This window comes from Quercus lobata, chromosome 3, assembly GCF_001633185.2.
Source record: "Quercus lobata isolate SW786 chromosome 3, ValleyOak3.0 Primary Assembly, whole genome shotgun sequence".
In the NCBI taxonomy this organism is placed as follows: domain Eukaryota; kingdom Viridiplantae; phylum Streptophyta; class Magnoliopsida; order Fagales; family Fagaceae; genus Quercus; species Quercus lobata.
In genome coordinates, this window is record NC_044906.1 from 70,631,176 (window position 1) to 70,703,264 (window position 72,089).

A 72,089-nucleotide genomic window follows, 5' to 3' on the forward strand; every position below is an offset into this window, starting at 1 on the left:
TTTTAGCGGTGATATTTTTTGGTTGTTGAGGTAACAAATTTCGTATCAACAAAGTGGAGGATATCTGGTGTAATAATCAAAATTCATAAATCATATTCTACCAACACCTATTCTAGCTGGCTTGTCTACTAAAAAAAAAAAAAAAGTTTGAGGAATATCATATATAAGAACAATTTACGAAAACCTCACTTTAGCAATGATAGACAACGAATAAATAAATAAAATGGCAAAAATATTGCTTTTGAACCTAAAGTTCGAATAAATAAACAAATTTTTCAATAGTTTAGAGGAAAAAAAAAAACTTTTTACGATAGTTTGGGATTTTAAAATGAACCCTTAAAATTGGAAATTGACAAGTATAATATTTTTAATAGTTTAGGAGGAGTGAGAAATGAACTTTTTAAAGTTCAGAGAAAAAAAAAAACAAAATCTAGGTAAAATTTAGAGATAAAAATAATATTTTAGCCAAAAAATTTTAATAGAATAGGGAGTTTTCTTTTGATTAATCTTTTCATAATCCCATCAGGAATTTCATTTTAAAAGAATAAATAGTGACTTTAAGAAGATAATATTAAAAGTAACATGTGGACAAATCTTCTCTTCCCCTGTCCCTTGGACCAGAACTTGCTTACGAAACAACAGAGTAAAGTGGTAGACACTACACAAAATTAATACAGTTTTTAGTCATCAATCATAGACAAAATGAGTCAAATGCTATATTTTTATCTACAATTTTCAGTGACTTAATAATCTTGGCAGACAATATATTGACTAGGTTTAAGTAAAGACAAAAGTTTTGAGGATGTTGTAATCTTGCTTAATTTCTTGGTAAGTTCCTCCCTTGTCAATCTTCTTCCCCTCTCTTTGTCCTTATCCATAGATCATACTTTGCATTTGGAGGGACCAATGGATGGGCTGGATTTGTCATCTTGAAGTGTAGAAGACGGAAATTTGAGTCCTAAGGCCTTTAATTTGATATAAACTCCTGCACCAATTTTCCAAATTCTTGTTAGGAAATAGTTACATGAGAATCAGAGGACATTTCTGAATTCTTGTTAGCAAATAATTAGAAGAGAAGAATATTCAAATGAGGATCGTTCCTTATATTCTATGAGAGGACCTAGTCGTGAATCAATGAATGTTATTGTATTCACAATTAGACATTTGAGACAATGCAGAATTTGATACCACGTTAAGGTCATTATCATTTGGTAAATCAAAGTAACGAATGTAGACTCTCTTCTTTTTTTCTTCTCAACGAATGTAGACTCTAATTCTTGTTAGCAAATAATCACATGAGAAGAATATTCAAATGAAGATGGTTCCTCATATTCTATGAAAGGACCTAGTCGTGAATCAATGAATGTCATTGTATTCGCAATTAGACATTCGAGACAATGCAAAATACAAATGCCGACTCTTTTCTTCTTCTTCTTTTTTCTTTTTAATACTTCAATAATTACAATAATTGGAAAAGAGAGATTTGAACTTTAGTTCTCCTGATAAAGAGGAAAAAGTTATGCCACTGAGTTAAAATACCTTTAACAACGAAGGTGAGTATTAGAAATGCCAAAAAAAATGTTTTTACAAAAGACTAAAACAATCTCGTTTTTATTCAAAGTGATATTAGTGGCAACTTTTTTTTTTTTTTCCAAGGTGACAAACACCATATCAACAAACCCTTTTAGTAATGAATTTGCCTATTTAGTAATTAAAGGCGTTTGCTGTAGTTAGAGTCGAGATTTTTAGCACTAATGAAGCCTAAAAATTTTTAAGCCATACTCTTACACTCAATTATCATTTCACGTAAGTTCTACTTTTGCAATTTGCTCACTTTGTCAAGATCATGTTAGAGAGCAACTAAAGTTTCCTCCCATTTTGTTTAACCAGATTGAATGTCATCGATTAAGAAAAGTATTTAAAATTTGAAATCCACAATTTTCCACCAAGCTAAAGACCGTATTAACTAGCTTTTCTACAAGTCTTCTAGAAATCCTCATTTTTCTTGGTAAGTTTCTCCTTTAATTTCCATACATCCAATGAGAACCTCCTTGCACTTTAGGAGATTCTTCCATTGTCGTAATCGGTTTGGAGGGACTATGAATGGACAGAGATTTGTCAGGTGTAGAAGATGGAAAATTGAATCATGGGTAGTTAAAATTGGTAACCAATTTCCAAATTGTTGATAGCAAATAATTACATGAGAGGTAGAGCTTTCAACGGAAAAGGGGCCCTCATATTTAATGAGAGGACCTAATCAAAAGATTTAAAACAATGTTGTATTAATTTGCAGAATAGTTTCGGTTCCAATGGTACAAAATCATAGAAATTTGGACACAATGTGGAACTTGCTAGGAGGTAAGGTGCTTCAGTGTTTGTGAGAGATAGAATGCCCTTTTTTATTACCACTATTTTATGGTTGAATTGTAGTAAAAAGTTTCAGAACCTATATCAATGTCTGTCATAAAATAACTTATTTGATTATTATTCATTTATTTTTAGCTACCAGGTTCTAGTTAGCTCAAACTGTGAGTTTCAGTTAACTTAATTAGTAAAGTCTATTATAGTTGAATAAGAGATCTAAAGCTTGATTCCTACCTACACCAAAAATCAATTAGTATGTCTTAGTTGGACATCATAGGTTGGAACTCAAAAAAAAAAAAAAAAAAAAAACCTTATCCAAATTCAAGTTTTAAAACGCAACCGTTAAGAAATAATTACATGAGAATCAGAACACTAAAATGGAGATGGTCCCTTGTTTTCTATTAGAGGACCTTTCCGAATTCTTGTTAGCAAATAATTACAAGAGAAGAATATTCAAACGAAGATAGTTCCTCATATTTTACAAGAGGACCAAGTCGTGTATCAATGAATGTAGTTGCATTTGCAATTTGAAAACAATGCAAAAAAATTGGTGAAAATTTGGCGAAATTACCACATAAAGATCATTACATTTGGTAAATCGAAGTAATGAATGTAAACTCTTTTTTTTTCTTTTTCTTTTTTTAATAAATAATTTGAAAGTTACAACAATCAGAGGTGAGAGATTTTAATTGTAGTTCTACCAGTAAAGAAGAAAAAGTTATACCATCGAGTTACAAAACTCTTGACAATGACAGGCATTAGGAATATCAAATAAAATGTTTTCTCAAAAAAAATGATAGTAGTTCTCCTGGTAATGATTTTTTGAAAATTAGTAATTCAAGGGGCTTACTGTAGTTAGAGTTGAGATTTTTTGCACTAATGAAATATAAATAGATTAAAAGCCATACTTCACACACAATTATCATTTCACATAGGTTCTACTTTTGCAATTTGCTCACTTTGTCAAGATCATATGATAGAATACAGAACACCTAAATTTGTTTGACTAGGTTGAATGTAATCGCTTAATTGATAAAATTTTAAAACATAGCTAGCTAACGGAAAATACTTTTGATACATGTAATAAATATATAATTATTCTAGAATTTTTCGTTTTAGATTTTATTATATTTTTAGGGTTTTAACTTATATATTATACATGATATATGAAGATGCATTACAAAATCTTATAATACAACCATCTTTATAAATTTTTTTTTTTCTGGTAATTTGATAGTTACAGCGAGGGAGAGGTAGGGGGGATTAAAACCATGAATGTTATGGACATACCAGTAAATACATGCTAACCTATTAAGCTGCAAGCCTGCAACCATCTTTAAGATTTTTTATTTTAAAAAATTCTACTGCTGATGGTTTGCCAAGACAACATGTTGATTAAGGAATTGGTATGTTTTATATCCCAGTAAACTACCCCATGCACAATAATTATTACTTAAATCACCTTATCTACCAAATTCCCATCTAAGGTAGGTTAAAAATGTTGAGGAACATCATATGTAAACTATTATTTATGAAAATCTTAATCCAGCAAAAACAAACAACATATTAAAAAGGAAGATCAGCTTAGAAAATTTCATCTTACTAATCTTTCAGCAGTCATATCATTTCATCTAAAAAGAATAAATGGTAAATTGTAAGAAGATGATATTGGAGGAAAGTGAACAACACTACAAAAAAAATATATACAAATTTGAGTCAACAAACAATAATAGAAAGAATAATTCAAATTCTATCTTTGTCTACAAATTTTAGTGCCTTAATCTTGATAGATAATGTGTAGACTTTAAAGGCAATATTACCTAGTTTTTCTGCAAGTCCTCTTGACAAAAGTTTTTGTGAATGTAATGAAACCCCTACTCAATTTTCTTGGTAAATTTCCACGTCAATGCAAACTCCTCTCAAATCAACTCCCTACAACTCCATTAACCATTAACAATCAATTAATGGGGAAAAAAAAAAAAAAAAAACCTTTTTTCGTTAGCCAATCCACTTTCACCTAGGGGTGTCAATTCGGGTTAGTGTGTCGGGTTAGTGTCATGTCGAGTTAGGGGTATTTGACTAAATGGCTCAACCCTAACCTGACCCATTTAATAATCGTGTCATGATCCTTCAACCCTAATCCGACCTATTAATAAAGCGGGTTGACCTGACCCAACCCATTTGACACGCTTAATAAACGAGTCGTGTTGGGTTAATACGAATGTAACACAATCCATTTCAACCTGCATCATATCATATATAACATCCATATAGAAATAATTTTTTTTACATCCCAAAAAGTAGTGCATACACTTTAAATCTTCAACCCATATTAAAAATAATATAATTTAACAAAAATATAACATTCATTTGGAAATAAGTTTTTTATACTCCAAAAGAAGTGCATACACCTCAACCCAAATTCAAAATAATAAAAATAAAATAACATAGTTCAACAAAAATATAATATCTTTGAAACTCGCCAAATGCGAAGTATCAATATTGAAAGAATTTGAGCAAATAGTAGACTAATTCTAACTATGACCACGATTATCATCCATAGATTCTTTGCTGATGTCCAAATTCAAAACATCTTCCACAAGCTCATCCAATTTCATTTGTGCAAGTTCTATGCCCCCCTCCCCCAAAAAGTGTTAGTAGTTCTAGAGTCTATAAAGTTTCAATTTCCAATTATATCCCTTGTAAATTTTTGTAATTACTCCATTTTCTTTTTAAATTTAAAATATATGTTGGATATAAAAAGTATTTGACAAATCTAAAATAAAATAAATATTTATTTGTTATACGAGTTAAACGAGTTGTGTTAAGTGGGTTATTTCAGGTTGATACAAATAAATTGGCATGTCAAACGTGTCTATTGCGGGTTATGCGGGTTGACTCATTTATGACACGTTTTTTATTGTGTTGCTTTTGAGTCGACCCGTTTATGACCCAAACCTATTAAGGCCTAACCCTAACCCGAAAAAACACGTGTCAGGTTTGTGTCGTGTTCACGGGTTGGGTTGAACATTAACACCCCTAGATGAAGGAGAAACAAAATTTCTTTTCTTTTGTTTGAATCACATTCTCATCTCTCTCTAGTTTTCGCTGATTTAGGAGTAATTGATGGAATATTTTAGTTATATTCAATTTTCAATTCTTGATTTTGTCTCGGTTGAATATTTTAGTTCTTTTTATTATATTCTTTTATGCCCCTAGAAAGTCAAAACTATTATTATAAAAATAGGTATCAGAAAGTTTTGAAACGGCTCTACGGGGAATGAATATACAATACATTGAGAAATATCAACATACTGATGCATGATACATTCGTGCTCTGGTTTGGTGAACCCATTTTTCGTATACTGCAAATAAACAAAATGATGACAGCATATCTTCCACATAACCGACTAAAAAAAAAAAAATCATGCCAGCTTTTAACGACTAAAATATTCTAGACAGTTCCCAAATTATATGGATTTTAACACCATTCAAAAGCCCAAACTAAAAAATTGTTAGTTTGGGCTATATAGATTATATATTTTAGCTAAGAGCATTAGTAATGATCATGCTAAAAAGTTAAATTGTTATTTTTAGCATTATCAAAGATAAAAAAAACATGTTGCAAGGGTGGAGGGAAAGCTAAATTTTTTGGCTTTCCCACTATAGTAGGGAAAGCTAAATTTTTTGGCTTTCCCACTACAGTGCACAGCCAAAGATGGTTGTGCACTGCATCTAAGAAGGTAAAAAAAATATATATATATTAAAAAGTTTAAGGTTGTTTTCATTTTCTTCCTTTAAGTTTAAAATGTTTCATTTTCACCATCAAGTTTGAATATGTTTTCCAAGCATTCATTTCGTCCATGTTTATATCTTAGACTCTTTTTGATTAATTAATATGTGCAATGAGTGATCCTTTTGTTCTATATGATTTTTATTTTTTGTTATCTTATCTATTATATAATTTGTCCAATACAATATCAATAACTTTTAAATCAAAGTGCCTTGTAGTTGAATTGGTATCTCTCCATACACAAAATGCTTGAGAGTCTATGGGGGAAAGAGTTCGAACTACAATAGTAACAACATATTGTAATTATCTCTTAAAAAAAATATCAAGTGCCACATCTTGATATTTTTAATAGAGGTGTCTAAGGGTCAACAAACCCATTGCTCCGTATTGGGCTAAGGTCTAAGAAACCCTTCATAAAAAAAAAGGCCCCACAACCATACTTGAGAGATGAATCATACATTCAAGACCAAACCTGAACCCATCTTAAAGCCTAATCCGTGTAATATATTGGCCCAAACCCATTTTAAAATTTAAGCCCAAACAGAAATACACTCAACTCATTAGCAGCCCAACCTGTGAGTCTATACCTGCCCATTGAGTCACATATTTCACTTAGCCCAGCCGAAAATTGAAACAAAACCCCTTCCTCAAACTCAAACAAAATCAAGCCCAATCCGGATTTATACAACAATCCCACTTCCCACACTTAAATTAAACTTTCCCAAAATTACAAAAAATGCCATGAGACTTTTCCAAATAGCATTTTGACCCCAATATTTTCATAAATTTACAAAAAATTTGCGCTAATGAAACCTAAAATTTGAAAACCATACTTTTACACTCAATTAAGGCATGTTTGTTAAGAGTATTTAAATATAGTTTTTTGTTTTGCAATCTATAAAATGTTGGGTCCCACATGTAAATGTATTGTTTGACTAATATTTTCTAAATACGGTTTTCAAAAATCTATATCTTACTTTCCTAGTTTAAAACAAGATTTTGAAAATAGTTAAGGAGGTATTTTCATGATACAAAAAATGTTTTTAATGGCATAGTTATAAATAAATTGAAAATAGTAGACTCCACATATTTATCCAAACTTTTTTATCTCTTAAATTAAGGATCTTATCTTTATCACAAAAAGAATTCCCACACTTCAAATTTGAAACTTATTATTAAAAAAAAAGTACATGATCAACTCTATTTAGTTATCATTTTCCACACCCAAAAAAAAAAAAAAAGCAATCTACGAATTCTACACATTATTTTTTATAAATATTTTTTAAAAATTATCAAAAATAAAAATGGTTTCTCAAACAATTATTTTTTGTTTTTAGTATTTTGAAAATTGTTCTTAAAAGTAGGAGCCAAATACGTAAAATATAAAATTATTACTTGAAAACTAATTTCAAGTTCAATTAAAAAAAAAACTGTTTTTATATTGTTTTGAAAACAAAAACAAAAATCCTTGCAATTTGCTCACTTTAAACCTAAATTCATTTGACTAGGTTGAATGTAATCCTTAATAAAAAAAAAATTTATATAAAAAAATTTAAAATTAACTAGCTGATTGAAAATAATTTTGTTACAGGTGATAAATATTAATTATTATAGAAATTTTAGTTTTATATTTTAGTGCATTTTTAGGGTTTTAACTTATTATACATTAGTATGTGAAGATGCATTACAATAATACAACCATTTTTATGATTTTTATTTTTATTTTTTATAATTTAATAGTTACAATAGGAAAGGAGGTGTGGGATTGAAACCATGGATTCCATGGACATATCAAAATGTTCCAACTAGTTAAGTAACAACCATCTTCAAGATTTTTAGCTTCGAAAAATTCTGATGGTTTTCGAAGGCAACATGTTGATTAAAGAATTGGTATCTTTCGTATCCCAGTAAACTGCTCCATGTACCATGACTACTTAAATTTCCAAGCGCACGGACACAAACTCACAAATTTCCACCCAAAAAAAATGTTAGAGGAACATCATATGTAAGCTATTATTTATAAAAATATCAATCCATCATAGTCAATACGTGATCACAAAAAAAATTAAATAAATAAATAAATTAAAGTCATCAATAAACAGTAAAAGAAAGAATGAGTCAAATTCTATCTCTACCTACGAATTTCAGTGCCATAATCTTGACAGATAATGTATGGACTTTAAAAACCGCATTGACTAGCTTCTCTTCAAGTCCTCTTGACAAGCTCCTTTTGTCTTTAGGAGATTCTTCCTTGTCATAACTGGTGGGGTTTTTTATTGGACTTTTGAGGGACTATGAGTTGACAGAAATTTGTCAAGTATAGGGGATGGAAAATTGAGTCATGGATACTTGAATTGGTAACCAATTTCCAAATTATTGATAGCAGATAATTACATGAGAAGCAGAGCTTTCGAGGGAAAATGGTCTAGAGTAGCTTAGGCTACTTATCTTTCTTTCTATTTCTTATATTCTCAAGCCCATGCAAGGAAAGAAGGAAAGGTTCAATTGGGTTCAGTAGTACATGTTTTCTTTATGCAGTTTTGGCGACGACACTGATGTGATTTTTTTAATAAAATTTTCCTAAACTCAATAATGTGGAAATCGAGTTGTATTTAAAAATAAAAATAAAATAAACTTTATGAAAAATACTTTCACTACAAGTGAAAAATATATTAATTACTCTCGAAATTTAGTTTTAGATTTGATGGTCTTTTTTGGGTTTTAACTTAATAAACATAATATATGAAGATGCATGTCAAAATCTTATAATACAACCATCTATATGATTTTTTTTTTTTTAATTCAATATTTACAATAGGGGAGGGAGTAGGGAGATTAGAACACTGGATTTCATGGACATATCAGGAGGTGCCAACTAGTTAAATAATAACCATCTTTAAGATTTTTAGTTTCAAAAAATTCCCTTGCTCATGGTTTTCCAAGACAACATGTTGACTAAGGAATTAGTATGTTTCATATCCTAGTAAACTACTCCATGCGCCATGACTACTTATCTTATCTACCAAAATCCCATGTAGGTTGGGTTTCTCTACACACGTGCACACACACAAATTTCCACCCAAATAAATGTTGAGGAACATCATATATAATCTATTATTTACAAAAATCGCAATCCAAAAAAAACAAACAAACAAACAACAAATTAAAAAAGAAGAATCAACTTAGAAAATTTCGTCTTACTAATATTTCTTTCTATTTCTTATATTCTCACGCCCATGCAAGGAAAGAAGGAAAGGTTCAATCGGGTTCAGTATCCGTAGTACACATTTTCTTTATACAGTTTTGGCTACGACACTAATGTGATTTTTTTAATAAATTTTTCCTAAACTCAATACTATAGAAATCGAGTTGTATTTTAAAAAAAAAAATATATATATATATATATATATATATATATACTTTACGGAAAATACTTTCACTACAGGTGAAAAATATCTTAATTATTCTTGAAATTTAGTTTTAGATTTTATGGCCTTTTTTGGGTTTTAACTTAATAAACATAATATATGAAGATGCATGTCAAACTCTTATAATACAACCATCTATATGATTTTTTTTTTTTTAAATTCAATAGTTACAATAGGGGAGAGAGTAGGGAGATTAGAACCCTGGATTTCATGGACATATCAGGAGGTGCCAACTAGTTAAGTAATAACCATCTTTAAGATTTTTAGTTTCGAAAAATTCCCCTGTTGATGGTTTTCCAAGACAACATGTTGATTAAGGAATTAGTATGTTTCATATCCTAGTAAACTTCTCCATGCACCATGAGTACTTATCTACCAAAATCCCATCTAGGGTGGGTTTCTCTACACACGCGCACGCACACAAATTTCCACCCAAATAAATGTTGAGGAACATCATACGTAAGCTATTATTTACAAAAATCGTAATCCAAAAAAAAACAAACAAATTAAAAAAGAAGAATCACCTTAGAAAATTTTGTCTTACTAATCTTTCCGCATTCTTATCATTTCATCTAAAAAGAATAAATGGTGAATTGTAAGAAGATAATACTGGAACGCGAAAAAAAAAAAAAAAAAAAGGGTCATCAGCATATAATAATAGAAAGAATGATTCAAATTCTATCTCCATCTACAAATTTCAGTGCCTTAATCTTGACTAATAATGTATAGACTTTAAAGACAGTATTACCTAGCTTTTCAGCAAGTCCTCTTGCCAAAAGTTTTTGTGAATGTAATGAGACCCCTGCTCAATTTTCTTGGAAAGTTTAGACGTCAGTTTTAAGTTGTTCCAAATAAACTCCCAACAACTCCATTAATCGATTACAATCAACGGGAAAAATCTTCTTCTTCTTTTTTATCTTTCAATTGACCAATCCGCTTTAACCATTGTACTGAAAATTCCAAGGGGGCTAGGACCCACCACTTTGGACAATAAATCAATCATATAACATACCATGGATTAATTGACCTGCAAGACCATCTCTTAGGGCAACACAATTCATGGGAGAACAAAACTATATCAATACATTTTATGAATTCTTCTATATATATATATATAACCATTTTATGAATAATAAGCTGGTACCACCATATCTCCAGTATGATAAGAAAAAGACTCATGTATAAATTGCAACAAAAAACTCTAGGTCTCTGGAAATTTTAAGAGAGCAAAAATGGAAGTTTCAAATGGCTACACGATTTTTACAAATTATTTGATTTTCATTGTGGGGATGTCAATGTATATACTTAGTTCTTTGCCTATTCTTTTCGCTGTGTCACTAACAAATCCTCCATGCTCCAAGCATCACTTTTGTGCTACCTAGCTGCAGATCCTTTTGTGTTGTACAAACTACTAAATTCTTAATCTTTTTTCAAGTCACCTATAGAAAGCTCATCCTACTGTCTTCATCAACATCCAGACATTTCCTTACTCTTATTCTTTCTGGAGCTGCACTTGCTTTGTTCACGACATTTCACCTTTGGACATTGGAAGCGTGAGACACAGACTTTGAAGGAATAATTATCCTAGATGGTAAGTTTTTCCAGCATATTTATGTCTTTGATGATTAATAAATTTGTTTTACAAGTACAGAGTACCTTTTGTGATATTGGCAAATTGACTTGGGCACAATATTGCAGGTTTTTAATCTCGAGTAGACACTGGGATAGTTTGAAGCTAGTGCAGCTTTAATACCTTCAAACAGTTGCTGAATTTCTTATGCATGAGAATCTTTTGATTGAATGATGCTGGTCAATAAACCTTATTGGTTTCTCTTATTTCTTTAATTTTTGGAGAGGAAAGGATGTGATTTACAATTCATTTGGTCACTACTAGGATATCCCTGATTAAATTTTTTGCCTTTAACTTCCCCACTAATTGTAATGATGTAATTGATTTTTGATTTCTGTACATTTAAATTAATAATTGCATGCAATTGTTGATATCCGTGTCTCTTTAAATTTTTTTTAGAGAACAATAAAATCCTGGTGGTTGTTTAATTTATTGATTTGGTTTTGCAGAATAAACCTTAATTGAGCAACCTAAGAAGTGTAGGGAATTTAATCAAAATCCCAACCAGTAAGTAGGGGTGTCCACGGGTCGGTCCGGGTCAGGTTTATGCCCAACCCGCAACCGACCCGCTTACATCGGGTGGCTGATGGAACGACCCACTGCCGACCGCCGACGACATCGGGTCGAGTCGGATCGGTCTCCGGTGAACGACGGTCGGGTCGGTCGGCCTCGGTACTGAGAAAAATCACGGAATCTTCGCCGGATTGAAGCTCAAATCCACCGCATAAGCCCAGATTTCAGAGAAAATCACAAGATCTAATCATAAATTGAAGCAAAAAGCACTATATCAAGCCCGGATTTGAGCAAAATCAAGCAAGAATCGAAGCAAAAATCAATCCCAGATCTGAGCAAAATCGAAGCAAAAGCACCACATCTAGCCGGATCTAAGTAAAAATCGAGCAAAATCTTCATCTCCCCGCCGGATCTAAGCAAGAAAACCAAGATCTTCACCGAATTTAAAGAGAAAACCAAGATCTTCGCCGAATCTAACCAAAAACTACCAAACTTCTCACCGGAATATCGACGAATCTGAACGGATCTGGGTAAAACCGGCGTTCTTTCTTCGCTTTCGTCGGTCGGATCGGGTATATCGGGTTTTGAGGAAGAAAACCCGCCATCCGAACCGCCTAAAACGGTTTTTGGTGGCGGAGACCCGTCTCCGACCGTCACCGGCGTCGGGTCGACCGGTTTTCGGGTCGGCCCGGGCGGTTTGGGCGGGTGGGTCGGTTTTCGGGTTCTGATGGACACCCCTACCAGTAAGAAACAAAAAATAGAGAAAACACACGCCAAAGAAAATAATCAAATGCACAAGACAATATTTACGTGGTTCGGCAATTTGCCTACGTCTACGAAGTTGCAAGGATTTCACTATTATCAAGAAAAAGTATCATACAATATGTGCAGCTACAAGATTTTTCACTTTATATAAACACAACAACTGACTCACAATTATAACCCTAATCACCAAAGTTGGTTCCGCAATGGGCTAAACGGACCCAAGCCTCTGCTCCATGGACTAAGTCTCATTAAATCTCCCATTAAAAACAACGCAATATTATTCAGATCAGATCGAGCCATCGAACTAGATCAAACAAAACTAAGCTCCACAAAGCCCAATAGGAAGAGGCATTAATATTTTTTAGCCACTTGAGAAGGGATTTTTTTTCTCATACATGAGTCAGAAAATAAATTATCAGAGTATAGCTTTTTTCCACCATGGGGTTTTGTTGGGTCAAGGTTGTGGGGTCCACTAGAAAGAATGTTGAGCTAGTAGGGTCCAGTACTGTTGGGCTATTGATGATCAAAATGTCGTAGTATTTGTGAGAACGGTCACAACTAATTTCTTTTGAATTTCGGCTTGCTACTTGATTTGGCTACCAAGTTCCAAGTGTTTCCTATTTGCAACCATGGAGAATTTGACAACAAAACCACAAAAATAAGCTTCGAACTACAATATTATTTCAACTTGTCAGCCAAATTTATTACATAAAGACCTTTTTTTTTTTTTTTTTTACAATAAATTATAAATAATAAGTTATTATTAGTTCTAATTTGAATTTACAACTTAAATTACTTTTTTGCTCATCTATAACAACCAATAATAGTCTACCTTTAGAATTTGTTGTAAAAATATTGTAAAAATATTGTAGACATAACATTTTTTTAATTAATAAAAAAAGAATAGAATGCAATGATTGGAGTGTCTTCTCTACCTAGGCGTTTCTTAGTCCAAGCTTGCAAATAGGGGAACAGGTAAGCTATAGCCGTTATCTCAATTCCATAAGGATACTAGTGAGCATTGAGCCAAGAGTATGAGGTTTTTCCTAAATGCTTTCCATTATGGTAAAATTAATTACACAGACTTTGGCCAAAGTGAAAAAAAGTAATATTGATGATTGTTTGCTTTATATAAATTATTTGGACGTAAAATCCAGTCCGTTGGATTTTTTGCTTGAAAGAAAAACAAAAGTATAAATTGTTATTTAGTATAAAGCAGCCATGGCTTCATAAATAATTTGTTCCTTTTTGTTTTTTTTTTTTTTTTAAATTTGGTTAGCATAAATAATTTGTTCTTACTGCCTGGGGAATCGTGCTTTAACAATTATGTTTTTCAGTAATATGCCTAAAATACATGGTTAGTTTACTTCCTATCGGTTTCTCAAAAAAAAAGTTTACTTCCTATCGATTTAAAGTATTTGACGTTAAATTCTAAAAAAGAAAATGTATTTAATGGTTTACCGGCTATATTCAATAGATGAATCCAATTTTTTTTTTATTATTATTTTTCTTTTGGTGTGTGGGTGTTTTCGCAAAGTGATTCTAGCATGTTCGAGGAATTACTTAATGAAAATATTCTTTATATGAGAACAGAATGTAGCAATTGCTGCATGATTTCCAATCTTGGGTAAAATTGCTCCGTTACCTCACTGAGATTGCTTTGGTTAGAGAATTTACCAGATGCTCTTTCCTCTGTTTTAGCAGAGGATGTATCTCATTTTTATTGCACTGGGGCTTAAATTCTGGCGTGGGGGTAATTCTTGGACTGTGTCTCATGTCATGTCTAGTAATATTTGTTACAACAGACAAGTAACGCTAGGTTCTTTTTATCGCCCATTTTCTTTTTTCTCCCAAAAAAAAAAAAAATCTATATTATGAAAAATGAATAATTATGTTAATATCTCATTCACATAGGTTTGGCTCAATTGGAATCAAGATTGGCAAGCCAAGGTCGCGGTTCCTCACATAACTCAATGTTCCAAATTTCATTCCATTCTAGTCAATCCTATCATGTGCAATACCATAAATGATTGTATAAAATCACTTAACAACGACGCTTTTCCCTTTATTGTGACTAAATTTGTGTAAGCGACTAAATTTCTAGTTTGAAATAAATCAAACAAGTAAAATAGTTTCACAAATGCGAATTTGTATTTATGATTGTGTGGTACAATTCTCTGGAATTACAAAAGAGTGATCCTCTGATTCGATCTCTTTGCAAAACTTATTGATTAGATTTGTGGTAATGTGGTTTTGACTTGAACACAAAATATCCTTCAATTTGGTTGAGGGATGGATCGAAGATTACTGAAACGGAATTACAATGAATCTCTGGTTATGAGCTTGTTTAGAAATTCTTTGTTCTTCGCGTTCTTCGTGTTCTTCGTGCGTTCTTCGTCTTCGAAGGTTTGTGGTGGAAGTTCTTCGGAGCTTTAGAGGCTTAAATCCATTGAGCTTCACCGATTTGTGAGTTGTTGATGTTTTCGGACACTTTTGGCTTGATTCCCGCAAACTTTAGGATCTAGGCAGATGATCTGGATGATTCTGCTTCGAATGTTCTCCGATTTTGGGGTTGAAGTTCTTGAAGTTCTTGAAGGCTTTGAGGCTTGATCTTCACAAAGCTTTTTCACTTCTGAATTCTAGTCCTCCTCAATGTCTCAGGAAGGCTTCTATTTATAGGAGTTTAGGGGTAGGTGAGCGACACGTGGCGGAACTTGATTGGTGACACATGTCACAGCCTGGTTGGTCCGCTTAAGTCATCGTTTACATGTGCGAGGTTGCTTGTGTCATCTCTTACACGTGCAAAGCTACCTATGTCATCGCTTACACATGCGAAGCTGCTTGTGTCATCGCTTACACGTGCACTGATGTGTGATTGGTTTTTTGCATGAAACTTGGCGAAATTTCCATTGGCTTTTGAATAGTGATAGCAAAACCTAGCAGCAATACATGGTGTTTTGTAATCGGCTGTATTTTGTGAACTTGATAATGTGACGTGTCAACTTGTGATAGGTTGGGAATTTTCCCTCTCTACAAATGCCCCCTCAAGACTCGTTCACGCACACAGTCTCGGAGTGTGGTGTGGGAATGAATTTCGAAAAAAAACGTATTTTTGGTACTTGACTCTTTAAGTGAAGTAGTTGAAGGTGGTGGAGCTGTTGAATGTGGTGGAGCTTTCAGAAGGATGAGATAATTTCCAAGGAGTAGACCCACCCATATGAAAGGCTCTGATGAGACTGAAAAAGGGTCTGCAAGTATTTGAATGTACTTGCGTGATAGAGCCTTCTTAGCAGAGGTTAAGTTGAAGTAGTTTCAAAAGAGTATTTTGGATCGTTGGTGGTGATCACAAGATGTTGAAGATGGGAAAGATGAGAGAATGGTGGCTAGATACAGCATGTAGGGTCATGGAGCTAGCCTTGTGTTCTTAAGAACTTTTGGAGAAGTTATTTCGGAAAATCATGCCTTGGATTACGACGAGGACAGGTGGGAAAGTGGTTGAATGCGCATGCGTAATTGTATCACTCAAGTTAAGTCGAGGTAATTTCAGAAGCTTATGGATTCTGGGTATGCTGGTGGTGGCAATGAAGAAGACGGAGATGAAGCAAAGCAAATGGGCAAAACATACACCACCATGGTGCTGGCCCTGTATGCTGGGACCCTTCTGGTGTAGATGTTTATGGGAAGTACACCCTTGAATATGGGACTGACTGTATGCTGAATGAGGTCCGGCAGCAAGTAATTGAATGTGCCTGTGTAATGGGACCATGCTGATGGACGTTAAGTTGAAGTAATTTCAGAAGAGTATCTTCTGAAATTTTTCAAGCTGATTTTAAGTTGGAGTAATTCCAGAAAGTGAGTTTTGAGGTACCAGCAACGATGACCTTTGGGTCCCATAATAGTGAGGACATGGAATAAGGCTTTGATAACCATTTACCGGCACCAAAGGCTGAATTCTGATGAGCTGGCGCCTTGGAGGTTGTTTTAAGTGTTGGATGGAAAACAATTTGTAGGATACCCCAACAGTTTTTACCATCTTTACTTACTGCCACTTGTTGGAAAAGCACAGAAAAATGAAAGATGGAGCTAACTTGTGATTCTGGTCTTAGAAACCAGCTAAGTTGCTGTTTGTTCCGAACTACTGCTTCTGCTGGAAGACCAAGCAATTGGAAAGAGACTATAGGAGCCCTGAGATTAGGAACAGGTGTGTCTGCCGGACTTGGATTTCCTGGCCAACCAAGTCCACGGAAGCATGGGAGGTCGATACAGGCCTTGTTATGAGTAATTTTATGGACAAATGAGGTCATTAAGGGGGGGCACAAAATTTGCTTGGATCTCAAAACTGCAATGATGTTGTTAATAGGGTTTCGGCCGAACCATGGGAGAGTTGATCTTAAACCGATTATGAAGCAAAATTGGTTGCTAGGTGTTGAGAATGATGAGGTTATAGTGAGAAATGGTTGTGAAAAGGAGGATTTGAAAATCTAAAAGAGGCAAATCTTCATTTCATGATTCAGTGTTTTTTTTTTTCTTTTTTCTTTTTATGAGTTTTTGGTGAACCCGGCCCTCCTATTTATAGTAGAGAGATGAAGAATGGTAGATAGGTAGTTAAGAATGGTAGTTGAGAATTTTTGGTGAGAATGTTAGGTGGGAACGGTAGGTGGAAATGGTAGGTAGGAATGGTAGGCACCGAACGGGAATGGTAAGTTGGAGACTAGTAGGTACCGAACGAGAACAACAGGTTGAACTAATGATCCAGTGTAATTTCAAGTTCCAACACACTTGTGAGAGTTTATTTGTACTTTGAAAGAGCAGTCTTGATGAAGTCTGGAGAATAACCCTGAGGGGATCCCAATTAAATGGATGAATCTCAAATTTTGACCTCAGGAGTTTAAATTTTGGACACCATCAGTACTTCAAAGATGTGGGTTTGATTGGTGATTACTAAGTCCAAAACAAATAAGTAGATTTCAAAGTCAGAATCTTTGTGAAAGTCCAAATAGGACAAGCTTTGCTCGAACGTCTTGATTCTTGGTCAAAGTTTACTTTAAAACCAACAATTGTTTAATCATAATATTTGAGCAATTTTGGATTCTCAAATGAAGAAATAGACCCCAAATTTGGAATGTACACGAAAAATTAAGCAAGGCAAGTGTGGCTTGAAAATTTTGACTTTAGGTTGATTTCAACATAAAAGTCAATTGTCTTGGAATTTAAGCCATTTGTTCAATTTTTGAGTCTCAAATGATGAAATGGACTCCAAAATCAGAATGTACACAAAAAATTGAGTAAGATAGGTCCATCTTAAAAATTTTAACATTTGGTCAACATTTGCACAAAAGTCAACTTTTTTGGAAATTGGACGTTTGCACAATTTTCAAGCATCGAATGAAGAAATGTGTCCCAAAATCGGAATGTACTCGAAAAATTGAGTGGGACAGGTCCGTTTTGAAATTTTTGACTTTTTGGTCATGGTCAAAGGTCTGCTTGGTCAAAGCATTTTTTTTTTTAATTTAATTTAATTCTTTTTTTTTTTTTTCAGGTGGTTCAGATCCGAGTTAAACCGGGTCGGTCCGGGTCAAATCGAGTCAGACCTCCTGGGTGATGACGTCATGGATGACGTCATTGCTCTAGAAGCGTGTGGCATGTGCGAGCTCTGGCGCCAACCGTATGGTGCATGCACGCGTGTACGCGCGTGAGTGAGCCTCCTGGCGCGTGTGAGCGCATGAAAGAAGGAAACGGCTCGTGTTCGTTGAGGCAGATTTTCTGGCGGCGCGTGGAGGCGCGTGGTTGACTTTCTGGACCTGAAAATTTCAAGTTTTGTAGTTCTAAGGTCGTAAAAGACCATGGTGCAATCAGTTTTCTAAAATCACGGGCAGATTTTCATAGATTTGAAAGACTAGACCTTGGGTCGTCGCGAGTCCAGGGCGGCGCGTGGAGGCGCGTGCAGCCGTTTTTGGGCTTGAAATTTTTGGGTTTTGTAGATCGAAGTCCATTTAATAGCCTTGTGGTATCAGTTTTGTGAAATGAAGGTTGGTTTGGCGCAGATTTTGAAAAACTATTCCGTCGGTCACTGTGTGTTCTGGCCGTGCTTTTCGAGGATAATTTTCTTGGGTTTTGTTCATCAAAGTCCTTGGAAGATTTCTGTGGGTTGATTTTTTTTTTTGTGAAATCTTGTCAGAAATTGTAGAAATTTAAATGGGAAACCGCATTGTTGGACTTGTTGTCATTTTAGACTTTTTAGTCCACTCTACGCTGGCTGCTCTATCAGGAGGGTGACTGTGTTTAGACTTGAGGGTCAAGAGGTAGGTGCAGATTTCCTGGACTTTGAGTGCATTTGAGCTTGCAAAATCCGACTTTGAGCTCCAATTGTTCAGTGGCAGTATTTAATAACTTGCCTAATTTTCTTTTTCCTTTTTTGTCTTGTCTCTCAGAAGTTTTCTATATAAAGCCATCGGGGTATGCATTGAGTTGTACAAGCAGCATCTCTGGTGGGTAGCATAATACTCTAAGTGGAGAGAAATTATGCCTTCTTTTTTCTTCTCCTTTTTTTTTTAATATATATTTACATTTTTTTTATGACCTACTTTATTCATACTGATTTTTTTTTTCACAAGCTAGATATTAGAAATGAAGCTCTCTCTTTGATTTTTTTTTTTTTTTTTTTTTTAGACGTACCATGAGATTTTCTTCTGATAAATTCTTTGTTGAGCTTGTTTTTGTTATGCAGCATGCTTTTCTTGGCAACTAAGTTGCACCAACACTTGTCTTTTCAACGCAGCCATTTCAAGAGTCTTTGCAATGTGGCCACATCAAGAGTTTTTTTTTTTTTTTTTTTTTACCACGAAGTCGTGCCAGCATCTGTCCTTGTATTGAAGCCGTGCCAACATTCAACTTTGTCATGAAGTAACGTCAACACTTCATTCGTGTCAACATCCATCTTTGTCACAAAGCTGCCTCAACATTTTATTTGCATTGAGGCCACATCTACACTTCATCCATGTCGAAAACGTGACAATATTCATCTTTGCCATGAAACCATGTCAACACTTCATTTATACCAAAGCCATGCCAACATTGCATCTTTGCCATTGAAGCTACGTCAACACTTTATTCGCCGAAGCTGTGCCAGCATCCATCTTTGTCATTGAAGCTACGTTAACACTTCATTCGTTGAGGCCGTGATAACATTCATGAAGCCATGTCGAAACTTCATTTGCATAGAAGTCATGCCAACATTCATGAAGCCATGCCAACACTCCACATTGCCATTGAAGCTATGTCAATACTTTATTCGCCGAAGCCATGCCAACGTTTGTATAAAGCAATTTTCAGAGGCAACATCGCTCAGATATCAAGGGCGTATGGCACTATAGCCAGACATCAAGATTTCAGAGATGCCAACAAGATGTTGAAAATGCAAGGAGTCCCTATCAAGACTTTGAAGATGCAAGGACTTCTTATTAAGATTTTGAAGATGCCAACAAAACCTTGAAGTTTCAAGAAACTCGCATCAAAACTTTGAGGATGTAAAGAGATGCTGACAAAACCTTGAAGATGCGAGGAGAATACCACTAAGACTTTGACATTGCACGAACATGCCCTTAGAGGAGAGATGATGCAACACTAACTTTGGATATATAATCTATCATCATTCTGGAAAAAGTTGACGTAGTCCAGATTTCAGAGACATGATGTGAAATGACACCACTCAGAAGGGAGATGATGTGGTCCAAATTTCAGAGCTATGAAATGGCATAACTTCAGAAAAGAGACGATGTAGCCTAGACATGGAAGGTACAAGGAGATGCCCCCAGGAGATAAATGATGCAAAGTATACTTCAGAGATGTAAGAGGATGGCCACAGAAAATGAGCAATGCCATGAAGACTTCATTTCTTGCAAAAGAGGTTGGAAATTTTATTTTACTCCACAACCAAGCGTCAACCTATGTTTATCATCATTTCAAAGAAAGTTAGACAACGTCAACTCCTTACAGTCTTCATTTTCTACTGCGTCGATCTTTGATCATCCTATTGAGCAATGCCTTGCCAACCGAAGGGACCTTAAAAGTGCATTGATGACTATTGGAAAACTCCTCAAGTTAGACTGGTCATCCTTCTTCTTTTTCATGTGACTGAACTTAGTGACAAGTACTAAGCTACCTACGTACCCCGGAGAGGGATTAAGTCATTACGTAGTTCAACAATTTTTTTTATGACTTTTTTTTTTATGATTTTGTTTTTTTTTTGTTGTTTTTTTTTTGCAAAAGGGGGGGCTCAGTGTGTAATAGTGGGTATCACCACTGATTGAACCCGAGACCTTGGCCTCAAGGGAGACACGGGCGTCCAACCGCAACGCCACACTCGCAATTGTTGACATGGAGTGGGATTAATTTCTCCTTATTGGTACACTTTCAAGCATAGAAGCATTTGAGGAACTTTCCATCGATGGGGCCGATCCTTGCATCATCACTGTTGATCAACTTGTTAACTTAGTTAGTGTTTGCCCCCTACTTGAGAGTTGGAAGTACATCATAAGCAACGGTCATATGGTTTGACTTGACAACTTCATTGAAGTCTAGATCAATCTTGTTTTCTTTGGCAAAAAAAAAGGACGGCTCACGTGTGTAATCCTCGCCCCACGCCCCACAGTATTTTATGGGTACCAATTGTGCAATAGTTGGTATCACCACTAATCGAACCCGAGACTTTGGCCTCAAGGGCGACATAGGCATCCAACCACTACGCCACACTCACAAATGGTGCCATAAAGGGGGATTAATTTTTTTTTATTTGTACGCTTTCAAAGGTAATGGGAAGACATCATGTACCCTTGCAGCGTTATAGTGGGTAGTTTAAACTCTTACCGAGGAGCAATTCTTGATTTTCAAGCATAGAAGCATTTGAGGAACTTCCCATTGATGGGACCGATCCTTACACCATCATTATCAATCAACTTGTAAGCTCCATTGATGTGGACTTCTTGCATAACATAAGGTCCATCCCATTTTGAAGTAAACTTATTGCCTGTACGATGAGTTATGATGATAGGTCTTCGAACGGCGAGGACTAAGTCACCAACTTGGAATGATCGTGGTTTGACCCTTTTATTGAACGCGCTTGAAAGATGAGCTTGATAGCATTCAAGGCGTTGTTGGGCCTCGAGCCTTTTTTCATCAAGTGCCTCTAATTCTTGCAGCATTTTCTTCTCCAGTCAAACCTTCTTGAATGGCAATCCGTAATGATGGGATTTGGAGTTCTAAAGGAAGGACGGCTTCCACTCCGTAGATAAGAGAATATGGCGATGCTTGAGTAGGAGTTCGAAATGTTGTTCGATATGCCCATAATGCCTCTCTGATTCTTTCATGCCAGTCTCGCTTTGTCTTGGATACCACTTTTTTCAACAAACTGCCAAGTGTTTTGTTAAACGCTTCAGCTAGTCCATTTGCTAGGGCATTGTACATGGATGAGTTGTATTGTTTAAATTCAAACTTCTCACATAGCTCTGTCATCAGCCTATTGTAGAATGGTTTGCCATTATCAGTTATGATATACCGAGGGACACCATACCGATAGATCAAATGAGTTCGAATGAAATTGACCACCGTTTCTTTTTTCACTTCCCTAAGGGGTACAACTTCCGCCCATTTCGAGAAGTAGTCAGTTGCGGCCAAGATGTACAAATGGCCACCAGATGACTTTGGTAATGGCCCTATTGCATCAAGTCCCCACGTATCAAAAGACCAATAGGCTACAGTTGGGTGTAGAGGTTCTGGCGGCTGATGGATGAAGTTCGCGTGATATTGACAAGCTTCGCACTTCTTAGTGCACTCCATAGAATCTTGTACCATCATAGGCTAATAGTAACCCATTCGTTTGATCCTATAGTGTAACTTAGGACCTAACTGATGTGCGCCGCATATTCCAGAATGAGCCTCCTCTAAGCCTTGTTCAGCCTCCTCCTCTCCTAAGCAACAGAGAAACAATCCATCAAATGAACGGCGGAAGAGAGTGTCTTTATAGTAAATGAATCGAGCAGCCCTCCGTCAAATTTCAGTCTTGTGGCATTTATCATCCGGGAGTCTTCCATGTTGAAGATATTCAATGATCACTTGTCGCCAATCTTCTTTTTCGACAAGGCATACAGAAATGATGTTGGCTTACTTTTCTTCTTTTTTTTCAACCACAAGAGGTACCACCCACCTTTGGGAAATAGCGACTTTGGTTGTCTCTTCTTAGGATAATGCTAAGGCAGTAGCCAAATTAGTTAAAGCATCGGCCTATCTATTCTCCTTCCTCGGTATATGCTCCAATGTGATGGCTTCAAAATTTGCTAGCAACTTCTTCGCATATTTGCAATAGGGGATGAGGTCTTCTTTCTTGACGTCATATTGCTCCAAGATTTGGTTGATAACTAATTTCGAGTCTCCCAAGATCTCAAGTTGTGATATGCCCATCTCAATAGCCATCTGTAGACCAATGATCAATGTTTGATATTTGGCTACGTTGTTAGAGCAGAGTTCACTTAATGAGAATGAGTAAAGAAATATTTGCCGTTGTGGAGAAACAAACACTACACCTACCCCCGCTCCTTCTTGATGTGCAGCTTCATCGAAAAGCATCACCCATGGTGGCATTACTTCAATGTAAAACACATCTTCATCCGAGAAATCATCAGAGAACTCCCAATCAGACGGAACTGGGTGATCAGCTAAGAAATCTGCCAATACTTGTCCTTTGACAACTTTTTGTGGAACGTATACAAGGTCATATTGCTGAAGCAAGACTGCCCATCGAGCTATACAACCCGAAACCACTGGCCTGGAGAGAACATTTTTGATTGGGTCTGCCATTGCTATCAAACGGACCATATATGCTTGCATGTAGTGCTCCAGTTTGTCTATAGCAAAGAAAAGAGCAAGGCACATCTTTTCAATAGGAGAATAATTTAATTCAGTCCCATTGAGAGTTCGACTTAGATAATAAAGGGCTCTTTCTTTCCCCTCTTTATTTTTCTTGCGCCATAAGAGCACCTAGAGACCTTTCTTGGGCCGCAATATACAGCACCAAAGGCTTTCCTAGGATAGAAGCACCTAAAACTGGAGGATTAAGTAAGTATCTTTTGATGCATGCAAAAGCATTGCTACAAGCCTCATCCCATTCAAAGTGCACATCCTTTTTCATCAATCTATAGAAAAGTTGACATCGACCAGCCAAATTTGAGATAAATCGTCGTATGTAGGCCAATTTTCCCTGCAAGCCTCTAAGTTCTTGCAGATTCTTGGGCTCTGGCATTTTTTGGATAGCTTCAATTTTGGACTGGTCAATTTCAATACCACGATGCCTCACAATGAAACCAAGAAATTTTCCAGATGTTACACTAAAAGCGCATTTGCGAGAGTTCATCTTAAGCTGATACTTTCTCAGGCTAGTGAACACGAATCGTAGATCTGCCAGATGGTCTTCCCTCCTTTTTGTTTTAACCACCAAATCATCAACATAACACTCCACGTATTTATGAAGTACATTATCAAAGATCTTCTGCATGGCCCGTTGATAAGTAGCACCAGCATTCTTTAGTCCAAAAGGCATCACTTTGTAACAGTAAATTCCCTTAGGGGTACGGAAAGTTGTAAGCTGCTCATCCTTAGGATTCATTCAAATTTGGTTGTAACCCGAAGATCCATCCAGGAAAGATAAAGCTTCATGACCGGTAGTGGCATCAACCATGACCCCAATGATGGGCAATGGAAAATCATCCTTGGGACATACATTGTTCAAATCACAGAAGTCAACGCACACTCGGATTTGTCCATTCTTCTTCTTGACAGGGACGATGTTAGCAATCCATTCCGGGTATTGCACTTCATGAATGAAGCCTGCTTCAATGAGCTTATTGACCTCGGCTTCTATTTGAGGGATAAGCTCTGGCCGAAAGCGTCTTTGAGCTTGTTTGACTGGGCGCACGCCCTTCTTTACGGCCAAATGGTGTAGAGCAATACTCGGATTGAGCCCAAGCATTTCCTAGTAAGTCCAAGCGAACACATCTTTATACTCTACTAGAAGCTTGAGGTATCCTTCTTCTTCATCAGGGGTGAGAAGTGCACTAATGAAAGTTGGCCGGGGTTCTTCAGTAGTCCCTAAATTGATCTCTTTAAGTTTATCAACTGTAGCTTGTCCTCCATCCTCCAAGGCTGGAGGAGCTTCATCGACCTCTTCATTGGTTGCTTCAGCATCTGACAGTGTACCCTCTTCTATTGTAATATGAAACGAGGATGATACCTATTCAATTTCCTCATCATGGATATGTGACTGACTTGTATGTACAATTGTTCGTCTCTTGACTTTGAGCGATCCTTCAGTGTTGATCTCCAAGGCAAAGTTACGTTTCATGCGTGAAGGAATGCTACTGCAGATCTCATCATTAGCTTTCTTCTTCCCTTGAACGTCAAAGTTTATTGAACTTTGAGAATGACTATCAATAGGCCTTTTAGTTGCCCCCAGTCGATCAAAGACCGATTTACAAGCAAGAGTGTCTCGATTTGGTGTTAAACAAGTTGTATTTAACCTGTCGAACACTGTGATTCGTGATGACGAGGCCTCGATGTGATCAAACACTGAGACACGGGGTGAAGAATGGTCTTTTCTTTGATTGGAACTTTCGCCGACCTCCACTGTTATGTATTGGGAACTCGAAGGATCGCTTCTTTTCTTGATCTATATCTGAGCTAGTTGTTCAGGAGTATAACCTAATCCGGTCTTTGGGAAAGGAATTTCATGCCCTTCAAGCCTCATTTTCTTTTGTGTTTTGCTAAGGCCATGCATCTTTTCTCCAGTGGCTTCTGGAATTAGCTTCCCTAAGTCCTCTTGTTTTGAGAAATCATAGCCTGCTTTGGCTAACAGCCTATATGCCTTTGGGTCGAACCATTCTTTTGTCCGTTCGCTTGGTAGAATACCATGCTTTATTGGACTCTGCGAAGATCTCACGAATCCTTTTAACGGCTTCGAGGGTAAAGGAATTGTGGATGAAGTTAAAGGCATAACATGATTTTCTTTCAATATGGCTACATCCTCCATTGTGAGCTTTGCAGGAAGCCTTCCCACGTCTTTTGTAGGTTGAAGGCATTCTGTGAATGGTGATTGTCCATTCTTGCGGTGCGATAATGGTATATACCAGAGGAATGGTTCTGGACCTTTCTTCAGGGAAGAAATGTCCTTTTTGGCGATGAATTTAACGTGCTCCTCTTCACACTATTTACTTTTTATAGATGGGGTCTCAACTGGAAGAACCTCACTAGAAATGTCTTCTTTTGCATAAAATTTTGCATCAGCAAAATGAGTTTCGGTTTCTGCAAAAGGCTTTAAATCGGCATCGACTATTTTTATTCCATTTTGAAAGAACTTGAAGCATTGATGCAAGGTTGACGGCACTATTCCATTTTCATGGATCCAAGGATGTCCTAACAACAAATTGTAGGTCGTTTTAGCGTCAATGACATGGAACAAGACATTGCTTTTCAATTCTCCAATGATCAATTCTAGGTGGATCAGGCCTATTGCACGTTGTCCTCCTTGGTTAAAACCTTGGATGACCAAACGGCTGTGTGATAATTCTTCCATAGTAAAACCTAGTCGTTTCATGGTCATTTTTGGAAGTATGTTAACGGCTGAACCTCCATCAACAAGGATACGCTCGATCCTTTGTTCACGAGCATAACTAGAGACATAGAGTGGGCGATTGTGGGGCTTAGAGCCTAACAATAGATCCTCATCAGTGAAGGTTAAGTCTGGAAAGCATGCGTAACATCCCTGTGTTTGTTGAAGCATATTGGTATGAGGGACGTATATCTCTGGTTTTTCAAGAACTTGGGTGATCACTTCATTTGGTGATGTGGAGGATTGCAAGGGTTTAACTTCATCGACCTGAGATTGGAGTTCCTCCAAAGATGACAAGGTCTCTTTTGGATCACCATGGTCAACATCCTCCTTTTCGTCCTGAATTTCGCAACGAGAGACTGTGTGGACGGCCTCGGCTGAGTTACTTTGAAAGAATTTTCTGGGGAAGAATTCTTCCAATGTGATGAGCTTTTAAGATTTTCGAGTTTGTGCTGAATCTTCATAGACTTTTGTTCCTAGTCTCACTTGTCTCTTCTCACTCATTCTTTTTTACCAAGGCTAAATCTGATTTTGTGCTCTTTTAGACTCTTGGGTGATCAAATGAAGAGGGAATGCTCGTTTCTTCTTCCATCTCTTGTGAACAACCATCGTCCAACCTTTTTCCTCATCCATCATTGATCTTTTATCATCATTTGACTTACAATGAGGTCCTTTTTGTGAGAGCTGAACTTGAACCGATTCCAGAGAACCAAACTGGATGAGCGTGGTATTTGCCCCTTGCTTAGTAGTCGGAGACAGGGAACTAGGTAACCCACAAGAAAATGTGACAAGGTTTGACTGAGCAGCATCATTAAAATCTAAGTCGATTTTCCTTTCCTAGGCTAGCTTCATGATGAGTTCAGGTCATTAACTTTCCTCATCTCTTCCGGTCGTTTGCATTTTGGCAATTCAATTAATTTCAACTTGAGCAATTGTTCTAGCATTTCAGGCATATCGACGTCTAGGAAAGGATAGACCTTTTGTTCCTATTCCTTAAGTGATGAGCGACGCGTCTCACACTATTGACCTCCTTCGGGCCTCTTTTCATTAGCCTTCACATTTTTTGTTGAAATTTTGACTGGGGTAGGATTGACATTCATTGAGTCTTTGATATTACTTTTCGCATTCCTGTCATTTTTCCTTATTTCTTGTCTTTCTTTCCTTTCCTCAAGTACGGGAGGTTTCGTATTTCCATGGCTAGAGATACTTAATTCCATGTCATGTGCACGAGTTGCCAACTCTTCAAATGTTCGGGGCTTTACTCCTTGAAGGATGTAAAGAAGTCCCCAATGCATGCCTTGAATGCACATCTCTATAGCAGATATTTCAGTAAGTCTATGCTTGCAATCTAGACTCGAAGAACGCCACCGATTGATATAATCAACGACAGGCTCATCCTTCCACTGTTTAGTATTGGTAAGCTCCATCATGCTTATTGTGCGTCGTGTGTTGTAGAATCGATTGAGAAACTCCCTTTCAAGTTGTTCCCAGCTATCAATTGACTCGGGCTCTAAGTCTGTATACCAATCAAAGGCATTCCCCTTTAGTGAACAGACAAATTGCTTTACAAAGAGGCCTTCTTGAGTCCCTGCGTTCTCGCAAGTTTCTACAAAGTGAGCAATGTGTTTCTTAGGGTTTCCTTTGCCATCAAATTGCAAGAACTTGGGAGGTTGATACCCATTTGGCATTCTCATGTTATCAATGCGCTTTGTATAGGGTTTGGAATATATGAGAGAACTTGTGGAAGAACCTCAATATTGTGCCCGAATGGTATTTGTAATTATATCCTGTAGTTGTTGGACAGATATCGAGGCTATTGAGGTGGAATGTCCATGTTGAGAAGTGCCTTCACCTCTTTTTCCTTTATCACCCCTCGCGTTTTCTCCTTTGAACGTAAAGCCAGGTGGGTGCTCAGGGCCAAGACTTGATTCACCCGAATCTTGTACCTCCAGCTTGTTCATTAGGGTTGCAATTTTGACGTCCTTTTCTTCAAGCGCCTTTGTGAGAAGGATGACCCTTTTGTTCCATTTCAGCTATCTTTTCTTCCATGGTAGAGGTGTTAGTCATCATTACTGGCATGACCTCTATAGATGATGGAGAAAATGATAAAACAGGATGAGTTAGAGATACTTCACTCCTTAAGTTTCTCATCACGGGCGAAAAGTTGATAGAAAAGGTCTTTATTGGGGACGATTCATTACTAATCTCCAAATCTTTCGAGGTAGATGAGTCTTTAGTGGTAGCTTTCCTATTTGCAAGAAATTCCAGAGAGATGACAGCAGGAGATTGGTTTTCTTGGGTTGGTTGAGGTTGGAGTCGATCAAGAGCTTTGGATTGACTGCGAGTGATTGGGCCGACATACTCATCAACACTGGAATCATCAACCACTGATTTTCGGACATTCTTGCTAGAGGCCATTGAAGCCAGTAGCAAAATGATGTCGAATTTCTTTTCTTTTGAAGGAGAATGAGATGAGAGGCAGAGAGGTCCCACCAGGCGTGCCAGAATTTGTAAGTGACTAAATTTCTAGTTTGAAATAAAGCAAACAAGTAAAATAGTTTCACAAATGAGAATTTGTATTTATGATTGTGTGGTACAATTCTCTAGAATTACAAAAGAGTGATCCTCTGATTCGATCTCCTTGCAAAACTTATTGATTAGATTTGTGGTAATGTGGTTTTGACTTGAACACAAAATATCCTTCAATTTGGTTGAGGGATGGATCGAAGATTACTGAAACGGAATTACAATGAATCTTTGGCTATGAGCTTGTTTAGAAATTCTTTGTTCTTCGTGTTCTTCGTACGTTCTTCGTCTTCAAAGTTTTGTGGTGGAAGTTCTTCGGAGCTTTAGAGGCTTAAATCTGTTGAGCTTCACTGATTTGTGAGTTGTTGATGTTTTCGGACACTTTTGGCTTGATTCCCGCGAACTTTAGGATCTAGGTAGATGATCTGGATGATTCTGCTTCGAATGTTCTCCAATTTTGGGGTTGAAGTTCTTAAAGTTCTTGAAGGCTTTGAGGCTTGATCTTCACAGAGCTTTTTCACTTCTGAATTCTAGTCCTCCTCAATGTCTCAGGAAGGCTTCTATTTATAGGAGTTTAGAGGTAGGTGAGCGACACATGGCAGAACTTGATTGGTGACACATGTCACAGCCTGGTTGGTCCGCTTAAGTCATCGCTTACACGTGCGAGGTTGCTTGTGTTATCGCTTACACGTGCGAAGCTGCCTATGTCATCGCTTACACGTGCGAAGCTACTTGTGTCATCGCTTACACGTGCGCTGATGTGTGATTGGTTTTTTGCATGACACTTGGCGAATTTCCATTGGCTTTTGAATAGTGATAGCAAAACCTAGCAACAATACATGGTGTTTTGTAATCGGCTGTATTTTTTGGACTTGATAATGTGACGTGTCAGGCTGTGATAGGTCGGGAATTTTCCCTCTCTACAATTTGATCACAAAGAGTGTACTGTCTTCATGGCATCGGAGATTATTGAGATAGTAAATGTAAGTGCTTTCATACAATGAAGAAAATGTACAAGGATTTTGCAACACATACCCTAAATAGTCTTAGACTCTTAGTTGAATGTGACACATTTATTCTTGACACAGGCAATAAATAGAAGTAAATTTGAAATACCAAAAAATTAAGGCCAAAATGGGCATTTGCCCCTTTCGCCCAAAAGATGTAGCAAAATACCCATGTTTTGAAACTATCTAGCAAAATGCTCTTGTTTTGAAACTCGATTTTTAGAAAATCGAGTTTCAATGAAAAACTCAATTTGATGAAAATTGAGTAATGTGAGAAATTTTACTGGGAACTTTTTTTTTTTTTTTTTTTAAGTTTGATTTCACATAATTTGATTTTCTAAAAATTGAGTTTTTCATTGAAACTTGATTTTTAGAAAATCGAGTTTAAAACAAGGGCATTTTGCTAGAAAGTTTTGGCAAAATAGGCAAATGCCCATTTTAGCCAAAAAATTAATATTATTGCTAGGCATGTTGAATCTCTCTTCTTCACATCGCAATGTGATCCAAGCTTTTCTGTAGATTATTTTGATTTTGATACCAAGATTGAAGCTTTCCTATCTATTCATCCTACTCTGGGCATAAACTATAAACAATCAACATATATCCCCACCTTGCTTAGAGCTCGTACATGATGAGAACGAAGAGAGTATATTACCTGACTAGAAATGTCACAAATATGAAGAGCAAAGAAGCCTAAGAAATTTGTAAATCTTTTGCTCAATCTGATGTCTGCTTTCTTGAATTAAAACTTTGTATGGAAGAAGTTTTGGAGAGAGAGGGCGCAACCTCATAGAAGAGACGTGGGAAGCGTTAATTAGGAGGGTGCAAGCTCACACGTTAGGCTGTGATTTAAAAGAGACAGCTAAATTACATTAGAAAATCATTTAAGTAGAGAAAGACATCCTAGCTTAACCTTCCTAAAAAATTAAGGAAAAAAATAGAATCCAAAATGCCCAATCAAAGCTCAATGATTGTATTATTTGGAAAATCCACTTTCGACTTCGTACTGAAAATTCCAAGCGGCCTATTAAATTATTAATAACTTGGCACAAGCATATTCCCGCTGATCTAGATATAAATTAAAATGTTTTCATAAATAATAAGTCCTAACAATGGAAATAGCAAAATAGGTCTAAATCTATTGTGGGTTCTAATTAGCTCAAATGATAAAGTCTTTGATGATTGTATAAAAGATCTGTAATTTAATCCCCGCCTACACCAAAAACTAATTGGTATCTTGGCTTGATAATAAAAGAGCTATTATCAGGAGCAGACGCTATAGGTTGAAAACTCTCAAAAAAAAAAATGTCTAAACCTATTACATTCAAAAGCTTATTGGGCCAAGTTGTACGCACTAAGCTGCACTAATTTTTTTTTTTTTTTAATTGGCAAGAATAATTGGATCTCTTCTTACAATGGAAATATCCCAACAACATCAACAAATCTTAGGTCCCACATTTTTTTATGTCAGCAATAGATTCTAAACAAAATTAGTTTGGGTCGATCACATTAACATATCATCAATTGTTGAAACAATAGTCCAATGAAACGGCAATTCAAAAGACTTCAAAATTCAAAAGATTTAAGACTTTTACAGCACCACCTTCGAAAATATTGTTCAGGCTCTTCAGACTGGCGGCATTGGATAGAGCAAGCAAGGCCGGCTTGATAGCTTGGGCTTCTCCCATAATGCATCTACCTCCCTGATGAAAAAAATTAGTCCTGAGTGAATCTTCCATCTTCAATCCCTGCATGATACTGTTAAGACCACCCCAGCATCCATGATAGCAGCACCAAAGTTTACTTTTCTTTTCTCTCCTCTTATTGGCCCTTCCTCGCAACTTGTTCACGAGCTTTTGTCTTCTTTAATTAGCAAACTATACTTGTTTTGTGACTTTCCTTAACAAGACTATTAACTAAAATTCTTGTAATTAAAAAAAAAAGTTAAACTGTGTACAAATATCAAGAAAAACTCAATTTTGAGTGTAAATAAAAAAATTATTGGCAAATGTATTTTTTCGAAAACAATATGCATTACAACTATTTATTGAATATTTAATATTTTTTGGACAAACAACTTTAGGTTCTCATTAAAATTTAAAAGACCCCTTTTAAGATGAAAATGGGATCAAATTGTTGGTGGCTATCAATCTTCAACAGTCAACTAACTAAAAGGGTCACCACAAACCATTTGATATCTAGTAAACTAAAATATTTCTTACACATTGTGAATATAGCGCAGATTTGCAACTTCCTCAAACTTAATTTTGTTATTAATACAGGTCAAGGATCTTCTAACTCTATTGTTTTTTTTTTATATTTCTAATAAAAATTTCCAAAATTCAAATCTCCCCACTTGAATTGTTACTACTACACAGTTCCTACTAATTCTAAGTGGAGTAATATGCTGGCAAATTTTATTTTAGCCAACCCTGAGTATTCAAACAAATGTGTTCAATTATACGCTCATAAGTCATAAGGGACCAATCTTTTCCTTTTAAACCAACTGGGTCCCTCCAAACATTTTAAATTTTGTTGTAAAAGACCTGGTTTAATTTATCTATTTTCAGGCCGAATTGGGCTGTTCCTCAGAAAAAAAAAACTGTCTCTTATTACCATGTCATCCTTGTTATAATTCTCTATCAAGCTACTCTGCTCAGCTTGTATCCTATACTCCATTTACTCTTGACCCCACATTCCTAGTCAATCTTGCGTAGCAAACCTCCACCGCCCAGTCAGTCCCAAGCGGCACCACTTGCTTGAACACCGAGCCAGGCCAAAGAAAAATTGTATGTGTAAGGGCTGCACCGTGTATACCAATAATTGCATTGCTTGAATGTATCAATTCATAAACTTTGTAGATAGGGTTCATAGGTGTTGGCTCAAAAATAATCACATTAAAACTAATCTTTTTAGCTTCAAATTTTACTTTATTTTGGTTCAAAAGTACATAACCTGCACCACCATTACAACAAATCAACACAGGAATTAATCTAGATTTTGAAGGGTTAAATTAGAGAGAGAGTTTTGATTTGGAATTTGGGCCGTAGGCCTTCTCAACTAAGGCATGGAAATGTGTGAACGTTTTTTAGTTTGGTATTAATTTAGGGTCTATATTGACCAAACCATGCGATATAATCAATGGCAGAGCCAAGATTTAAGTTGAGGGGGGTGTAAAATTTGTATATGATACATGCACTTTCACAAAAGAAAAAATAAGTCAAATATTATAATACGTAAGTACAAAGGAGTTTTATCAGGGTTCATTATGGATTGTGGCTTTCCAAGCGGTGCACTTTGCTTTTCACGTTGGTATGCAAGACTGCATTTTTGAAGGGATTGACCAGGGCCTTTTTGCTAAAATACAGTAGGGAAACATTAATGGTCTGTTTGGATGGAGGGGGGAAGGAGGGGGAGTGGAGGGGAGTAGAGTAGAGTTGGCTAAAAATAAGCTAATTTTGTGCTAAATCTACTCTACTCTACTCTACTCCCCCTTTCTCTCCCTCAATCCAAACGGACCATAAAACTTATGTGTAAGGCATGCTAGTGGAGGACTTGTGGTTACTTATTTATTCACTTAGAAGGTAAAGTTATGCTCTGTTTCAATGCTAAAGAAACAAAGTGGAGTTTTAGTTGGCTAAATTATCATTAAGTGTGATTGATTATAGCTTTTGGTTAGATGAAATTCCTCACAAGATAGGGAAGATCTTTGATCTAGATTGCAATTTCTACCTAAAGAAAAAAATAGGTTGGGGTTTTTAATAAGCATTAGCTATGAAAGTAATGGCTTGTTTGGATGTTTAAAAAAGGAGGGGGAGTAGAGTAAAGGGAGGGAGAGTAATTCAATTACCTTATTTGAAAGTTTTTTAAGGAATGAGGGGGAGGGATCTGGAGGGATTTGAAAGGGTTTCAACTATCTCTAACCCCTCATTTTTAATTCTCCCAAATTAAAGAGATTTGGAGGGAGAGTAGAGTAGATAAATTATTGACCAAATGAATTCCCTAATTTACCCTTTCTAAATTAACAAAATTACAAACTAAAAAATTAACATAGATCCTTCTTTTCTTTTCTTTTCCTCAGTAACTACTAATTAAAAAACTATTTTCCTCAGTAACCAAACTGAAGATTAATTATTTGACTTCGAAAACTTTTCAAAGCATATTCTCAAGAATCAAAGAGAGCACCAAGTCCAGGTCATATTTATGAAATTGCAAAGTGCAGGTTTTCTAGTACATATTTATGAAATGGCTGTTGTGCTTTTTGATCAGTTTGATCGTTTGTCTAATAGATTTCTGCAACAATCTCAACGTCAAAAATTTTCAACTAACCCGTCGGCCAACTCACCAACCACTCAATGTTACATTGCTCTCTCCTATATATAAATAAGCCAATTTTTGGTGAACCATCTCAGGAATATTTTTGCTCTCACAAAGCTTGAAAATTTCCACAACACTATTTTTTTCTATTTTTTGTCTCATTGTTTTTCATCTCTAGCCATTTCACGCACTGTTGATCAGTTTCGTCGTCACCTCTAACATGATGTTGGAGAGCAGGTCAATTTTATTATTATTTTTTTTTCTTTTGATTCAGCTTTGTCTGGTTTGATGGAAATTGTACAAATTTTCCCGAGAAAATAACTGATAACTTGAATTAATATTGACATAGAATGTTATCAGAAATTGAGTTTTTATGCTCAGCTGGGTTATCGTTGAAATGTGGAAATTGAAGGGATTGGTGAAATGTGGTGCAGGTATGGGATGGCTTTTTCTTGGCATCCAAACAGCAAAAGAACATATATAAAAAATTGCTTTATTGATTAGATAAAAAAAAAAAAAAAAAATTCAAATAGGGATAAATTTGTCTATTTAAATCATTTCCTCTCATTTTCATCCCAATTTTTAAAACATCCAAACAAGAAGAAAGGTTAATTACTCCCTTCCCCCTTACTAATTTTAAAAAACATCCAAAGAAGGTAGAGGATAACCATTCCCCTCTACTCTCCTCCCCACTACTCTCTTTCCCTCAACTCTCCTCTACTCTCCTCTCTCTCTAAACTTCCAAACAGGCCATAAGGGTTTCTTTTGGGCAAGCTAGGGGGGGCAGCTACTCCCTCCCCCCCCCCCCCCCCAAACAATCTCCCCTTACTCCGCCCCTAGATATAATACTCTCATTGGGGTTCATGATAAAGTATTTTGTGACAACACGTAATATTTCTGTGTACTTATTGATGCACCAATTAAGAGCCTTTGATATCATAAGTACAACATCTTGATCAGGGGAAGATTGAATTGATAGTGATGAAGATGCGATGAAGCCATCACTGAATTCATGGAAGATGTTTCCAGTGAATCCGCCAGCATTGAATACTATGTTTGGGGCCTTGTGTTAGATATCACATTTTGGGCTTGAGATGAGGATTACCCATTTAATTCTGGACATTGTGTGAGTCTCCAATTTGCGTGGATATTTAATGGTTTATATCCTAATGATTTAAAGTATATTTTGTTGGTGTTTTTGCAAAATGAATAGTCTGATCTAGGAAGTATCGAATGGCAATATTCTTTATATGAGAATAGCATTTAGCAATGGCATTGGCAAAATATAAAGTTAATGGAAGATACAATAAATAATATCCAATTGACACAAAATTTGACATGTGTATTAAAAGCATAAAGAAATCGCAATTCAATGGTTAGATTTTCAAATTACATAGTTATGTTAGTTTTTTTAATGTAAGTTGAAGCCATAATTTAAAACCAAGTTTATGGCCAAACTTTGTCCCATATATAACAGTAATCCTGAAACAGTATTCCGATACATACTATTACCAAAATATTATATTTTAATAGTCAATCCAAAATAGTCTTTAAAATGAGATTCAAAAGTTTGTTTTAACCACAAATCATGACTCTATATTGTCCCTTGAGCCATATATATATAAATATAAATATAAATATATATATATATATATATATATTTTCGAGAAGTGATGTAGTGATTTGTATTAAGCTATAGTGAGATGGTGACATACTTATATGATATTGGTGCACACGCTTTTTTTTGTATAATAAAATATAATTCTAAGAGTCTTATAATTATTTCATTACACTCAACAAGGCTTAACTTATTACACACTTAAATAAAATCATTACAATAGCTGTAAATCTATAGCAAGTGCCTCTGCTAGTCCTAATCTTCACATATGTAAGTTCACTCCAAAATTTCTCACAAGCCAATGTGTCCTTCTTGAGGTGACAAAATGTCCAGTAACCAATCCAATTACCAATCCACAAGCATATCCTATCACTACCACTTTCCAGCCAAATCCTTTTCCCAATGACGACTCATTTCTCATTTCAGAAGTTGGTATTTCATTATTTCCACATTTCTTTGACAACTGAAAGCCACACAATCCAATGTTTCCCTCAAAAGAGGAACTTTGAAACGTCAAAAATTGCCCACCTTGTGGAATTGGACCAAAAAGTTGATTTTGAGAGAGGTTCAAATACTCAAGAAATGTGAGACTTGTTAGCTGTTGAGGGATTTCACCAAAGATGCTATTTCGAGAAAGATCCAAAGATTCAAGCTCAACTAGGTTTCCCAACGATGATGGGATAAGGCTCATAAAGTTATTGCTTGATAAATTGAGTACAATTAGTGCCTTGAGGTTCCCCATGCTCTCTGGAATTTCTCCATAAAACCTATTGTTAGAGAGATCAATAGCTGTGAATATGGTGAAGATTTTTACCAATTCCAATTCTATTCCCTTATTCACTATAGTCAGTGAGTCTGTATAGTAACTGGAAGCGTCTCTCATGTACCCCAATTGTGATTTGTCGTAGCCAGTGACCCTTGAGATTGCACTCCAATTTTGAAAGAACTCTGATGGTAACTGGCCAGAGAAATTATTGTGAGAGAGGTCAATGACATGTAGCTTGGATAAGCCAAAATTTACATGCAGATCCCATATAGGACCATGGAATCTATTTGCTCGCAAGACAAGAATCCGTAACTCTGGTAAAGACTCCAACCAGAAAGGGAATGTATCATTCAATTTGTTATTTCCAACATTCAAAACTTCTAGCATTTTACATTTGACTAGTGATCGTGGAATCTTCCCATGTATTTGGTTGTGATTCAAGTCTAGTGTCATCAAACGACATCCATTTTTGAATGTTGCAGACAAGTTTCCTTGAAAGTGGTTATTTTTCATAGCCAATACTACAAGATAATTGCTTGAGTTCAGCAAACAATGTGGAATCTGACCAGTCAATTGGTTATTAGACACATCAAGGACTACCAGAGCATGCACTTTACATATCATTGGGGGGATACTTCCAGTGAAATTATTTTTTGAGACAAAAAAATAATTTGCAGACAATGGGGGAATAGGAAATGACCCTTGCAACATGTTGGAACTCAAGTCTAGAAAGACCATATTTTTCCAAGGAAGAACCACTGGAGGTTGCTCAAATTTGCTTAAAAGGTTATAAGAAAGATTTAGGAATTGCAATGTCTCTTCTCCAACATTCCAAAACCATTTAGGTATGTTACCTTTAATGTTGTTATTGGAAAGGTCTAAACTTTGCAATTCATTTTGAGCTTTTAGAAAATCAGGAAATTTAGTCAAATTGCAAGAAGACATTGACAAAGAAAAAAATTTGGGAAGGGTTGAATTGATATTTGCTTTTGAAACAAATACTTTGTTACCTGAAAGATCGAGCTCTTGAAGCTTTTTAAGCTTGAAAAAAGTGTTCAACTCCACCTTGCCCTTTAGATTGATTGAAGAAAGATACAACCTTTGTAGCTTAGTGAAATTGACAATTGACCTTAGAATTGATTCATTCATTTTGCTTTCACTCAATCCAAGGGCACGTAATGGTGATAAAGAGTTATTTTGGAATTTGAGAGGGACAATGAGCTGATTTTGATCTAGATATAGTGCATGCAATGAAGGGATTGTAAACAAAACCGAGGGAATGGCCTCTGTGAGTGAGTTATATGACAAGTCAAGGTAAGACAAATTAAGAAGTGTGCCTATTTCAAATGGGATTGGCCCTTTCAATTGATTTAGGGAGAAATCTATCAAACTGAGTTTAGTAATATTTGTCAACCAAACTGGGAAGCTGCTGTCAAAATTGTTTTGTGAAAGGCTTAAGACTTCTAGGTGTGTAAGATTTCTCAAGAAAGATGGTACTTCTCGAATGAAAAGGATTTTTTCTAGTACCAGATTAGTGAGTTTTGCAAGGCTTCCCAATGTGGAAGGAAGCTGACCATTAAAATTGTTATATGAGAGGGAAAGATGAGTAAGCTGTGATAGATTTCCAATAGAAGGGGGAATCGCCCCTGAAAAATTACTATAACTAAGATCCAAATAATTCAAGGACTTGAGGTTGCCAATTGAACTCGGCAATTCCCCTGAAAAATTTGTATCAGAAAGACGCAATTCCTTTAGGGAACTATGAGATTGAAATTTGGGAAGAAAACCAATGAGTTTTAGGTTATATGACAGATCAATGGCTTGTATCTTGGGCAATAGGAAAATATCTGAGTGAAATTCACCCTGCAAATTGCAGTCATACAGAGTGAGAGAAGTCAAGGAAGACAAATTTGCCAGTGATTGAGGTAGCGACGATGAAATGTTCACTTCACGTAGATGAAGTTCTCTCAAATATGTCATGTTCTGGACAAGTGCTTCAAGATCAATTCTTCTGAGATCCAACAATTTCTCATAATAATCACCACCAACAGAGTAAATAAAATAATTGTTAGAGAGATCAAGTGAAACCAAATTGGATAGCCATGAAATTTCCGACGGGATTCGGCCATGTAAGAAGGAAAAAGAGAGGTTAAGATGGGTCAACCTCACAAGCTGGCCAAATTCAGAAGGGATTGTGGAGGAAGAGAAGTTGTTGGAGTCAAGGTTGAGTTTCCGAAGGTGACGCAAACTGAAGAGACTGCTGTTAGAGTTGAGAGGCCCATAAAGCCAACTGTTGCTCAGGTCCAAGCCAATCACCTCACCATTCTGTGTATCGCATGTGACCCCATCCCAGGAACAACAATCACTATCTGCCTTCCAAGACTTCATCTTTGGATAAGAACCATTATAGTAATCATAGTAATCAGAATAATCAGAATAATTCCTTTCAACAAATTCTTGCCTTAGTTTCAGCAAATGAGCACTTTGGTCGGGGAGGCAATGATGTTGAGAGGAAGTACTAGAGGTAGTTTGGGAATGAGAAATGAAGAGCAAACACAAGGCAAGGAATAAAGACAGGTATTGATAATTCATTTTCCCCATACTGAACATCTTTACAGCAAAGGAAGTAAATGGAGAATTGGGTGGCAAGTGTTATAAGGGATAAAGAACCGATGATAGGAGTGGATATTTATACACACAATCATGCCGATAATGGGAATGGGAGCCAAGTTTTTTTTTTTTTTGAGAAAGAATGGGAGCCAAGTTGAAAGGACTAAAGTAACAGGATATTTATCTTTATTTTTATTTATTATATTTTGTGGTCTAAATTGAATTGGATTTCACCAAATTGATTTGAAAGGACCGTCCGATATAATTAAATCCATTAAAAGGTGCTCATCTTTCCATACACGGTTGTTACGGTTTTATTTGTTAGAGCATTCACATCAGCTCGTCTAAAATATTCCGTCTATTTTACACCAAAAACCTACTTTTTCTATTTTACACTATCATTTTTACAAAACACCCACATCAATTCATCTATTCTATCACTTCCCTTATTTAAATAATCAATTTTCTTAATTATTTTATTATTTTTCACCTAACCCTTTTACCCGTTTTTTTATACGCACTTTCTCTCTCTCTCTCTATCATATTTACCGATTTCTTTCTCTCTCTCTTCCATTTCTGATTTCTTTCTCTCTCTCTTCTATCTCTCCATACCCATTTTCTGATTTCTTTCTCTCTACTCGGTCTCTCCCTCTCCATACCAGCGCTTTCTCTTCTATCTCTCCATACCAATTTTCTTTCTGATTTCTTTCTCTCTCCACTCTCCACTCACGAGACTGTTCTAGAGTTTCTGTGAAACTCCTCTCTAATCCAAACATTCTGAACTTTCGATCCAAGCAGGGAGCACGGCGCCGAGAAGAACTCCGATCCACTCTCTCTGTCTCCGATCCAAGCAGGGAGCACGGCGCCGAGAAGAACTTTCGATCCACTCTCTCTGTCTCCGATCCAAGCACGGCGAGAAGAACGCCGATCCAAGCACGCCGATCCACTACAAGCGCCGATCCACTCTCTCTGTCTCCGATCCAAGCACGGCGACAAGAACGCCGATCCAAGCACGCCGATCTGCCGAGAAGAACTCCGATCCACTCTCTCTGTCTCCGTTGGTGTGTCCGTGTGTGGGTGTGTTTGGTTTTGTGGTGTTTCTGGGTGATTTTGATGTTGATTTTGTGGTTGATTTTTGATTTTTGTTGTTGATTTTTGATTTTGACTGTGGGAGTATGTGTATAAGAGGAAGAAGCAGTTGATGATGATGAGGGTGTTGGTTGTGCAGATGGAGAAGAGAGAGAAAAAAACGAGCGAACCAGAAATTATTAAAATATTGTATACACGAGCTACAGTAACCGTGTATATATCCACGGTTACTGTAGCTCATGGAAAAATATACATGATTATACAAGACTTTGGAAGCATTGATGTAGAGCAATTTTGCTTCAGAATGTGTAAAAATGGTAGTTTTTTCTATTATACATGAGTTTCCACCCACTGATGTGAATGCTCTTATGGGTTTGGGCCTCTTTTACTAATTCCATATTTACAAATAATGATTATCTGCAACGAATTTTTAGGTGATAAATATAAATAAAATGTAACCAATATTAGCACATATTCCAGATGTAATGGCCAATCACTTAATAAATCGAAGTAACGGACCCAAGCATTTTTTTTTTTAAATAATAATAGAGGATTTTTTTTTTTTTAGGAAGAATAATAGAGGACCTAATAACATTAGGAATTCTGAATAAATGTTTTCTCATAAGGTAATTTTTATTGAAAATAATTTTAGCAGTGATATTTTTTGGTTGTTGAGGTAACAAATATCTTATCAACAAGAGAAATGATGTATCCACAATATTTTCATAATATTTTTATAACAAATTTTAAGTGGCAAATTGTTACTAGTTGTTATTGTTGGAGCAAAAAAGTAATCTTAGTGTTAAGTTCAATTTTGAACCAATAATAACTAACCACCTATGATTTGTTGTGAAAATATTGTAAAAATATTGTGGACATAGCATCTTTCTATCTACAAAGTGGAGGATATCTGGTGTAATAACCAAAATTCATAAATCACATTTTACCAAAACTTATTCTAGCTGACTTGTCTATATATATATATATATATATATATATAAAATAAAAAGAGTTTTGAGGAACATCATATATAAGAATAATTTACAAAAACCTCACTTCAGCAATGATAGACAACGAATAAATAATTAATAAGGCTAAAATATGTTTTTTTGAACCTAAAGTTCTTATAAATAAAGAAAAATTTCAATAATTTATGGATGAAAAAAATAACTTTTTACAATAGTTTGGAAACTAAAAATTGACAAGTATAATATTTTTAATAGTTTAGGAGCAATGAAAAATGAACTTTTTAAAATTTTAAAGAAGAAAAACAAAATTCATGTAAAATTCAGGGATAAAAATAATATATTAGCCAAAAAAAAAAAATAATAGAATAGGAAGTTTTCTTCTTATTAATCTTTTCATAATCCCATCATTAATTTCATTTTAAAAAATAAATAGTGAGTGTAAGAAGATAATATTAGAAGTAACATGAGGATTAATCTCCTCTTCCCCTCTTCCTTGGACCAAAACTTAAACACGAGACCATAGAGTAAAGTGAAAATCACTACACAAAAGTAATTCTAAAATTTTTGGTCATCAATCATAGACAAAATTAGTCAAATGCTATATTTCTATCTACAATTTTCAGTGCTTTAATAATCTTGGTAGACAATATATTGACTAGGTTTAAGTAAAGACAAAAGTTTTGAGGATGTTGTAATCTTGCTTAATTTCTTGGTAAGTTCCTCCCTTGTCAATCTTCTTCCTCTCTCTTTGTCCTTATCCATATATCATACTTTGCGTTTGGAAGGACCAAAGGATGGGCTGGAATTTGTCATCTTGAAGTGTAGAAGACGGAAATTTGGGTCCTGAGGCCTTTAATTTGGTATAAACTACCACACCAATTTTCCAAATTCTTGTTAGGAAATAGTTACATGAGAATCGAAGGACCTTTCTGAATTCTTGTTAGCAAATAATTAGAAGAGAAGAATATTCAAACGAAGATGGTTCCTCATATTCTATGAGACGACCTAGTCTTGAATCAATGAATGTCATTGAATTCACAATTAGACATTTGAGACAATGCAAAATTTGATTTATCATTTGGTAAATCAAAGTAACGAACCTTCTTCTTCGTCTTCTCTTTTTTCCTTTTAATAATTCAATAGTTACAACAATCGGAGAAGAGAGATTTGAAACTTTTTTTTTTAATATTGGTCCTTATTATTTTCAACTTACAGTCAATTTGGTGTCTACAATTAAATTATTAACGGAAAATGCTTACATGACATTAAAAAATTACACCTCATCATTTGAAATAAATAAATAAATAATCAAAATCCTTTTTTCTTATAATCATTCCTGCACCCTTTCTTATTGTACCAAAAAGATCTTTAAATCTCAACAATAACAACAACAACCAAAATATATATATATATATATATATATATATATATCTTTAAATTCATTTGCTCCAATGCTTCTGACCTGGCCAAGAAACTAAGTTCTTGGACCTTCACGAACTCGTCCATGGTTTCAATTTGCAATCTCAAATTTGGTCATGAAATGCAGACCAAATGTAACAAAGAATCTTCACTTCAAAAAGTGATAAACCTGAAGTTAGATGAGATCTACTAAAAAGGAAAAAGGCAAAATTGTTTGCAGTAAAAAAATTTACTCCTTTGAAAAACACGGAAGAGAAATTTTAGTGTGTATAAAATATTGAAAAGAGAAGAAGAAGAAGTTGTTCGAAATTGATTTTTTTTTTTTTTTTTTAAAGCTGTTTTTGTACGGTCTGGGATTGGAATGGGTGGGAAACGAAAAATAGGAGAATACGAAAAAAAAAAAAAAAAAAAAATGAAGCGAGTTTAGATTTTTTTATTTATTTATATAATTTAGATCTGTTTGGTCATCGTGTGTTGATTTGTGTGATTATTTTTTTAAGAATTTGTGTGATTATTGGATCTGCAAAAGCATGCAAGCAAATGAATTTAGATTTGTTTGGTTAGTAAGAAAGGGGAGGAAAAGAGAAAATAAAATAAGATTTTGAGTATTTTTTTAATGCTGATGAGGAATTTTTTACGTGAATTAATTATTATTTTTTAGCCACATCATCTTCAAGTGTACCACTTGTGCACACTGTTTGCCATATAGGTATTTTTTGTTAGTGAGTTTATGGTAGGAACTAAATTAACTACAAGTTGAAAATAACAAAGACTAAATTGACTACTGTCAAAATGTAATGACTAAATTAACTATAATCCTAAAATGTAAGGACCAAAATAATATTTTCACCAAAATTCTAAATCAGTGAAATGTTGTGTATTGAAGATTCTAAAGCCTTGAAGAACTTCCAGTACAAAATTTCAAAGAGTATTTAACAAATGTGCAATCAGACATCTGTAATTCCGTTTCAAAAATCTCTCAATCCGCTTTCCAATCAAACTAGAGGATATCAAGTGTTAGAATTAAGACCATATTGGTATAATTTTTTAATCAATGAATCTTTTAAGAAAATCAAATGAGAAGATTATTCTATTGTAATATAATATAAACACTAATAATTGTACCACTGATCATTCATTGATACAAAAATTTATTTGTAAATCAATTTTATTTGTTTGATATCCAAATTTAAAAATTTGTTGTTACATATTCTACACGATACATAAAGATGCATTACAAAAGCTTATAATAAAGCAATATCTTAGATTTTTAGTTTTAGAAAATTCTGCCTAAATAAGACTCAATTATTTCGGATGGGGCCGCTACATGATATTTTGCCACCATGATAGTTTTCGAATGGGACATGTAGTTTTTGGAAATGATTTTTTTCCCACAGTAATCACATTCTACCAAGACCCATACAAGCTGGCTTGTCTACCGAAAAGTATATAAAACTTTGTGGAACATCATATATAAGAAGAATTTACGAAAACCTCACTTAAGAAATGATAGACAATGAATAAAAAAAAGGCTAAAATATTGTTTCCTAACCTAAAGTTTGTATAAATTTTGCTTTTCCTTCCCAAAATTTAAAATGTTCGTTTTTCATCCTTAAATTTCTTAAAGAAAATTTTCAATAATTTAAGGATGAAAAGAAAATTTTACAATAGTTTGGGAATTAAAAATGAAATTGACAAGTATAATTTTTAATAGTTTAGGAGGAGTGACAAATGAACTTTTTAAAGTTGAGAGACCAAAAACAAAATTCATACAATATTTGGGGTAAAAAAATATTTTAGCCAAAAATTTTTTAATAGAATAGGAATTTTTCTTCTTATTAATCTTTTGGCTAATCCCATCATTAGTTTCATTTTAAAAGAATAAATTGTGAGTGAAAGAAGATAATATTAGAAGTAACGTGAGGATTAATCTCATTTTCCCTCTCCCTTGGACCTAAACTTACTTATGAGACAATAGAGTAAAGTGAAAACACTACAAAAAATAATACAATTTTTAGTCATCAAACATAGACAAAAGGAGTCAAATGCTATATCTCTATTTACAATTTTTAGTGCCTTAGTAATCTTGGCAGACAATATATTGACTAGGTTTAAGTAAAGACAAGTTTTGAGGATGTTGTAACCTTGCTTAATTTTCTTGGTAAGTTCCTCCCTTGTTAATCTTCTTCCTCTCTCTTTGTCCTTGTTCATAGATCATACTTTGCATTTGGAGGGACCAATGGATGGCTGGAATTTGTCGTCTTGAAGTGTAGGAGATAGAAATTTGAGTCCTGAGGCCTTTGACACCACGTTAAAACTTATTATCATTATCGAAGTAATGAATGTAAACTCTTTTTTTCTTTTTAATAATTCAATAGTTACAACAATCGGAAAATCAAGATTTGAACTCTAGTTCTCCTAACAAAGAAGAAAAAGTTATGCCATTGTGTTACAAGACCTTCGACAAAAGCAAGAATGTCAAATAAAACGTTTTTACAAAAGACTTAAATAATCTCATTTCCATTCGAAGTGATATTAGTAGTGGATTTTTTTTTTTTTTTTTTTTTTTTTTTTGTTTGTAGGTGACAAACACCATATCAACAAACCCTTTTAGTAATGAATTTGGATATTTAGTAATTAAAGGGTTTTGCTGCAGCTAGAGTCGAGGTGTTTTGCACTAATGAAGCCTAAAATTTTTTAAGCCATACTTTCACACTCAATTTTCCACCCAGCTAAAGATTGTATTAACTAGCTTCTCTACATGTCCTCTAGACAAAAGTTGGTGAATGTACTGTAACCCCTGCTCAATTTTCTTGGTAAGTCTCCCTGTCAATTTTCATCCTCTCGGCCTTATGTCAATTTGTACTTTTTCCACCCATTTTGTTTGACCAGGTTGAATGTAATCGATTAGTAAAAGTATTTAAAATCTGAAATCCTCAATTTTCCACCCAGCTAAAGACCGTATTAACTAGCTTTTCTTGGTAAGTTTCATTTTCCCTCTCGGCCTTATATCCATACCATACATGACAAGCTCCTTTCCCTAATCAGTCACTACAAAACATGCGGGTCTTAGGCCGCGTTTTTTTAAGCCGCGTTTAAAAAAACGCGGCCTAAGACAGGATAAAGCCGCATTTTTAATAATATACAATTTTCAATTTTCAATCCCTTAATAATCTTGGCGGACAATATATTGACTAAGTTTAAGTAAAGACAAAAGTTTTGAGGATGTTGTAATCTTGCTTAATTCCTTGGTAAGTTCCTCTCATGTCAATCTTCTTCCTCTCTCTCTGTCCTTATCCATAGATCATACTTTGCGTTTGGAGGGACCAATGGATGGGCTGGAATTTGTCATCTTGAAGTATAGAAGACGGAAATTTGAGTCTTAAGGCCTTTAATTTGATATAAACTCCCGCACCAATTTTCCAAATCTTGTTAGGAAATAGTTACATGAGAATCAGACGACCTTTCTGAATTCTTGTTAGCAAATAATTAATTAGAAGAGAAGAATATTCAAATGAGGATGGTTCCTCATATTCTATGAGAGGACCTAGTCGTGAATCAATGAATGTCATTGTATTCGCAATTAGACATTTAAAACAATGCAAAATTTGATACCGCGTTAAAGGTCATAATCATTTGGTAAATCAAAGTAATGAATGTAGTCTTTTTTTTTTTCTTTTTTCTTTTTCAACGAATGTAGACTATAATTCTTGTTAGCAAATAATCACACGAGAAGAATATTCAAACGAAAATGGTTCATCATATTCTATGAGAGGACCTAGTCATGAATAATGAATGTCATTGTATTCGCAATTGGAGATTCGAGACAGTGCAAAATTTGATACCACGTTGAGGTTGTTGGGTTAAGATAGCTTGACCTCGGTTAATTAATTCAATTACCCAAGTTGATTAATTAGGTTCAATTGCATGCAAATCTTGAAGGCACCATCAAATTACCAAATAAACTAATATGCAGCGGAAAATAAATTAACATAGTGATTTGTTGACAAATGGGGAAAATCTCGCAAGACAAAAATGCCAAAAACCCCCACCAATTATTTTAAGGTCATCACTCCCAAAAATCTACTAATCAACAATTAAGCGGTTACAAGTATAAGGAATCTTAGCTACTACCCTAGCTTATCCCAAAATACCAACCTACAGTTGAACTTTCGCTCCAATACCCAATTGGACTTGATCTTGTAGTAAACTTCTTTCCCTTGATGCACAAATCTCCAATCTATGACTAATCCTTTTGCACAGAATCCAGTACGCGACTAACTCCAGCAACTTAAATGGATGTTATTGGCTACAAAGTTCTTCACTTCATCAACAATGAAGATCAGGAAGCACTTGGTTATAAAATCCTATAGCGTACAAACGCAGTAGCCTCTCACAGAGAAAATAAGTCTCTTGGTCTTTGTATCTGTGTGTGACGAATCTTAAAATAAGTCTTATATATATCTAAGGTTGTGAGAAAAGAAACCCTAAACAATTACAAAAGCTTGGGCCAAATTTCAAATCAGAAAATTCTAATATTGTAATTCTTGATAGATTGAGTTGTTGTCAAGCTATCTATCAAGCTTCACATTAAGTCTCGATAGCAGGCATCTGTCAAGCTATTTGTCGAGATTTAATGAACAATTTTTCTTCACTTGTTTCTTGGATCAATCTTCATGTCTTTAATACTTAACTTGAACAACATGTTTCTTGAAGTAGTAAACCCATTTTAGATCTACCCAACTACAAGTAAAGTGCATTTTGTCAAAGGATTAGCCAATTACAATAAAATATAACCCTAACAAAGGTCATTATCATTTGGTAAATCAAAGCAACAAATACAAACTCTTTTTTTTTTTTCCTTTGTTCTTTTTAATAATTCAATAGTTACAAACATTGGGGAAGAGAGATTTGAACTCTAGTTCTCCTAACAAAGAAGAAAAAGTTATGCCACCAAGTTACAATACCTTTGACAATGAAGGTGAGTATTAGGAATGCCAATAAAATGTTTTTACAAAAGACTTAAACAATCTCATTTTTATTCGAAGAGATTTTAGTGGCGACTTTTTTTTTTCAAGTGACAAACACCATATCAAAAAACCCTTTTAGTAATGAATTTGCATATTTAGTAATTAAAGGGGTTTGCTGTAGTTAGAGTCGAGATTTTTAGCACTAATGAAGCCTAAAACCTTTTTAAGCTTTACTCTTGCACTCATTTATCATTTCACATAATTTCTACATTTGCAATTTGCTCACTTTGTCAAGATCATATTAGAAAACAGCTAAATTTTCCACCCATATTGTTTGACTAGATTGAATGTCATTGATTAAGAAAAGTATTTAAAATTTGAAATCCTCAATTTCCACCAAGCTAAAGACCGTATTAACTAGCTTTTCAACAAGACCTCTAGAAATCCTCATTTTTCTTGGTAAGTTTCCCCACTAATTTTCATCCTAGCCTTATATCCATAGTCCATACCTCCAATGACAAGCTCCTTGCACTTTAGGAGAATCTTCCTTTGTCGTAATTAGTTTGAAGGGACCATGAAAGGATAGTGATTTGTCAAGTGTAGGAGATGGAAAATTGAGTCATGGGTAGTTATAATTGGTAACCAATTTCCAAATTCTTGATAGCAGATCATTACATGAGATGCAGAGCTTTCAACGGAAAAGGGGCCCCCATATCAAATGAGAGGACCTAATCAAAAGATTTAAAAAATATTGTATTAATTTGTAGAATAGTTTTGGTTCCAATGGTACAAAATCATAGAAACTTAGACACAATGTGGAACTTGCTAGGAGGTAAGGTGCTTCAATGTTTGTGAGAGGTTGAATGTCCTTTTTTATCGCTACTATTTAGTATCTATAACTGAATTGTAGTAAAAAGTTGATGGATCATTAATAATTTCTGTCATAAAATAACTTATTCGGTTATTATTCATTTATTTTTAGCTATTAGATTCTAGTTAGCTTAAACGGGTAAAGTTTATTATAGTTGCATAAGAAATTTGAAGTTTGATTCCTGCCTACACCAAAAACCAATTAGTCTATCTTGGTCGAACGTCATAAGTTGAAACTCAAAAAAATAAATAAATAAATAAAAATCCTTATCCAAATTCAAGTTTTCAAACCCAACTATTAGGAAATAATTGCATGAGAATCAAAACATTGAAATGGAGATGGTCGCTCATATTCTATTAGAGGACCTTTCCAAATTCTTGTTAGCAAATAATTACATGAGAAGAATATTCAAATGAAGATGGTTCCTCATATTCTATAAGAGGACCAAGTCGTGAATCAATGAATGTAGTTGCATTTACAATTAGAAATTTGAGACAATGCAAATAAAATTGGTGAAAAATTGGCGAAATTACCATGTTAAAGTTCATTACATTTGGTAAATCAAAGTAATGAATGTACACTCCTTTTTTTTTTTTTTAATAAATAATTCGAAAGTTGCAACAATTAGAAATAAGAGATTTGAACTGTAGTTCTCCTAGTAAAGAAGAAAAGGTTATACCATCAAGTTACAAACCTCTTGACAATGATAGTAGGCATTAGGAATATCAAATAAAATGATAGTACTTCTCCTAGTAATGATTTTTTGAAATTTTAGTAATTAAAGGGGCTTGTTGCAATTAGAGTTGAGATTTTTTGCACTAATGAAACCTAAATATATTAAAAACCATACTTTTACACACAATTATCATTTCACAGAAGTTCTACTTTTCCAATTTGCTCACTTTGTTAAGATCATTTTAGAGAATAGAGAACACCTAAATTTGTTTAACTAGGTTGAATGTAATTGCTTAATAAAAGTATTTAAAATTTTGAAACATAGCTAGCTAATGGAAAATACTTTTGCTTCATGTGATAAATATATAATTATTCTAGAATTTTTTGTTTTAGATTTTATGGTATTTTTAGGGTTTTAACTTATTATACATGATATATGAAGATGCATTACAAAATCTTATAATACAACCATCTTTATGATTTAGGAAATGGTATGTTTTACTATATCCTAGTAAACTACTCCTTACACCACAATTATCTACCAAAATCCCATCTAGGGTAGGTTTCTCTACATACACACACACACAAAATGTTGAGGAACATCATATATAGCTATTATTTATGAAAATTTCAATCCAGCAATAATAGAAAGAATGAGTCATTCTATCTCTATCTACAATTTTCAGAGCCTAAATCTTGAAAGATAATATAATTGACTTTAAAGACCATATATATTAACTAGCTTTTGTACAAGTCCTCTTAACAAAATTTTTTGTGAATCTAATGAAACCCCTGCTCAATTTTCTTGGTTAAGTTTCCCTATCAATATCCATAACTCCTATGAGCAGCTCCTTGCATTTTAGGAGATTCTTCTATTGTTGTAATTGAGTCTTGGGTACTATGAATGGACAAAATTTTGTCAAGTGCAGGAGATGGAAATTTGAGTCATGGGTACTTAACATTGGTAACCAATTTCCAATTCTTGATTGCAGATAATCACACAATAAGTAGAGCTTTCAGTGGAAAAGGGGACCTCATATTTAATGAGAGGACATAATCAAAACAGCGTTGTATTAATTTGCAGAATAGTTTTAGTACCAATGGTACAAAATCATAGAAACTCAAACACAATTTGGAACTTGTTAGGAGGTTAAGGTGCTTCAATGTTTGTGAGTGATAGAAGGTCTTTTTTAATTACCACTATTTATAACTGAATTGTAGAAAAAGTTGTAGGACCTATAGTGATTTCTGTAATAAGATAACTTATTTATGTTATTATTCATTTTTTTTTAGCTATTGAAAAAGTAATGGTGAATATCACAAGATTAAACCAAGTTGTAGGACCAAGTCGTGAATCAATTAATGTCGCTATATTTGCAATTAGACATTCGAGACAATGCAAAAAAAAAAAAATTACCACATTAGAGGTTATTACATTGGGTAAATCGTAGTAATGAATGCGAACTCTTTTTTTTTTTTTTTTTCCCTTTAATTATTTGACAGTTACAAGTAATAGCAATCAAAGAGGAGAGATTTGAACTCTAATTCTCCTAGTAAAAATGAAAAAGTTATTCCTCTAAATTACAGGACTCTTGACAATGACAGTATTGCATTAGGAATATCAAATAAAATGTTTTTTCAAAAGGCTTAAAGTCTTAAACAATCTCATTTTTATTCAAATGATATTAGTGGTGACATTTTTTTTTTTTTTTTTGTAGGTGATAAATTCCATATCAACAAACCCATTTAGTAATGATTTTTTGAAATTTTAGTAATTGAAGGAGCTTGCTACAGTTAGAGTGGAGAATTTTTGCACTAATTAATCAAACCCAAAAATTTTGAAACGCATACTTTGACACTCAATTATTATTTCACATAAGTTCCACTTTTGCAATTTGATCACTTTGTCAAGATCATACTAGAGAATAGAGAACACCTAATAAATTTTATTAGGTTTTGAGTTTGTAATGTTGGCAAACCATGACAAAAACTAAGTCTCATTGGTTTAGAATGGTCTACATTGAAGTCCAAGACAAAAAAACTCAAGTTCGGGATGAAAAAAATGAGTTACAAGCTGTTTCGTTCGATTGGTACTCGATCAATCGAAAATCGCATATAAGCAAAAAATCAGCAAACGTAAAAAGCCCATAACTTGACCATTTGAAGCCCAAATCGTGAGCCGTTTTTTCAAGTATTTAAAGGACATTATAAGCTAACCCTAGAGAGGGTTTTCTGAGGTTTTTAGAGAGATTAGAGTGCATCTTGTGCCTCTTTTGTAGATCTAGGGTTTTGTACCCAAAAGCTCTCTAATGTCTTCTACCGGTGTTATTCCTTGAAAAATCTCAAGATCCGGTGTTGTAGAAGTTGCTGCATACAAGATCAACGTTTAAGGAGATCCAAAACATTTGAGTGGAGTCTCAAAGTCACAAGCAGGTGAGCTTGTGTTGTTGCAAAGGCCAAGGAAAGAAATAGTCTGTGGACTCGGAGCTATCATGGGGTCGTGGTAGTAAGTTTTCTACTCGAGGTAGCAATAGAATGTTAGTGGTCTAAGTTCTATTGTACAAACTTCAATTATTTCATAGTGGATTTTCTTTTTACCTTAAGGATAGCTAGGTTAAATCCTTCCTAAATTTTTTACCGGTTTGGTTTTGCTGGGTTATCATATTGTGTGTTCTTTATATTTTCCACTACTTTACATAATATGATTGTTATTGTTTTAACCTAGATCTGAATAATAAACCAAAGTATTCACTTAGTTAATTAATTAGGTTAAACAATCTAGATTATAGGGGCTTAAAAACGTACAAATTTGTTTGATAAGGTTGAATGTAATTGCTTAGTAAAAGTTTTTAAAATTTTAAACATAACTAGCCAATGGAAAATACTTTTGCCACATGTGATAAATATATTAATTATTATATAAATTTTAGTCTTTTATTTTATGGTATTTTTAGGGTTTTAACTTATTATACATGAGAATATGAAGATGCATTACAAAATCTTATAATACAACCATCTTTACGTTTTCTTTTTTTGGGTAATTCGATAGTTACAGCAAGGGAGGGGTAAGGGAGATTAGAACCCTTAATGTCATGGGCAGACAAGAAGATCCCAATCAATCAAACTACAACCATCTTTAAAATTTTTAGTTTTGAAAAATTCCGGTAATGATTTTCCAAGAGAACACGTGATTAAGGAATTGGTATGTTTTATATCTTAGTAAACTACTCCATGCCCCATAATTATTACTTAAATAACCTTATCTACCAAAATCCCATCTAGGGCAGGTTAAAAAAATTGAGGAGCATCATATGTCAGCAATAAGCTATTATTTATGAAAATCTCAATCCAGCAAAAACAAACAGCAAATTAAAAAAGAAGAATCAGCTTTGAAAATTTCATCTTACTAATCTTTTCCCTGTCTTATTATTTCATCTAAAAAGAATAAATAGTGAATTGTAAGAAGATAATATTGGAAGTAACGTGAACAACACTACACAAATAATACAAATTTTAGTCATAAATAAACAATAATAGAAAGAACGAGTCAAATTCTATCTCTATCTACAATTTTCAGTGCCTTAATCTTGACAAATAATGTATAGACTTTAAAGACAGTATTAACTAGCTTTTCTGCAAGTCCTCTTGACAAAAGTTTTTGTAAATGTAACGAGAGTTACATTAACAGGTGCCCTTAGGACAATTGTTAATAAATCATATTAAGCAAGTTTTTACCCCACTTTTATGGGAAATACAAAAAACTGTCAAAAAAATGAATTGCTTTATCATTTTTCCATAAAATGTTTCTAAAAATAGTTTCAAAATCAATGCCCTTAAAGCATCCGTTAACATTTCCCATTTAATATACCTTTTTCTTAACACTCTTTATTTTGCTTGAAGTTTTAGATTGAAAAGCTTCAATTAGAGGAGTTTTAGAGCTAGCAAGGTATGTGATGATTGACCCAGAGAAAGATGAATAAATAGGAAAGCCTTCAATCTTGGTTTCAAAATCGAAATAATCTACCAAATCATATAGCAGCATGAATAAGAGAGACTTAACATGCCTTGCAATGTATATAATATCTAAAAAGTTGAAGCTAGTACACTCCTTTGAGCCACAACAGTGTAGTATTTCGATCTATTTGTCTAATTCAATCCACTTCGGTCCAATTTTGTCCATTTTGGTACATACTTTCCATTTTGGTCTAATTCAATCCACTTCGGTTCCACTCGGCCCATTCTATCCAATTTGGCCTAATTCTATGCATCTGGTCCACTTTGATCCAATTTAGTTCATTCAGGTCATTTTGGACTAATTGGGCTTTGAATTGATTCTTTTTATATGTTGTCTTTTCAGTTTTGAGCTAAAAATTCTTTTTTTTCCTTAGTTTTTGGGTTGAAAAGTATGAATTTTTATTCTAACTAGGCTAAACTCTTTAGTTTTAGGCTAAAAAATACAACCAAATAGGTATTGGAAATTAGAGATAAGAGCCCTAAAAAAGCAATAGGCTAAAATGCAAAACCAAGTGTGAGTTTGGGAATCGCGTTTTGTGCGTTTCCCAGCTCACACAATTTTTTTGCGTGGGTCCCGTGCACTTTTCACGAGACCCACAAGTACTTTTTTTAGCAAATTTTTCTTTAAAACTGAGTCCCACGGCACTATTCACACATTTAAAAATTATTTTGCTACAATGTTTTCAATTTTCAGTTTTCAACAATAAACGGTATCCAAACAGACCCCAACCATCTAAGTTTTCACTGGAATTAATCCCAATCCTCTAATTTCACTTTTGTTCATTTCAATCTTCTGAGTTTCAAGTTTATTTAATTAAGACCTCTCTACCAACTTCAGTTAATTTTTTATTTTATTTTTAAAGAAATTCTAGAAAATATATTTCAATCATTAATTGGATTTTTTAATTTAAAATTTTTGAAAAAATATCAAAATTGGACACTTAATCATAATATTTACTAGAAGTTGATGGAGAGGTCTTAATTTTAATAAACCTGAAATTTAGAGAACTAAAAATAATTCTGATAAAACATAAAGATTGAGTTTTTCATTTTAGCCAAAGCAATAAAAATGATAAATATTCAAAAGATTACCTTAAAATTCAAGTTTCAATAATAAAGACATTGTACATATATTTGAAAAGAAAGAAAATGCTAAAATTATAAACATATATAATATATTTAAACTTAATTTAATATGTTACATTTATTTAATGGAATGAGGGCGTACATTTTTTTAAAAAAAATATATATATATATTCTTGGATATGTTTAAATTAGTTAACTGATTATGGCATATTTAAAATAAAATAAAATAAAATCTTTCAATAACATTTTCTCCATTTATATAAAAAAAATATTATGTAAGGTTGAATTTATTCAACAATCTAATTGGCTTTATTCCGTGCCAAATTTGCTTGTAATTCAGCATTTAGTAACCCTGTATTTAGGTGGGTTTGATGTAAGGGTAGTGAGTGAGATAGAGTGAAGATTGCTCAAGAGTGTGCAAGAAAACAGAGACTCGCGGCTAGGACTCGCGGGTGACTCGCGGCTGCAAGCCGCCAGACGCAGCGCACGTGCCAAGCATGCTGGAAGATGAACAGTCATGCTAGCTGGAGCACTACAGGACAAAACAGGACAACTGGCCATACGGTTATCTCGCGACTGGATCTCGCGACTTGGTCAAGCCGCGAGGTCAAGCCGCGAGCCACCCCTGTTTTGTTAAACCTGACGTTTCACATTCCTCTCCCACTCCAGTATAAATACCCCTTTTACCCACGATTGAAAGAGAGCTTTCAGAGAGAATTTTGAGAGAGAAACCCTAAAGAAAAACAAGATTGATTCACCCACAATCTATACCTTAGAGTCTCTTCAAATTCCTCAACTCTCTTCCTCTCCATTGTCAAATCCTTGAGAGGCATTATACCAAACCTGGTTCTCACCATCATCATCATTGTAAGACAGCTGTTTGGATTTCTGGGAAGCAATTAGGAAGGAACCAATCTTCATTAGTTGATGCTACGGTCTAGTAGCGGAATCCGGGAAGCTAGAAAAGAAAAAGGTTCGGCGCAACCTCGTTGGAGCAAGAAGCTTGGAGGGCTTAGGTGCACTGGGTAGATTAGGCTTGGAGGGTTTTTTGCTGTCCATGTATCCCAACTGTATTTTCTAGTGGATTGTTTACCGCTTGGAGGGCGGCGGAGAGGTTTTAAGTCGAGGGCTTCAGTTTCCTCTTCGATAACACATCGCGTGTTGTTTTTGTGTTTGCATCTTCCTTCCTCTCTATCTTTGCCTTTTTATTATCTGCTGTGGATTTTATTTTGTTATGGCTTAGATAGTTTTTAACCAATTTTTATAGCATATGTTAAGTTTCCGCACACTAGTTGTTTGACATATTGCTTGAATTGGTTAAGTTGTAATTTGGGGGTCTAAACGTTCAAATGTGTTTTTACACGTTTTTGAACTTTCATATTATAATTATATAATTTATAACAACCTATATATATATATATATATATATTTGGTTGTTGAATACAAAATACACCAAACGTTCCATTACATAAAACTTATAAAAATAAAAAATACTTTTAAATGACACATGCACTTAACATACACCTCATCACAATCATCATAATATATTAACAAAATGACTTAAATCTAAATGATAATTATTAATTACGTATCCAAATTTTAATGAGTAAAATTAATTACCGGAACGTGCAAATTGAAATTTAATCTTCAACTTATTATTTATGAAAATATATTAATTTATATGTAGATTAGAGGGAATATGCTCGTGTTGCGCGACTTATTATTATTAATAATAGGCCGCATGGAATTTTCAGTACAAAGTTGAAAGTGGATTGGCCAAAGAGAAGAAGGTTTTTTTTTTTTTTTTTTTCTTCCTAGGGTTATTTGCCATTGATTATTATTGGTTAACTAGCCGCAAACCCGTGCGTTGCGTATGATAATTATTTTTATGGTGGTTTTATTAAAAAAAAATTTACAATTTAAACTAATCTAATAATGAGTAATGTATTTTGTAATTATATTTTTATTTATTATAGGAACAATCATAAATGTAATATAGGAACAATCCAAAACACCAAAAAAAAACAAACTAAAAAAAATTAATAAAACTTAACAATGATTAATTGAACCAATATTAGGATAAAATTTTTTTTTTTGATAATCTATTAAGGTTGTTTTCTTTGTAGAAATTATAATTTTAGCCGCCTAAAACATATTATCAAATAAACAATTATTAGCAAAATCTAAGAATTAAATTTCTATACAGGCATTGTTATAAAATAATAATAATAAAAATAAAATTGCAAAAGTTAAAATTTGTCACCTATCCGATTATTTTCGTTTGGCTAACCTTTGCTTTTCTTTAAATAAATGGCATCATAGAGTACTTCTAATACAACTATTAAGAGTACTTTTTCCACCACAAAGGATTAGAAAATAAACAAAAATTAGTAAAGTATCATAGTTTAACATCTAAATTGAGCACTATAAAAAATCATGCTATGTAACATAATAAATAACAAATTATCCAAATCATGCTATGTAATAGAATAATATTATATTTTTATATGCTGTATTTAATTCTTTAGAACGCAATAGGATAACATTTAACAATCAAAGAGAATAAAAAAAATAAATAATAAAACAACAACAACAACAATTTAAAAAATAAATAAATAAATCACAATTTAAAAAACAAAACTAAATCGCATTAACCCAAAATAGAGAGAGAGAGAGAGAGAGGGAACCTTTTTTTTGTGAGGGAAAGTTATGCATAAAATAGAAGAGATAGTGACAAATTTATAGTAAGAGAGTGTGAATAAGAAGAGACAAAAATTAAGGAAGATGAAGGGAAAGAGGAGGAATGATATTAATGTAGAGGGTAGTGGGGAGATGAAAAGGTAAGGGAGGGAGAAAGATTGAAGAAGTAGTGGGGAGATGAAATGGTAAGGGAGAGAGAAAGGTTGAAGAAATGTAAATATTAAAAAAAATAAATGTTAAAAACAATTATAAGAAGATTGAAAAAAAAAAAAAAAAAAAAAAAAAAAAAACCCTTAAAGCTTGAAAGGCTTCAACGTTTTTTTTTTTGTTTTTTTTTTTTTTTTTTTTTTCCTTTTCCTTTAAGCTGAAAATGCTCACACAAAACCATAAAACTAAACTAAAAAGGCTTTGGGTTGGGCTTGATAGTGGAACTAAATAAATAAGAGGTGAGCTGGATTAATTATACAGATTTATTATAGGATAATAGTGGAAGTAAATAAATAAGTAATGGGTTAGATTTATTATAGAGTGGTAGTGGAAGTAAATAAATAAGTAGTGGGCTGCATTTATAGAGCTAAAAATTGTAAAAACCATTTTAAAATTGTAGGACAAATTATATTTTAAAAAAGAAAAGAAAAAAAGAATGACGTGGCAGCTGATGTGGCGCAACGTGAAAGCAGCAGCATTAAACGCTACGCTTCTGCTTTTAGTAATATATAGATATAGATGTGACTTGTTTTTTTGATAATCATCTTAAGACAGAAATTGCTATAGGTCCTACAACTTTTTACTAAAATTCAGTTATAAATAGTGGTAATTAAAAAGGAACTTCTATCACTCACAAACATTGAAGCACCTTAACCTCCTAACAGCAAGTTCCACTATGTGTCTGAGTTTCTATGATTTTGTACCATTGCAACTAAAACTATTCTGCAAATTAATACAACATTGTTTTGATTACGTCCTCTCTCATTAAATATGAGGTCCCCTTTTCCATTGAAAGCTTTGCTTCTCGTGTAATTATCTGCAATCAAGAATTTGAAAATTGGCTACCAATTTTAATTACCCATGACTTAATTTTCCGTCCCCTACACTTCACAAATTTCTGTCCATTCATAGTACCCATGACTCAATTACGGCAATGGAAGAATCTCCTAAAATGCAAGGAGCTTGTCATTGACTCAATTATATTGATTGGGAAACTTAACCTAGAAAATTGAGCAGGAGTTTCATTACATTCACAAAATATTTTGTCAAGAGGACTTGTACAAAAGCTAGTTAATATATATGGCCTTTAAAGTCAATATATTATCTTTCAAGATTAAGGCTCTGAAAATTGTAGATAGAGATAGGATTTGACTCATTCTTTCTATTATTGCTAGATTGAAATTTTCATAAATAAAAGCTATATATGATGTTCCTCAACATTTTGTGTGTGTATGTAGAGAAACCTACCCTAGATGGGATTTTGGCAGATAATTATGGTGTAAAGAGTAGTTTACTAGGATATAGTAAAACATACCATTTCCTAAATCATAAAGATGGTTGTATTACAAGATTTTGTAATGCAAATTAGTAGCAAGTTTTACATTCTCTTTGTTTCTATGATTTTGTACCATTGGAACTAAAATTATTCTGCAAATTAGTACAACATTTTTTATTAGGTCCTCTCATTAAATACGAGGGCCCATTGTCCCTTGAAATCTCTGCTTCTCATATAATTATCTGCTATCAATAATTTGGATAATTGGCTACCAATTTAACCTTTTTTGCCAGGCCTTTCCTTGTTAAACCATATACTCCAAGCAATTGTGACCACTAACCCTATCAACTATTGGATAAACTTGACATGCCATTATAGGTCTTTAGGCACTCGTTAAAATTTAAAAGATCCCCCTTTTAAGATGAAAATGGGATCGAACTATGGGTGGCTTCGATCTTCAACTAACTAAAAGGGTCGCTATGATATATTGTAAATTAAATCATTGCTTACACATTGTGAATATAGCAAAGATTTGAAGCTTTCTAAAACTTAATTTTATTACTAATACAAGCCAAGAGCCTTCTAACTCTACTATGATTTTCCGGTGTATCTAATAGAGACTTCTTCAAATCTCCTCTTCCTGACTTGCTAGTACTACACAACCCGAAGTATTCAAACAAATGCGTTTCTTCAAATATACATTCATAATGGACCAATCCGTTCCTTTTAAAGCAACTGGGTCTCTTATGACAATTTTAGTGGTGGAGCCATCTTAGCTAGGGACTGCGGTCATGGTTGCTCTAAGATTTTTACAAAAATTCATAAATATTTAATACTTTTATATATGGATGGTCCCAAAAATTTTAAAAACTATTATAAGCAAGTGTGATAAGGTTCTTTTTTTATTTTTTATTATTTTGGGTTTAGTGTTATAATATTTTAAAATGAGATATAGATAGTATCCTAATTCTTAGGATCTTTCTCTACATAAGTTTTTTTTTTTTTTTTTTTTTCTAATTAGTTATTTTTAGGTGAGAAAGGAAAAAGCCTAAAATTTAGGAACTTTTTAAAAAATAGTAAATTACTCTTTCAACATGTTTGAGATTTTAAATTTAAAATTATTTAACTAAAATATAGAGGTATTTTAGAGAGTTTAAGTATTTGTATGAAGATATTTTAGTACGCAAAATAATAAAATCCAAATAAGGAAACTTGCTATTAGTAGTATAGATGAGAACAGAATGTAACAATGGAATTGGCAAAATATGTGTTAGGTTCTAAAGACTTAGGATTTTATGTATTTAGAACTCTAATGTATATTGTTGGCAAACCATGATCAAAACAAGATGTTTAGTCCTGTTTAGTCTTGCTCAAAGTTGGTTCATTTATGTAAAGTTGGAATAAGTTGATGCAGAATTTAATTATGCTTCTCGGCCTGGTTCGATCGATCGAAGCTTAGGCTAAATCAATCGAAAATCGGGTCAGATGCGTTTTCTACAGAATTCCAACTCAGCCTTAATTTGTTTGAAAACATTTAGGGTTTTCTAATTTGCCCTAGGTACAAAAGGCAAACCCTAGCCACGTTTTAGTGTTGCTCATATTGCTGTTTGTGTAAATCTCTTGTGAGATCTGTGAGGAGCTTTCCTTTACACAAGCTTAGGATTATCAAGAAGGAGATTTCTTCAAGAGCTTGATGATCATTCAGTTGCTGCCATAAGAACTTAAAGAAACATAAGCGGGTGTGCTTGTACTTGTTGGAGAATCCAAGAAAGAAGGAGTCTGTGGTCTCAAAGCTTGCACGTGGCCGAGTCAGTAAGTTTCTACTGGTGGGTAGCAATAGGATGTTAGTGGTCTAAGTCCTGTTGAACAACTTCGATTCTTTCATAGTGGATTCAGGTTTACCTTGAGGATAGCTAGGTTAAATCCTCCCCAGGTTTTTACTGGTTTGGTTTCCTGGGTGATCATATCTTTGTCTTATTTATCTTTTCGCTGCTTTGCATGATATGATTGTTTGATTGTGATAACCTAGATTTGGAATTTGAACTAAGTAACAACTAGGCTAATTATCTAGGTTAATCCAATTGTGTTTTTAAGGGGTCTAAAAACTATCAATATGGAAGAAAAATATAAGATCCTAATTTAACAGTGATTGGCATAGTAAACAATGATCAATATTTTAGTTAGCACTGCCCATGGTTCAGGTTTGTGCCCAACCCAGACTCGACTCGACATTATTGATTTGGAAAGCTTTTAACCCGCAACCAATCCAAATGGAGTTTCGAATCAACCAGATTAGGTTGTATCGGTTTTGGTTGTGTATTAATGGGTTTCAGGTTTGCCAATCTTGCCAAATTTTGGTTGAAATATGGCCGAATCTCATTAAATATGGCCGATATTCCTTCTGATCTATGGATATCTGGCTGAGATCTCATTGGATCTATCGAGATCTAGCCAAGATCACCTAATAGCAAAGTTAGAGTTCGGGACTTTGGGCTTACCATATTTTTTGGCGAAACTTACGATTTCTGACGGGGAGAGAATAAGTCTTCAAGTGGGTCGAGTTTGTCAATTTCTCAGACAGCCAAACCACCACTCGAACCAACAACATCGGGTCATGGCGCCGACAACCCGCAACTGACCGAACCGCCACTTGGATTAGGCAGTTATCGGGCAAAGATTGTCGGGTCCAAGCGGGTCTTCGGAGCCCAACAGGTGGTAGTCAAGCCTAATTTTAGTAAATTATTACTTTAAGAATTATTAATTTTTGGGAGAATAGATAAGGACTAGTAGGTTTGTTATCACCCCCTTCTTTTAAAAAAAAAAAAAAAAATTTTTTTTTTTTTACCCACTTACCTTTTTCCCAAACCAAAAAAAAAAAAAAAAAAATCTATATTATGAAAAATGAATAATTGTGTAAATAACTTATTCAAGTGGATTTAGCTCAATTGGAACCAAGATTAGAGGATAGAGATTACGCCCTTTCACATAATCCTCTATCCTGCCTCGATCGGCCTATTCTAGCTATTCTTGCAGAATTCTAGCATTTCGAGCAGTATATGCATTCTAGATCAAAATTGATTTTTGGCATTCCTATAATTTTTTTTCAAAGAAAAAAAAACTACTTTTAGGGGATTTTTTTTGGGAGGAATTAGGGGATTTTGGTGTATGAGATATTCTTTTTATTTTATTTTCTAAAAATTATAAATGAGATTTTAGTGTATTGAATTATGTAAGAGATTTTTATAGTATTTTGGTTTGTTCAATTATGTATGATATTTTATGATCCTTTGTATTTTTTTAATGTTATAACTCTATGAAATATGTTGGTTAACAAAATGATATTAATTATGAAGTGTGAACTTAAAATATATATGTTTGTGTGTGTGTGTGTATGTGTATGTATGTACACATAATGGTAATCTCAAAATAGTACACTAGTATGAATACCAAATCCTTTATACCACTTTTTGTGTTCCACTTTATATTCCACTAATCATAACTTGTCATGTGCTTCTTTTCTGTTTTAAACTTTGGTTATTTTATAAGGAAAGTCAAACAAATACATGACAAGATGTGATTGGTAGAAACCAAAAATTGGTACAGAAAATTTGTATTCCACTAGTGCATACTGGTACAAAAATATTTTGTATCAGTGTGCATGCCATTTTTTTTGGTATACTTAAATATAATTGTAATAGTCACTATAAATATTTCATTACACTCAACAAGGCTTATCTCATTGCACACTTAAATACAGCTTATCTTATTGCACACCCAAATATAATTATTACAATAATTGTAAATCTATGGCCTTAATATTGACCTACGCAAGTTCTGCTAGCCTTAATCTTCACCTACATAAGTTCACCCCAAAATTTCTCATAAGCCAATATCTGCTTCTTGAGGTGACGAGATGTTCAATAACCAATCCAATTACCAATCCGCATGCATATCCTATCACTACCACTTTCCAACCAAATCCTTCACCCAATGATGATTCATGTCTTATTTCAAAAGTTGGTATCTCATTATTTTCACATTTCTTTGACAACTGAAAGCCACACAATCCAAAGTTTCCCTCAAAAGATGAACTTTGAAATGTCCAAAACTGTCCACCTTGTGGAATTGGACCAATAAGTTGATTTTGAGAGAGATATAAATACTCCAGAAATGTGAGACTTGTTAGCTGTTGAGGGATTTTACCAAAGAGGCGATTTCAAGAAAGATCCAAAGATTCAAGTGCAATTAGTGTTGTGAAATTTTAAAGTACTCGCAAGTGTACAAACTGTACCGAAGTTAAGTTTGACAAGAACGAGGTCGAACCCACAGGGACTTGTATGAATGTAGGAAAATTAATCAAATTCTAACCAAATTAATCCTAATCTAGTTCAATAAAAATTGGTTTTTTTGAAATTAAATAAGCTAAACAAATAATTAAACTAAGCAAAGATATAATATAAAGCAGTAAAGAGATGTAAACAATCTAGAGAAAGGAATTAAGGTTTTGAAATCCACCTTATTAATTCATATCAGCATATATTTACGATCATTAATTTTTCCCAATTACTACATGATAATCTAGAAATCAATCTTGCTATCATGGAAAATATTATCATTAAAACTTCTATTTAAATATCTAAAGCATGCTCTTCTTCACTTCCTAGGAATAAAATCAAATCATCAATTGTATCCGTAGTCAAACAAATCACAAGAGATATCCAATTTTAAAATCAAGAAATAATAAACCAAGCATTCAATTAATTAAGACAAATCCTAAATCATGAGAAAAACACGGTTGAACTCATATCTAAAATCCCATCTTAGTCCATTGATATGAAGCAAGAACAATTTAAATCATTAAAGAACAACTATTGTGGGAAAAATCAAATCATATAAATATTACTGATAATCCTTAACAAGGTTTCATCCTCAATCCTAATTATAAATTTAGCTACTCATGGTAATAGAAATAAAAAACAAAAATAAAATACTAAACATTAAACTAGACAAATAAAATAGAGAAAGAAATAGTCATAGTGCTGTCATGGAGAAAGCTATAGAAAGCCACATGCGGCAGCCTCTTGCTCCTATTCTATGTTTTGCGTTCCAATCCTAGCACTAGCCTCCACTGAATTTTGCTCTAAAGAGCCTTTAAATAGGTCAAGGAATCCTCTTATTAATTGAATTTCCATTTGGAGAAAATCTCAGATTTTTAGGCTTCAATTAACCAACGGTTTTGGCCCATTTAACTTTAGAATTCAGACTTTTATTAAACCAAAAAATTGTAGCCCTTTAAGTTAACTTTCCAGCCCAACTTGAATCATCACGATTGGACATCTGAGTCAAAAGTTATGTCAAAAATACTAAACGATGCGCAGTCTGGAGTCCTAATCCGAATTAGACTTGGATTCAGTGCAAATTTCATTTGATTACTTGCTCCAATTGGACTTAAATTTAATTGGGTTGGCCTTATTTAACTTCATCATGGTTCTTGTAAAGTAAAGTCCACTAGCTTTCTTCTTTGCACAAATCAACTTATTTAATTCCATTTTCCTACAAAAGACAAATTCACACAATAAAATTCAATTAAGCACAAAATTGATTATTGAGCATTATTCCAAAATCAAATATAAAATGCATGAATTAACTCAAAATAAGTATGATAATGTTTTCTAATAATGATATAAATATCCAAAATTAAGCTATTATCAATGCACATTAATTAGGTGTCCCAACGATGATGGGATATGGCTCATAAAGTAATTGCTTGATAAATTGAGTACAATTAATGCCTTGAAGTTCCCCACACTGTCTGGAATTTCTTCATAAAACCTATTGTTCAAGAGATCAATAATTGTATAGATGGTCAAGATTTTTACCAATTTCAATTCAACTCCCTTATTCACTATAGTCATTGAATCTTTATAATAAATGGAGGCGTCTCCTATGTATCTTGGTTGTGATTTGTCATTGCCAGTGACACTTGAGATTGCACTCCAATTTCGAAAGTACTCCAATGGTAACTTGTTAGTGAAATTGTTGTGAGAGAGGTCAATGACATGCAGTTTGGATAAGCCAAAATTTATATGAGGATCCCATATTCCATGGAATCCATTTGCTCGCAAGACACGAATTTGTAACTCTGGTAAAGACTTCAACCAAAAAGGGAATGTATCATTCAATTTGTTATTTCCAAGATTTAGAACTTCTAGCATTCTACATTTGACTAATGATCGTGGAATCTTCCCCTACATTTGGTTGTGGTTTAAGTCCAATGTCCTCAAACTACATCCATTTATGAATGTTTCAGGCTAGTTTCCTTGAAAGTGGTTATTTCTCATAGCCAATACTACAAGAGAATTGCTTGGGTTAAGCAAACATTGTGGAATCTGACCAATCAGTTGGTTATTTGACACATCAAGAATTTTCAGAGAATTCACCTTACAAATCATTGGAGTAATACTTCTAGTCAATTTATTTTTTGAGGCCAAAAAATAAACTGTAGACAATGGGGGAATTGGAAATGACTCTTGCAACATCTTGGAACTTAAGTCTAAAAGGTTCATATTTTTCCATGGAAGAACTATTGGTGGTTGCTCAAATTTGCTTAAAATGTTAAAAGAAAGATTTAGGCGTCTCAATGTCTCATTTTGGTATTTTAGAAAATCAGGAAATTCAAGCAAATTGCAAGAAGACAACCACAAAAATGAAAATTTGGGGAGGGTTGAATTGATATTTGATATTGAAACCCATACTTTGTTACCTGAAAGATCAAGAATGCGAAGCTCTTTAAGCTCAAATAAAATGTTCAACTCCACCTTGCCCTTAAGGTTGATGGAAGAAAGAGGTTGCTTCGAATTGAGTGTGAAGATGAGTACAGGTTGATTTGATTTGAGGAGGCTCATGCTATATATAGCATGAGCCTCCTCAACTCCAATTATTTTATATATATATATATATATATATATATATATATATATATATAGTGAGTGGACACAATTACAGGAAAATGGATCTGAAAAGAATATACATACAAGTTTCTTTCTTTCTTTATTTTTATTTTTTGTTGCCATTTGTCTGCAAGACAGAACATTCTTGAAAAATTATCTAATAGGATTTTGGGATGATTATATGATCTGTTAGTGCTAATTACTGATTAGTCCAATCTGCGACGTTTAGAGTGAGTTTCAAAGAAAGCATAGACTATGCATGTCTATCAACACATTCTACCATCAATTCTAAGTGTTTAAAGTAAGTCATAAAAATTCTTACCCCACCAAAGATGCAAAAGAGAATAGCTGATTCCAATAGCAATATCTAAAGCAAAATTGCCACGTGAATAACACTTATCAAATGTAACACGCTTTTAGTAGTTGGATTAAGATTCTTTAGAGTTTTTAAAGTGATTTCAAATATAATTTTCAAAATTTTATTTATACATTATAAAATAAGTAGGGGTGTGTCCATGGGTTGGTTGGGGTTGGGTTTAAGGTCAAACCGCCACTCGATCCTATCAATTTTTGTCTGGAATTGCACCACCTGCCACTGAGAATGGGTATATATATCTTTGACTTCGACGGTTTCACTAGTCCAATGGTTGGATTGGTCAAATTCACCAGATATGGTCAAGATATTGTCGATCATGGTGGAGCTATTACTTCCGATGGAGATTTGATGATTCTCACTGAATTTGGTTGAGATTTCATCAAATCTGGTGTAGATCTCACTAGATTTAGTTAAGCAAGTGAAATAAACTTTTCCAAATCATTAAAATTTAAATAAAATGGAAGAAAATAATACATGTAGCTAATCTTAACAAATCTGTTGAAAATTTATAACCGACCAAAATTTTGGGACTAAATCTTTGTTGTTGTTGTAATTGTATTATAATTTAAATATAAATCAAAATGATAATAGTTAAATACTTATTTATATTTGTAATTTATTTATTTTTAAATCGATAAATAAAACTCTTCTTTGAGTTTTTTTTTTTTTTTAGTGATATCTTATTTAATGACAATCACGAAAGAGTTTACCAATTAAATTAATTGGAATCCAACTCTTCTTTTAGAATTTTAAGTGATTAATAAGGATGTTAACACTCTACCATTGACGTACTTTTCTAGAAATTCTGGTAAACCAAAGGTTTTGCTCTGAATTATAATAGCCTACTTAAATCAAAACCAATGAATACGGAGATCATGATGACATTTTAGTGTTAAGTCCATCTAAATCAAATGATTACTGTCGGATCGTGAGCTGTGCCATTCCACCTCAAAACCAGTTAGAGATGAGGAAGACACATTCAAATCTTTTATAACATTCGACATCAAACCACGCGGGCCTATTTTTAGAGTGGTTGTAGGGAGTCAAATTGTGGTCCCCCCAACAATCCTTCCCTCACAATGACACTCCCATGACTCGAACCCTTGACCTTGGCTCTGATACCATTTGAAAGCTTGGATTTGTGTGAATACAAAAGAGCTTGTTTAGACCCCAAAATAAAAATTAAGGCTAGATTGCTTTTACTCTAACTTATCTAAGTGCAAAACAAGAGTAAATGAAGCGCAATAAACCGATAACTCTAGTGCATAAACATGAACAACAAACAATAAAAGTAAAGTACAAGAGTAAGGGAAGAGAGATGCAAACACAAGATAACACAAAGACGTGTTATCAAAGAGGAAACCGAAGAACTCGACGAAAAACCTTTCCACAAACCTTCAAGTTGAAATCGATCCACTAGAGAATAAAGTTGGAGTACACGAATAACAAAAAACCCTCCAAGCCTAGTCTACCCAATGTACTTGAGCCCTCCAAGTTCCTGCTACCAATGGACTTCTCGGAGTCATGTCTTCTCTAGCTTTTCGGATCCCACAATACGCTCGATTGCATCCACCAAGCCTCATCGGCTTCTTTTGGCAAATCCTCAAAGCTTCCCAAGCTCCAAAACACTCTCTACACTCTGAAAATGTGTGGATTGTGTTTGGGTACAAATCTCCTCTCAAGGTATGACAATGGGAGAGGGAAGGAGAAGAAACTACAATGATTTCTTACTAAGGATGAGTAGCTCTCTCTCTCTTAAAGATTGATGTGTGTGTTGTAGAAAACCTATTTAGGGTTTTTCTCTCTGAATGGTCTCTCATACTTTTGTAGGTAATGAGGGTATATATAGTATGGGTGAAAGGTAAAAAAAGTCACACTTAAAAACCCTCCAGACAGAGAGTTTCGCAAAACATAGTTGTAAATTACAACACTTTTTGTAAATTACAAAATTACAGCAATTACAACACTTTTTTTCATGGAATAAAGCCAACATAAAGCATAGTTGTAAATCACAACTTTACAATTACAGATACTACAGCAATTACAACACTTTTTGTCATGAAATAAAGCCAACATAAAACATAGTTGTAAATCACAACTTACAATTATAGATACTAATACTCTGTTATTTACTTTTCTAGAAAGTTTGGTAAACAAAGGTTTCAAAGGATATAATATTTATGGGTCTAATTAGGGCATACAATAATCACCTATTTTAGAAAAAAAAAAATTTTGAAAATTTGAAAAAGTTGTAAAAAAAAGTTAGTCACTTTTTTTATTTTTCCACAACAAAGTTTTCTAAATTGTTTATTAATGTATGCCCTAATTGCGTAAGTTAGTAAAACCCCTTATATATAGTATATCCCATTATTGCTCTGAATTAAAATAATCTACTTAAATAAAACTAGTGTGTACAGTGATAATGCGATAATGATGACATTTTAGTGTTAAGTCCGTCCAAATCAACTCCCAATAACCTGATTATCAAGAAAAACAAGTCCCATTAATCAATGGCAAAAAAAACCTTTTCAGTTTTTCTCGTTGGCCAATCCACTTTCAACTTTTTTTTTGAGAAAGAATCCACTTTCAACTTCGTTATTGAAAATTTCAAGCAGTGTATGAACCCCACATAGGACAATATGAATAAATAAATCAATGGTGTAGAGTTTGCGAAGGCAATTGTTTGTAATTTAATTATTTATATATACCATGAATTAATTGACCCACAAAACCATCTGTCATGGAAACACAACTATCATTAGTGGGAGAAGAAAACCATATCAACACATTTTATGAATAATGAGTTGGTACCACCATATCTCCATTATTAATAAGTTGGTACAAGCATATTTCCACTTATATACATATAAAATTAATATATTTTTATAAATAATAAGTTAATATATTTTTATAAATAATACGTTGAAGATTAAATTGCAATTTGCACAATTAATGTTTGGGTTGATTTTGATTTTACCCCTTAAGTTTCAAATTTTGGATATGTAATTATTGTTTTTGGATTTAAGTCATTTTGATAATACATCGTTGTGAGGTGTCCATTAGGTCATGTAAGGTATTATTTTGACTACATTTGCAATTTACATCCTTCAAAAGTTGGGCATAATTTTGATTTGACAAACTTTGGCTAAACCAACAATAGGAAGATGCTCACTTAAAATGATTGTATACAATCACTTAAATGTGGTTTAGTGTTTCTAAAAAAAAAAAAAAAAACAAAAAAAATAAACAAACTTGAGTGTGGTTTAGTGAGTCATTTGCATTGCATATGATAGTGACACATGTTATCATTCTATTATTAATTATAACTACAAACAAGTTTGTAGTCAAACTTTGTTCATTTGATTTTTCCTCTTAAGTTTCAAATTGTGGATCAATAAAATTACATCTTTTTGAATTGAGGTGACACTTAATTAACACTTCGTCATGGTGCATAAACAGTAGGAATTAAATCCAAATAATATGTAATATTAAGGGTACGGACAAATTTTGAAACTCTAAGGGATAAAATCCAAATCACCCAGTTTTTGAAGCTCTAAATTGAACAATGACATCTTTTAAGTCGTCTTATGTTTGTGATTTGGATCCGACCTCCCCTTCCTTCATCAAGGGTGGTGCTAGGGTGTTGTGGGGGGGGGGGGGGGGGGGGGGGGGGTTAACTGTCCCACCAAAACTCTACCCCCTTCAATATATATAAATATATATATATATATATATATATTTCTTTTATGGCTTCTATTTTTTTTTTTTTTTCTATATATACTTGTGTGTGTGTGCGCGCACTTTTACTTATGTATGTATGTATTTATTTATTCTTATATTTATCAAAATATAATTTATAATCTATATATCTTATAAGCTTAAATATTAGCCTAAGTACATTAAACCAATATATTAGCTTAAATAATTTTTTTTTAATTCTTTTTTCAATTAAATTTAGACATTTTATTTTTTATTTTTTTTATAATATTAGCCAAAGCATTAATACCAACTGAAAAACCCAAAACATCCCCAGGATAGTTGCTACAATCTAGTATAGCCCAATATTTTTTCTTGTACATTTTAGAGGAGTATCGATAAATGTTGTGTATGGTATATACCGCCAGTACGGCTAAACATGCACAATATTTACTTCCTTGGTTAAGACTATCCCAGCATCCATCATATTGATAGCGGGCTCGAAATTTATTTATTTATTTTTGTTTAATAAGCCATTCCCTGCAACATATTCATGAGCTTCCCTCATATTAAATTAGCAAATCACACATGTTATGTGTGTTTGGATGAGCATATTTTTAATAATTTATGGTTTTCCTTAACAATTATTAAATAATATTTTTATACTCTTTTCAAATAAAGTCAAATCATGTACAAATTATCACACAATCACACTAAATTGGTACCTATAAATCAATAACCTTTGGACAAAATTTAGTTATAAAATTGATTGTATCCTTAGGCTACAACCTTACCCAATAAAATAAAAATTGCTACATAGTTTGAAAATCTAACCATTGAATTGCACGTTCTTTACTCTGTTAATACACATGTCAAATTTTGTGTCAATCGTATATTATTTACTATATGATCTATAAGCTTATATTTTATGCATAATTTTAAATTATAAAAACTTGCAATTTAAACAATTTGTTGATGACATAACTATTAATCTTTAATTTTCTAGAAAATTTGCAAGCATAGAGATTATAAAAAGATGTAATCCAATGGTAAATTTGTTAAAATTCACCTCCAATAAAAAGATATTGAATAACGTTGTAACCTTATACTACAATTGATTTTGTAGTTAGATTTTGTCCATAACATTTTTGACAAATAACTTTAGCACTCTTTAAAAAGACCCTATTTTAAAATGAAAATGGGATCAAGCTGAAATTTTTTATCTTCATGGAGACATCCATTTGGTGGCTGTCGTTCTTCAACTAATTAAATGTTCACTAGAGCATTAGAGCTAACACCATCTGAATATCCAGTAAATTCAAGAAGTGCTCACACATATTTTAATATAGTAAATTCTAAGATTTGATACTCTCTGATCAAACTTAATTTTGTTACTGCTACAGAACCTACTAAGCCGAGTAATATGCTACTCCTATAAAACAACATAACATGTCAATAAGTGATTTTGGCTTGGCAAAATATATTTTAGCCAGCCCTGAATGTTATTTTTTGCGTTATACTTCACTGAAAGGGTTTTTGTTTTTTTTTTTTTTTCCATGAATTCCACAAATTAATAATAATTAACAAAATAAAATAGGTACTGAATCATCTAATGTTCTTTCAATATTTATGACTATCATCACTATCCCTCCTTGTTCATGAATTTCTTGGCCTTCTTGTACATTTCTTTCAAGTACTCCCTGAACCTAACCAAATCCAATGTAACATTTTGTTCCTTCAAATATACATTCATAAGAGACCAATCTGTTCCTCTAAAAGCAACTGGGTCTCTTATTACCACGTCATCCTTGCTATACTTCTCTAGCAAGCTACTCTCCTCAGCTTCGATCCTATACTGTTTCTCAAAAAAAAAAAAAAAAAAAAAAAAAAAAGCTTCGATCCTATACTCCATGTACTCTGACCCCACATTCCTAGCCAATCTCACATAGCAAACCTCCGCCGCCCATTCAGTCCCAAGCGGCACCACTTGCATGAACACCGAGCTGGGCCGGAGAAAAATTGTATGTGTAAGGGCTGCACCATCTATACCAATCATTGCATGACCAGAATGTATCAATTCATAAGCTTTGTGCATAGGGGTCATAGGTGTTGGCTCAAAAATAATCACATTAAAACCAATCTTCTCGGCTTCAAACTTTACTTCATTTTGGTTCAAGAGTACACGACCAACACCACCATTACGACTAATCAACACAAGAATTGGCCTAGATTTAGAAGGATTAAATTTAAAGGGATGGTTTTGGTTTTGATTTTGGCCATAGGCTTTGTCAATTAAGGCATGGAAATAGGTGAAAGTTTTTGAGTTTGGTATTAATTTTGGGTTTATAGTAACCAAATCATATGATATAATACTCACATTGACAGAAGGAAAACAATGGGTAATAGTATCATTATCAAGGAATAAATAGAGTATTTAGTGAATGTACGTAATATTTCAGTGTACTTACTAACCCACCAATCACGAGCCTTTGATATCACAAGTACAACATCTTGATCAGGGAAGATTGAATTGGCGGTGATGAAGAGGGGGATGAAGCCATCATTGAAGTCATGGAAGATGTTTTCAGTGAGTCCACCAGCACTGAGTAATATGGCTGGGGCCTTGTGTTGGATTTCACTGTTTGGGATTATTGGGCTCGAAATGAGGGTGACCTCTTTGATTCTGGACATTGTGTGAGTTTCCCATTTTCGTGGATAGGGCCTGACTTTTTCTACCGTGGGCTTTTGTGGGGTCAAGGTTTTGGGGTCCATTACAAAGAATGTTGAGCTAGTGGGGTCCA

The 72,089-nt window shown here is 34.0% G+C and overlaps 3 protein-coding genes and 1 pseudogene across 3 annotated transcripts; all 4 read right to left on the reverse strand.

Annotated features, from left to right (window-relative positions):
• Nucleotides 1-22,771: 22,771 nt before the first annotated feature.
• On the reverse strand, nt 22,772-23,344 carry LOC115981381 (uncharacterized protein Mb2253c-like). Its single transcript, XM_031103525.1, has one exon. The coding sequence runs from the start codon at nt 23,342-23,344 to the stop codon at nt 22,772-22,774; it is 573 nt and encodes a 190-aa protein (XP_030959385.1).
• A 12,443-nt stretch (nt 23,345-35,787) lies between these two features.
• LOC115982874 (receptor-like protein 18) lies at nt 35,788-36,906 on the reverse strand. The gene has a single exon (XM_031105610.1). The coding sequence runs from the start codon at nt 36,892-36,894 to the stop codon at nt 35,878-35,880; it is 1,017 nt and encodes a 338-aa protein (XP_030961470.1). The 5' UTR covers nt 36,895-36,906; the 3' UTR covers nt 35,788-35,877.
• A 17-nt stretch (nt 36,907-36,923) lies between these two features.
• Nucleotides 36,924-38,982, reverse strand: LOC115981382 (receptor-like protein 6). Its single transcript, XM_031103526.1, has 2 exons — nt 37,061-38,982; nt 36,924-36,942 (listed from the first exon to the last, which is right to left on the reverse strand). Exons 1-2 carry the CDS (start codon nt 38,980-38,982, stop codon nt 36,924-36,926), a joined length of 1,941 nt encoding a protein of 646 aa, XP_030959386.1.
• Nucleotides 38,983-70,930: 31,948 nt separating this feature from the next.
• LOC115981383 overlaps nt 70,931-72,089 on the reverse strand; it is a 1,280-nt pseudogene continuing 121 nt past the window's right edge.

What these genes read in the sequence shown, in the direction of transcription:
- LOC115981381 (XM_031103525.1), bottom strand. Translation starts at nt 23,344, where the DNA reads ATGGCAGACCCAATCAAAAATGTTCTCTCCAGGCCAGTGGTTTCGGGT.
- LOC115982874 (XM_031105610.1), bottom strand. Translation starts at nt 36,894, where the DNA reads ATGAAAAATAACCACTTTCAAGGAAACTTGTCTGCAACATTCAAAAAT.
- LOC115981382 (XM_031103526.1), bottom strand. Translation starts at nt 38,982, where the DNA reads ATGGGGAAAATGAATTATCAATACCTGTCTTTATTCCTTGCCTTGTGT.